We start from the raw sequence: 69745 nt of genomic DNA, 5'->3' as shown, positions 1-69745 counted from the left end.
GTGCTTTCAAAAGAAAGGGAGTGCCATTGTTTATTTGCTGTACATGATGTAAACTGAGTACATTGGCCTTTTGATTTCAAATGAAAGGGATCACCATTGTTATCCAAAACAACTAGAATCCAGTTCCTGTTCCAAAAAGAAAAAAACTATATCTAGTTTATCTCATGGTTATACTGATAAAGGAGAAAAAGAATTAAAATCGGAAGTTTCAGAGACTGAATTTGTCAAATGCACATGCATACCTTGTTTATTATGTATATTTACTTCGGGAGAGTACCAAAAAAGTTTACAAATGAAATCACTTAGGTCCTCAATATGGTTAGTTAATAGTTATTATATGCTACACTCTTGAGTTGATAACATCTAAAAGCTATAGTAAATAATCGAATGCAGCCGGTTAAATTATACTATAGCGTATAAATCTTTTTATAAATTGTTATTAGATGAAATTTAAAGTCTTATCGAAACCAGAATCTAAAGAAATTGTATTCACTTTGGATTCTTCTTCTTCTTCTTCTTTTTTTTTTTTTTTGCACGGATTGGCCTTCATTTAGGGTGGTCTTTATTTTTTGCCCTTCAAATCGGTGGTCTTTAAGTTTTGCCCTTCATCTAATACCCCGAGATTGTGGGTTCGTAACCCAGTTCAGTAAAAAAAAAAATAAAAAAAATCGCAAGGCAGAATTTTGCAAATCTGTCCATGCAAGTGGGCACAGGCAAAATTTCTGTCCATGCAAATTCTTCCTGAAGGTGAAAATTTAAAGACCACCATCTTAAGGGGTAAAAATTAAAGACCACCCCCAGTGAAGGGTAATCCTGCAAATTGCCCGAATTTTTTTCCTTTCCTTTTGTAATGGGCTCTTGTTTAATACTCCCTCCGTCCCATATTACTTGGCCACTTTTGCTTTTGCACGCTAACTATTTTACTACCTTACTCATATCTCTCTCCAATAAATACATTATAATCAATATTGACTATTTTCAAGAACATTTAATACTAAGGATAAGATGGAAAAGATTTAATTAATTGCATCTTAGTTTTGTAAATGAACAAGTAATTTGGGACATATATTTTTAGTAATGCGGCAAGTAATATGGGACGGAGGAGTAATCTTAAAAAGGAAAATAACTTAGCCGTTAGCACATAACCCGTGAAGAGAGAGTAAATACGACCGTTACATTTCCATCTCATTCAAATAGTTTCAACAACACAACCAACACACACACACACAGAGAAAAATGGAGGAAGAAGATGATAGAATGCAAAATCTCAGATCCAAAGCCACAGAGCTTCTACTCAGAAAAGAATTTAAAGACTCCATTGAAGCTTACTCTGAGTTAATCTCCTTTTACCATGACCAAATCTCAAACACCAACCAAAATCTTGATTCAAATAAGCTCAAAAAATCCCTCTGTTTAGCTCTCTGTAACCGAGCCGAAGCCCATTTAAATCTTCAAGAATTCCCTCAAGCCTTAAAGGATTGTAACCAAGCATCCCAAATTGGAAACACCCATTTCAAGACTCTTCTTTGTAAAGGTAAGATTTTGCTCAGTCTCAATCAATATGGGTTGGCTTTAGATTGCTTTAAAAAAGCAAGTCTTGATGATCCCCATGAGTTAGAAAATTCTGAAACCCTTAATGGGTATTTAGAAAAGTGCAAAAAGCTTGAATTTTTATCAAGAACTGGTGCTTTTGATATATCTGATTGGGTAGTTAATAAGTTCCAAGGAAAACCACCTGAGCTAGCTGAGTTTATTGGTCCAATAGAGATTAAAAAATCTGAGATTAGTGGGCGTGGTTTGTTTGCAACAAAGAATATTGATTGTGGGACTTTGTTGTTAGTTACTAAGGCTGTTGCAATTGAAAGAGCCATTTTTCAAGAATCTAAGGAACAAGCTCAGTTAGATATGTGGAAGAGTTTTATTGATAAGGTTATGGAATCAGCTAAAAAATGTATCCGAACGCGTGATTTGATTTGTAAGCTATCAACAGGTGAAAATGAGGATCATTTGGAGGTACCTGACATTGAATTATTTAGGCCTGAGGCAGAAGATAGTACTAGATTTCATGATAAGAAGATTGACAAGGAAAAATTACTTAACATACTTGATGTAAATTCTCTTGTTGAGGAGTTGATTTCCGCGAAAATTCAGGGGAAAAACAGTGATGTGCATGGGATAGGTCTATGGATTTTGGCTTCTTTTATCAACCATTCTTGTGATCCCAACGTGAGGCGGTCTCACGTTGGCGATCATGTGATAATCCATGCTTCTAGAGATATAAAAGCAGGCGAAGAGCTCACGTTCGCGTATTTTGATGTGTTTTTACCCTTCAAGAACCGCGAAGAGAAGGCGAAAAATTGGGGCTTTATTTGCAAATGCAAAAGGTGCAAACTTGAAAGTGGTGTTTGTTCCAATCAAGAAATGATGGAAATTGAGATGTTTCTTGGGAAAGGACTAGAAATGGGAGGTGTAGTTTATAGATTGGAGGAAAGTATGAGGAGATTGATGGTAAGGGGAAAGGGAAAAGGGTATTTGAGAGCATCATTTTGGCAAGTGTATTTTGAAGTTTATGAGTCAGAAAGATTAATGAGGAAATGGGGAAGCAAGATTCCATTAATGGAAAGTGTGGTGGACAGTGTAGTGGATGCAGTGGGAAGTGATGAGAGAATTGTGAAGTTGTTGATGGGAAGATTGAAGAGAAAAAATGGCCATAATGGGAATGGATTTCTAGAGATGGAAAAAGCAATGAAATTGGGAAGGGGGTTGTATGGAAAGATAATGAAGAAACAAACATTGAAGACTATACTATTTCAGCTTGGCAACCAATAGCAATGGTGACTTTTAAGGGCTATTACTGATAGCCAATTTTCAAGATTAATCTTGTTCTTTTTTTTTTTTGTTCCTGTTCAAAAATGTATCTCACGGTTAGTTCTTTTTTTTTTTTTTTTTTTTTTTCGCTTTCTTTTTCGCCCCGTAGCTTTTTGATTCTTTTTCTCACAAAAATTAGTAGAAATAAGATGAAGTTGATTCACAATTCGGATTGTTAATGTTTGATATTTTTAATTCTTGTTTAGTTCTAACTATTTTAGATGTAGAAATCTTCCTACCAATGCTTACTTATAGGAGAAAGCTTACTTATAGGAGAAAGCCTTAGAAAGCTCGAAAAAGAGGAAGCAAGGGGAAGATCAAAGGTTGAGTCAGACATTCCTGGAGAAAGGCCCACATACCATACCATTCGAGGGGTCCCCTTTTATGAGACTTTTTTAACAGGCTTAATGCATACGACATTCCTCCTTTGCTCCTGAACTTGTCTGCGTATGTTTCTTTTTTCATTTGGTGTTTCCCGTCCGACTTGCCATGCCCCGAACTTGTCTTTTTTTTCATTTTTTGGCACTTAACTAAGGGTGTTCCTATTAACCCCCGAACTCGCTCTGTGTCTATCAAACATAATCCGACTTACATAGTATTCTATCTTCAATGTAGCAACATACTAATATATATTCTAATTTAATTATGCCATCTTTTAGCTAAGATTAGCGAAGAATTGAGAGGGAAAAAAAAGAGTAAGCTCTTAATTAAGCTGGCAATGGAAGAGCAGAACCAGCAGAAACCGACACATTCATGACCTAATGAATAGCTTACCACACGTCTAAAATATTACTTCACCTTCATTACCTAAAAATCAGATTTAGAGGGTTTGATAGACACACTTAAGGACAGGTTCAGGAATTCAATAGGAACAACACTTAGTTGAGGTGTCAAAATGGAAAAAAAAGAATAAGTTTAGGGGGCTGCATATGCATTAAGCCTTTTTAATAAAAAGATTTGTATGTGATAGAGACCCTTGTTTGGTGTATTTGGTTCAGCCAACCATGTTTGCAGATTCTCAAAATACCTAGTCATTAGCCCTCGTAATATAAATATTGCACTAGGTTGTCCCTCATATATAATGAGATTTGCGAAATTAGTTGGAGTTCTTTTTTAATTTTTTAATTTTTTCTCTCGTTCCATATCTGAAAGTACGGGGGGGGGGGGGGGGGGGTTGTAACTTTTTCAATATTTCATTCAACTGGTATTGAGAGTAGTCAACTGTTAATAAGGACAGTAATGAACACTTAATAAAATGCAGAAACTAAAGGCAGACGATATTTTGATACTGGTTGGGATCCAATATGGATCTTAGTCCAGTCCCCTTAGATTTCGAGGGTGTTCTTTGTAAGCTCTTGTTAGTGGTCTTGTACAATTTTGGTGAATGTAACTTTTACGTCTACGCTTAAAACTCTTTTTCTTGCAACTAAATGCCTCACCATAACATTTTCCTCACCTTTATGTTTTGAGTACACAGTGAATCACTAAGATTACAATGCTCGTTAAAAGTAGACTAAAGAATTTGAGACGGTTGAAATGAAAGTATGTTGATTTCCCCTAAAGTGAGCCTTTAAATAGTCTTTGGAAATTGCCTGTTAGGCTCTTTGACAGAGATGCAAACCCAAGAATATTGATCCTTGGAAAAAGAGATTTGATTGGTTCTATATCCAAGAATAAGATTGAGCTCTTGTTGATGGCGTTGTAGAGATCTTCAAGTCTTGATTTGCAGTGATCTTTAATTGCTTGTTTCATTCTGGGCTTCGTTTATTAAGAAATCATAAACTCCTTGGTACTTATTTTCTTTGACAACCTTCAATTCTCCTTAAATTTTGCTTCATAATAAGCACTAAGATCTTCTTCTTTAATTGAATTCTTAACTTTATTAATTGTCGGTTTTTTCTTTATGTCTTTCCATCTTTGTTGCTGAAAGACTTCTTGATTTATGTAAAGTCCTTTCTTTGGCAAATGTTCTTTCATTTCCGCTTGACTTACTTCAAAAATGAGTAAGTCGACTTTCTATGTGTGGCTTCCGTCCATAAAGATTTTCCTGTACAATTAAATTGATCATAATTAAAATCTTAACTCGAATACCCATTTTTTATGATGGCAATTTAAGAGTAACGACTGTAGTCAACTTTCCTAAGTTTTAGTCGACAGATATCTATTTGAATCCTGGAGTTTCTTCTGAATTTAATCAAGTCAACTTGAAGTTGAAAACCCTCCCTCAGTAGTGGACAAAGTTGTCTTGCGCTTCCCCTGCTTTAATTCTTCCCCTTTCACACCAGCAAAAAGAGAAAGACAACATGTAGAAAGAGACATAATGACTAAAAACTAGGTCAACTGGACTTAGGTCCAGACACAAAAATTGTTTCAAATAGACATCCAACAAAAACACTAATTTTGTCAAAGAAAGTAACTCAGGGTTTTGACAATAACATCCTTCATAAGAATTCAGGGGAGCCTTGGCGTAACTGGTAAAGTTCTTTTGCCGTATGTGACCGGGAGGTCACGGGTTCGAGCCGTGGAAATGACCTCTTGCGTAAAATGCAAGGTAAGGCTGCGTACAATAGACCCTTGTGGTCCGGCGAAGCATAGCGGGAGCTTAGTGCACCAGGCTGTCCTTTATCCTTCATAAGAATCAAACTTCACAGTGACATAGCAAATTCTTCAAATTTGGTAGAGACAGTAGTGCAGAATTTCTCATTGCTATTTTAAATTTTAGTGGCCTCCTTAACAGCCTCCTTGATGACCTGGTCCCGTTTAATGCGGATGCGAGCAGTATCATCATCAGCCTCTTTAGTGACATTTCGAACCGTCTTCATTTGAAATTGAATGGAAACCAGGACAACTTTGAAGGAGTCTAGCTTCTCATCCAAGCAGTCAACTTAGCAAAATTTTTGGCAGAGTGATCAATTGCAGGAGGATTGAAAGAGATAGAGGGCTTAGAATTGGATGGGAAAAGAGCCAAAAAACCATCAAACACATTTTTGAGAATTCAAATGATATCAATATGGGTGTTTCTCATTTTGACAAAGACCCTAGAATTATATCACTGCTTGATATGCGGAGGAGGATATTCATCCAAACTGATATTATTTGCTTTCATTATGCGAGTAATTAACATGTCATAAGGAAGACTAGAGAGATCTGAAGCATTTTTTAATATGTAGTTAATGACAAATAAGAAAGTTTGATTTTGACTTTAATAACCATACAATAAGTGAGAAAGGTGTCACGCTGAGTAAGGTAGAAAGAGAACCTGCTCTTTAATCCTGTAAATTTGGAGGTGGAAAAATCAACTCATCTTTTAGTAACCTGTTTAACTCAATCAAATTCAAACATATTGATTATGACCAACTTGGTAACCTGAGCGAACATATTGCACTTGAAATAACCCATCAATTTATAGGGTCAAAGCGGGTCAGAAGAGTATGACCAACTGATCGAAATGCAATCCAACAAATAATTATTAAAAAAAATAGATGAAAATCATATAGAACAGACGGAGTTGTGATACATTACCTAAAATTCATGTTAAAGCCACTTATCACGGCAGCTGCGGGATCTTAAAACAACCTATTCAGTGAAAAATGTGGGTTCGAATAACTCGGTGTTGATGCATAGTTGATCAGCAAAATCAAGGTCGACGCAGTGGCAGAAGATGTCATTTAATGCTGCCATCACAATCGCAGAAGATGATGTCCCAGTGGAGAAGTCACCGCCGCAGGCGAGGAGATTTTCGTCAACGTCTTTGGTCCCAAAAAGACACCTTAACCCTTATTGTCGTGACGGATATGCTCTGAAAATGATAATCTATCAGAATTTACTGAAATGGGAGATCAATCAGAAGAATGGTTTAAATTCTCTGGAAAATTCACCCACATATTTCATTTTCAATCATGAAAAAAGTAAATTTTCTAATCGGGTTCCAAAAGGGTATTGTTCTTGCACAGGTTTGGGATCTAAGCATAATGGAAGCAGGTCGTGGAGGAGTAGTCCCAATTTCTTCTCACACCATTTAGTCTCGGCCCCATGATGATGATTATCCAGATTTTTCACCTCTTGCACTGTCTACTGTCTCGGCCTTGGTTTTGTCGATCAACTTTGCACCAACACCAAGTTATTCGTACCTCTATTTTTCTTCGAATGGGTTGTTTTATGATCCTGCAGCAGCCATGATGAGTGGATTTAACATGAATTTCAGGTCATGGATCATAACTCAATCCGTTTGATGTGATCCAACTTTTCATCTATTTTCTTCTAATTATTTATGGTTGGATTGCATTTCAATTCGTCGGGTCACGATCTTCAGCTCCAAGAACAAAAATTGGATAAATTGACTTCGAATCTTGATCTTCAGATGTAACCCTAAAAATGGCAGCACTCTGATTCTCGTCGCTTTCCCTTTCTAGATTAGATTTTCTATTATGTTGCTTACTTTCTCTTTCTGCAAGTAGGTTGCCTTTTTTTATTTTTTTATTTTGATACCCTCTTTTGATTATTAATAAAGTAGCCCTGGAGGCTGGATTTTTTTTCTTTTTAAAAAATAAGTCGGGTCACACTATTTTGATCCGATTTGACCCAATAAATTGATGAGTCATTTCAAGTTCAACTTCTTCGGTCAAGTCAACAAATTGGTCAAAATCAAATTGTTTATACTTAGTCAAGTTAAACATGTTACTAAAAATGAGTTGATTTTGCAACTTCTAAATTTACAGAAATGAAAAGATGATGACAAATGTTGATGGTCCTGAACTCCTGATTATGGTAGAAGGTTAGTAGGTAGTTGAGCGTTGTCTCACTTTCCGGCGGGATTAGGCTTGGTGATAGTCGGGAGGACCGTGTATGTCATAGTTTTTGCCTAATTCATGTTGTTTCTTGCTTTTGATATATGTTACCATATGTTGTTTATTGTGTTTCTGTTATCGCACTATTTCATTGTTGTTATTGTTCCTATTCTGAACGCTATGTATTATCTTCCTTATTGGTTGCTATGTTTTCTTCAGTACTGTATTTCTTTTTTAATGGCTACTTTTGATTTGCTTCACTTAAATCGAGGGTACTTTGGAAACAACTTCTACCTCCACTAGGTAACACTCCTTCCTAGCATGAGGGATCTACTATATTTGGTGGGGGTTCCCGTGAGAATTGAGTATGAAATTATGTAAGTCCTCGTGAGCATTGGGTATGAAGTACTGTGAACTCTTTGAGCCACAAAAGATAATGACATCATCCATGACAAACTTTGCACACCTAATCAAGCAAATTATTTGATGTTAGATAAATTTAAGCCAACCTAAAGCTAAAACTAGAAAGATATCTTTGACTATATTTCTCAAGGAAATGAATGAAATTTTTGAATTATTTATTACAACAATAAAAACAAATAAAAGGAAAAGAAATCGCGAGTGATCATATCCATGTTGACCAAAATAATTAAATTTTATGACTTGACCGGCCAGTTATTAGTCCTCGTAATATAAATATTACACTAGATTGTCCCTCGATGTAATGAATAAACTTCTAGGATAGATGCATGAGTTTGTGAAATTAGTGGAAGTTCTTTTTTGGTTTTTCACTCGTTTCATACCAACATTTGATCTCGATTAATTTAGATTTATATTGGGTAAGGTTCATTAAAGAAAAAAGTGCTCTCTATTGAAAAAGGATTCATATACAGGACTTAAACTCGAGGTCCCCAATTAAGAGTGGAGGAATACTATCAATGTTTTGGTGGTAAATTAATTGAAGTGCACCTACTAATAGTTATAACTTTTTTTTTCTTTTCCTTACATTACCTAAGTGTAAATTTTCAGTCCAATGAAAAGAATTTTTCACTTTTATCTTCTTTCACCATTCACAAGCCGCCTCAAGAAGTGATTGCAAAATTTTCTATTTAACCCTAGAAAGGAAACCTTATCCCCCTAATAAAAAGACAAAAAACATTACATTTTCCTTTGTTTTACAAAAGGGAAAGGACACAAATGACCGCTGGGCCATAAATAATCTCATGCGCTGGCCCATCTATTCCCAAACCCAAAAATTAGCCCATAAACTATTCCCATCCGGTAGCCAAAATCTGTACTAAAAATCGCCACAAAAGATTTAAAAAGTCGTCACTAAAGGCTGGCTGGTCCAACAGCCCCATTGCTTTTTTCTTTTTTAAAAAAAAAAGTCAGACTTTTTGTGGCGACTAAAAAAGTCGCCACTAAAGGTTAAATATCTCAAAACATGTATAATATGTGTATATTTAGTAAGAAATATCCCAAAAAACTTTGAGGCGATTTTTGTATATAATATGTATCGTTTGTGTATAAAAATATGTATCCATACCTATATGTAATGTATAGAAACTGTATAAAATATGAATCACTAAGGTATGTATCATTTTTGTAGATAATATGTATAATTTGTGTATATAATGTGTATTATAGAATAGAAAATTGTATCATTTTTGTATATAATATGTATCATTTTTGTATAGAAAGTATATATATATATATATATATATATATATATATATATATATATATATATATAATTCCGGCATGTGTATATAAACTATATCGAGTCTTGTATAGAAAGTGTATCATACGTATAAAAATGTATCATAGAAACCGTATCATTGTGGTATATAATATGTATCACTATTGTATATGTTAAAAATAAATATCATATCATTATTGTATAATATTTTTATAATAAATGTATAATTAACGTATAATTTATGTATAAAAAATGTAAGATTAATTCAAAGATATGTATATAAAATGTATAATTCTTGTATATAAAGTGTATATATAATTTCAACATATGTATATATCTTTATGTGACCCTTTAGTGGCGATGTGTATATAAACTATATCAGTCTTGTATAGAAAGTGTATCATACGTATAAAAAATGTATCATAGAAACCGTATCATTGTGGTATATAATATGTATCACTATTGTATATGTTAAAAATAAATATCATATCATTATTGTATAATATTTTTATAATAAATGTATAATTAACGTATAATTTATGTATAAAAAATGTAAGATTAATTCCAGCATATGTATATAAAATGTATAATTCTTGTATATAAAGTGTATATATAATTCCAACATATGTATATATCTTTGTAGCAGCCCTTTAGTGGCGACGTTTTTGTGGCAACTAAAGTCTTTTTTTTTTTTTTTTTGCGCTGGGTTGTTGGGCCGGCCAGCCTTAGCATTATTTTGGGCCGACCGGCCATTTTTTGGCATTAATTTGGGCCAACCGGACACCTAATGGAATTAAGCTCAAACAGTGATTAAATGTGGGATTAGTTTGGCTGAGTGGACACACAGTGTCCTTTTCCCTTTTACAAGTGGGCCACTAAATGACTGTTTATTTAGCTTACAGTATATGCTATCCACGTTGAACATTTATGTTGTCTAAAATTATTTTTTTTATTGCTAACTATATTGGTAGATAAACCTCAAAGAAAGATATGCATTTTTTTTTTAATTTTTCACCCAGTGTTCGATACTCGTATTGGCGTTTGACCAGGATTCGCCCCGCGTAGGTTCCCATTCGGGGGGGAAGCGCTCCCTACCAAGGATTTTTTCATACTCAGGGCTCGAACTTGAGACCTCTAATTAAGATAGAAGCAACCCCATCTGTTGCGCAACATCGTTTGGTGGTAAAGAAAGATATGCATGTGTCGTAATCCCTTGTTTTGAGCTGATCTAAGAATCCCCTAATTATTGGGAGATAGAACTCCTGTGGAAAAACATTTCTTGTCCTTATCAATCCTCCGTTCACTTTTACTTATTCAGTATACTAAAAATAAATATTTATTTTTATTTGTGTAGTTTGAAAAATTAAGAGATTATTTACCATTTTATGTCTAATTTACCCTTATTATTAAATATTATAATCACTTTCAATTCATTACCAACATATAATAATTAGGGGCAATCGATATAGTAAAATTGTCATTTATTTACTGCTTTTTAACAGGCGTGTCAAGTCAAACATGAATAAGTAAACATGGACGGAGGGGGTACAATGTTTATCAATCTGATATTCTTTATTTAAATATATAATTTCTTTTGTTTCAGTTTATGTGGCATAGTTGAAACTTACATAATTTTTTTAAAAAAAATATAAGCTTTTGAAATTTATGGTCTTAAACATGTCATAGCATTTGTGTGTCATAAAATTTTGACCTTAAATATGCCATAAAATTTTGTAGTTATAAACAAAAGTGAAGCTACAATATTAGTTACGACGAACTTAAGCCACTTAAATCTTGTATTTGTATTAGAAAATCTAAATATGTATAATTGTTTTAGCGTGAACCCGGTAACAAATACGAGCTATGAGTTCGATGAAAGTTTAGAACTCATAAACTCCAAATCCTAGCTCCGCCTTTAGTTATAAAAGTTTCTCATTTAGGGTAAAATAATAATTTAAAAGTTAATTGTTTTCAAATTTTGAAGTATGACATTCTTTTTTAAATGAATCAAAAATAGAAATGTTTCACATAAACTGAAATACAGGAAAGACTTTTTATTTAAGTTGCCCTATTAGAAATTCCTCTCATGTTATTTGAGTCTTAAATGCGTTAGTCTTCCTCCGTCCCAAAAAGATTGTCTTGATTCGGATTATGAGGGTCGAACTAACTAATGTTCTGTGAATTCGGATATAGATTTTTTTTAACTTTTTTTGAAATAAAATTACATATTTAGAAACTACATAAAAGTACAATGAAGTCACAATAGTTAACAATTCAAAATATTTAGATAGTATTTGAAAAAATTATGATTAAAAAAATTATCCTTTGACTGTAAATAGTAACTAAGATAAGTTTTTGGGATGGAGGGAGTATGATTCTTCAAGGGCAATTTACACAAATGACTACACTCTGTTTTTTATTTTTATTTTTATTTTTAGGCATAACTACACTTTTGCTAATTACATTTCGTAGCTACAGTAACGTGTGTTCGAATTCGACCGTATTTCGTTGTATTCAATTCGGATGTATTCAATTAAGCTGTATTCAATCCTAACTAATTTTACACTATATTCAACTTATTGTATTTTAAATTCGTTTGTATTCAAACAACATAAGTGAAAGAAAATATAGGATTATTCGGATGTATTCAAAATTCACTGTATTCATTTGTATACAAAAAATCTCCTTCGAAATACAGGCGAAAAATACATAAAGAAACACTCTATTTTACACTAAAAAAATACACTCAAATCTGAGATACAAGAAATAAAATCACTCTATTTTACACTAAAAAAATAACTAATATACTCAAATTTGAGATACAAGAAATAAAATATGCTCAGATCTGAGATACAAGAAATAAAATACACTTAGATATGAGAAAACACACTCAGATCTTAGAAAAATTCGGTGATTTGCCATGGATTCCAGCCATAGAAGATGACGGCGGTGGAGGAGAAATGAGTGGCCAGAGAAATCTCTTTCGAAATATGCTCAGATCTGTGACTGTGCCAGCTGCGCATCAAGATGAAAATCTGGGCGGTAGCGGTGGCGCCAACGGCGGCGTTGCTTTCTTCCTCCGGCGAATCGAAAATACCACGGCTTGTTCACGGCTATGATTGTTGCCTTAGCTGTTGCGGTGCAGTGGAGAGAGAGGGGTGAGAGACGACTGAGAGAGAGAGAGAGAGAGAGAGAGAGAGAGAGAGAGAAGTGAGAGGGGTGAGTGATGGCAGAGAGATAGAGGGGATGGAGGTGAGAACTCATCTCCATGTTATAAGGTTTACAGAAAATGGACGTGAGAGAAAATGGAGGTGAGAGAGAAAATGGAGGTGAGAGATGGATTTATTTTCTTATTACTATATTTTACCTTAATAGTTAATAAATGTTATTAAGATATAATTTTTAACTATGGAAAGTAATTAATTCAAACTATAATTACTAAATATAATTACTACTAATACTTAGCTAAGCCATGTAGATTTCGCATTCTTCAAATGGTCTAATTGGATCGCTATTACACCACCTAGAGACAAAAGTTTTATTTTAGTTATTACACATTTTTGTATCGGCGGAAAGATGGAAGTAATTTATAGTCAAAGATGAAGGTAAAGATCCATTGTATCAAGTCGATATTAAAAGAAAACAATTGTTTTGACATGGAGGAATTTTCTTAAGAAAAACAATATACTACATCTATTGTACATGTTTACATGATTAGATCAAAACGTCACGGAATATACTTCGTTATCTCTAGGAAAAAAACTAGTGGAATATCTCATGGGCCAGTCAAATCTCTAACTCTGGTTAATAATTTTTTATATGGTAATTAATATTAAATTTGGTCGATGTGAAAATTTAATGGCTCATTAGTGAGGTGGTTAGATAAGAACCACAAGTAACTCAAACTACATTTTTTCTCTAGACGTTCTTATCTAATCTAATCTCTTTTGACTTGACACCTGTCGACTTTCGAAGGTAGGAACTCGTAGCTATTTATGGCAATTGATGATTTACTCAAAACTATTTTTTTAAACTAATAATTAGTCTAATTAAGATTTCCATCATTTACTTAAGTTGACAATGATGTAGAGATGTACTTGCTGGATCAATCAGTAGGAAAAAGCAATGTACTCTCTTAACATTATCCATTGCAGTTATATTTAGATTCAATGTATATGGTCTTTTTCTAATGCATTTATCCAAATACAAAGGGAAAAACTCGAATAAACTTCTCAAGATTAGAAAATAATCTCTTTTACAGGTACGTTGAATTATGTATTTAAATAAATCATTAATATAGTAAACATAAAGACAGGAATATTATACAATATCTCCGCCAATGAGGCTCATTTTTCTTAGTTTTTAAAATGTTTTGGAAAATGTAAAGAAATTTATTAGCTATATTATATAGGCAGTGCATGTATAACGTGTACTGTAACAAACACATTATAAATCACGTGTAAGAACTGTTTTCTTATCACATTTCTCTATGATAAATAATACAATGAATCTTTCTATAGACAAGAGCACATAAGTTTGTTCCTATGATAGTGGAATGGAAAAAAGAAAAAGAAGCGCTGCATTATTGAAAAGACTTTCTCTTGTCAAGAAAACAACAAGTGAAGTAAATTTAATGGACCCCTCAAGTTGGCCATGCAACTTATATGAAGAGGAACCATTCTCTGTTTACTCATAGGCTTTGGAGATTGTATAATATACAAGCAGTGGGTGTACTTAAATTAATACCTTGACCTTGAATTATATGTCTCTACATAAAAAAATGTAAAAATAATAATAATTAAAGTGTGTGTATATTAAGTGGTATGCTTATTAGGGGCGGATGCAGCATAATGACAAGCAGCCAGTTTATCCATGTCCAATATCTTCAATGCAGGATATGAATTTATATGTGAAAATATACTAAAGTTTCAACAAATATTGTATCTAAATTCATAAATTTAAAAGTGAAATGAGTTGAGAGCTCAAGACCTTACAAGGCAAACACATTGAATTTAAATCTTAAACATACCCTAACGCTTGTTATCTCTAAATATTGGATCACAATATATGCGCAGGGGTACGGTGGAGGCAAAATAAGTTATGAGTTTGGTAGAACCCGTTACTTTTAATCCAAACTTTACATTTATGTTTAAAAATTCATCAAATATGCACAAATAGTAAATTTAAAATCCATATATAAATATTTGAGATTATTATTCTAAAATCTCGAACTTTAAAATAAGTTCAATATTTAAAACTTTACAGGTTAAATACGATAAATATAAATTCTAATTAATCCGCTCATGTGGGGTGCTAATCCCTATCTAACAAAGCCAATTGAAAAAGGGGGAAAAATCTCAGAACTCAATAATACCAAAAGGGTCCAAAATTCCCTTGCTTGTTGTCCTCATAGTCCAATCTTATTGGCTTAGGACCATAACTTTTGACTAGAAAGAGTCTTAGAATAATGTAGTTTGTTAAAGTTGCACAAACAAGAAAATCAAGATAAGAACCAACGATATTCCTCTCCCCAATGCCCTTATACCCCAATAACTCCCCCCCCCCCCCCCCCACACCAATATACTATTCATTGAATGAAGAAAGCCATAAGATAGTGATATTGCCTAAAGTATCCTTGCAAGTAGCAATACCCATACTAGGTATGCAAGTAAAAAACAACCAATTAAAACAAGACAAATTTAGAAACCTCCAAATTATAAATGGAGCAGCCTTCTCCTTGCAAACATTTCAAACACTCTCACTTTTCATTTTCCTCCTATAGAATCAAAAGAATTCTCTCTCTTCCCTCTTTTTTTAATTTCCTTGATTAGTTAAAGAAGGGGAATTGAAACAATTCATTCTATTCCATTCAAAATCGTATAAGTAAATACTTGCCACTTCTTTCATTTCCATACTAGCTATATTTGAAGAAAAAAAAATGATTTAAGAAGAAAAAAAATGGTAGGAAAAATTAGCTCTGACCTTCCTCCTGGATTTAGGTTCCATCCCACGGATGAAGAATTAATCATGTATTATCTTCGATATCAAGCTACCTCGAGGCCATGTCCCGTTTCAATTATCCCTGAAATTGATATCTACAAGTTCGACCCCTGGGAATTGCCTGGTCAGTATGCATGCATATATACTTGAAAATGTTGTTTAAATTGAAGAATATGATTAAAAAAAAATTGAGTATTAATTTCTTGAAATTTTATTGATGATTAATTATGTCTTATGAAATGTAGAGAAAGCTGAATTTGGAGAAAAGGAGTGGTACTTCTTCACTCCTCGTGATAGAAAATACCCAAATGGTGTTAGGCCAAATAGAGCAGCTGTGTCAGGTTATTGGAAGGCCACAGGCACTGATAAAGCAATTTATAGTGCATCTAAATATGTTGGTGTAAAAAAAGCTCTTGTTTTTTACAAAGGCAAGCCTCCAAAAGGTGTCAAGACTGATTGGATCATGCATGAATATCGTTTAAGTGATTCAAAGTCTCAAACTACTAAGCGAAGTGGCTCCATGAGGGTAAGAACTTTAATTCAAATTAGTCGGGGTCAACTATATGTACACTACAAAGAAAAAATAGGAACTAGCTACAAAATTTATTGTTAATTTGTTGTTAAATAGTTTGTAGCTAACAGTTTTGATACTTTGCCATTAATTCATCCTTAAATAGGATTAGCAACGGCTTTTACAGTTTAACAACATAAGTTGTCTACTTTCCTTTGATGAATTAAACTAATTTTCCTTTCTTTCTTGGGTATTTTTCAGTTAGATGATTGGGTACTTTGTAGAATTTATAAGAAGAAGAATTTGGGAAAAACAATGGAGATGATGAAAGCTGAAGAAGAAGAGTTAGAGGCTCAAATTGTGAGTACAAATAATGATATTGAAGTTGTTGGTGCTGCTTGTGGACCACAAACAATGAAATTGCCAAGGACTTGTTCATTGTCACATCTACTAGAATTGGATTATTTTGGGCCAATTCCACAATTGCTAAGTGACAATTCAAATGATGACCAAAGTTACACAATGAACAATTTTAATAATGTAAATGTGGTTCATCATACGGAGAAATTTCAGCTAGGGGATCAAGTGTCATCACAACAACAAAATACTAATATTGCAGATCCATTGAAGTTCCAAGTCAGCCAAAGTAATTATTGTAATTTCTTCTTCAATCAGCAGCCAGTTTTTGTGAATCCAGCATTTCAATTCCAGTGACAATATTATATGGAGGCTATTGGATGAAAAGGTGACAGCAGAAGTTTTCAAGCAATTGTAAAATATATTCCTATGTCAATGAAATCTTGTTGTATTATTTTAGAATTTAGTTTAGTTTCCTGCGCTTGTGTTTGGCAAAACTAATTTGCTTGTGAAATTGTAATGAATATTTTTTCGGCAATCTACCTATGATTTTTTTTTTTTTTAAAAAAAAATATTAACAATGAAATGTCAAAATTGGATTTTGGATCAAACTTCAACTCTACTATCCCAAACCTCTTCTTCAACTTAATTTTTCATGTTTTTGTCTTCTGATTTGGTAGAAAAAGGATGGTTTTCATTGAATTACTTAATTGGGGATAGGCTTACAAAAGGAGATCTATTTTCAAAAGTCAATATCCTTTGATGTAAATCCGCGTCGAGAAATAATGAAAGTATATATTAGATAAGACTTTCGTATAGATTAGGTAAAAAGTCTTGAATAAGAAAAAACAGAACCCTTGATTAGTGCAAGCAGTATGATGAAAAAAATTCTTTTTATTAATTAACATGATGATACTAATTACGAAGGTTGATATAGATATGGTTTGATGCTTTAATATGTGGAGTTCAAATAGAAATTAAGTGACAGCTCGATTTTTGACATTCGGAGAATCAACTACCTAATTTTTGAAAAATTATATAAAAAGTACACTAATTAAGTCAAAATAATTAATAATTCAAATTATTTAAAAATATTAAAAAAATTATGATCAAAGAAAAACTCGTTTAAGTCTTCAAATAGTAACTTTATCACAGAAAGTGGAATAGAGGGAGCTAGTAACAGTTTCAAATTTTTTACACAATCAATTTAGTTTAGTCTATTATAGCAGTTAGTACTATTTTTATCAAGTTACCTATAAGTATTTGTCGTAATAACTCACTAATAATTTCTTATAGGTGACTTGATTATGTAAATACTTTTTCCACCATCAGTAAATAAAACTTAAACTTATAATGAAGTTAATAAATATAAAATTGGCATCTAATAGCGAAGTTAATTAATATAAAATTGACATCAATATCTTCTACGTGGACGCGTTTCAAGTTAAGATGATGCGAGTAATGAAATCAAAAACTTGTATTTTTTCTATACCAAAAAAAAAAAAAGGATAAAAGGAATAAGAAGAGCATAAAGGAGAGAAATGAGTGACTAGAAAACCTTATATTAGCTACTTCCCAATTAGGGTCATGATAGAGCAATAAGTACTCTTTTATTCTCTATTGGAGGTTTCGAGTTTCAGCTCTGAATATAAAATCGTCTTTGTTAAAAAACACATTACTCTTAATGATGCTAGACTTTCTAATGCAAATTCAAATTTAATCAAGCGTCAATACATAGACATCCACACTGAGTAACTAAGAAGAAAAAGAGATCCTTGGACAGTTGATAAAGAAATGAAAGTTGTGGTGATCTAGTGGCCAAATGGGTATCAGTAATCAGTTAGGTGCATGCATGGCCCTTCTAAAAGATTAAAATATCCCCATCAGGTCGATAGTGACATATTCGGACTATTTTGTTAACTTAGTTGCTATTGCTCTATTCGTTTTGGTTTTTCATTTTTAACGGCTAATAATGTTCCGCCGAAATTTCTCCTAGAAAGTCCTTTTATAAATATTCTAGGATAAGATCAAACCTTCAGTTCAATGAACAAGGTATTTGCGTTTGTCTTTCACTTTTAATTTTCTTGCGCATATACGAGGATGCTCAATATAGAGGAAAAGAAAATGTGGACTGGAATGAAACCACGTACAAGGTAAAATAATATTCTCTAGCTCCGTTTCATTTTTATTTAACATAATTTGATTAGGGATTATCTTTAAATTCTTTTCATATTGCGATCTTTAAATTTTCTGCATCACTTTAAAGGAGGTGGTTTGGGTTGAACCGGGGTTTTGGGTTCAAGATAAAATAAAGAAATAAAGGTGCATCGGCATAACTCCCTTAAGGAAAAACTAAAAGTTATTAACTTTCCTCAAGACATAGTTTAGTTATGCCTTATGGACAAAACTTTTCCTTAATAACTATGATAGTGATTTTTAATTAAGGTATAACCAAAAGTATCTTAACTAAAAGTGTGCCTTGAAAAGTTTAAAAAAAAAAGTCTTAGCCCTCTCGCATAACTAATTATGCGGAGAAGATAACTTTCCTCAAGGCATAATTTAGTTTTGCCTTTGCGGCAAAATTTGGCATTAAAAGTATGCCTTGCTTAAAAGTGTCTTGAAAAGTTTTAAAAAAAAAAAAAATGTTCCGGCATAACTTCGTAGGAAAAAGCAAAGTTATCTTGGAGGCATAACTTTTCCTCAAGGCATAATTTAGTTTTGCCTTATTGGGCAAAATAAATTATTATTACTTTTAATTAAGGTATAACCAAAAGTATGCCTTAACTAAAAAGTGTGCCTTGAAAAGTTAAAAAAAAAAAAAAAAAAAAGTCTCAAGGCAAAGTCTGCCCCCTCAAGATAACTTCCAAGCGAAAACTAAAGTTTTGTGGAGAGGGCATAACTTTTCCTCAAGGCATAATTTAGTTTTGCCTTTCAAAATTTTTCCAAGAACTATACTTATAGGATGCTTAATTAGCATAAAAAAGTATGCCTTAACTAAAAGTGTGCCTTGAAAAGATAAAAAAAAAAAAAAAAAAAAAAAATGTCTCAAGGCAAATTCGCCCTCCGTATAACTTTGGCTTTTCCTTAAGGATATCTTGGATCCAGAGGCATACACTCTAAACCCCCCGTCTTGCGAAATTATTTTTTATTTTAACGGGGAGTTCGAACCCAGAACCTCAGGTATCCAAGCGAAGGGCAAAACTTAAAGAACACAAATATGAGGGGCAAAATTTAAAGACCACCCCAAAAGAAGGGCAATCCGTGCAAAAAAATGCTATTTGGGACCTTAAGACGTCGTTTGGTTGATGGTTAGGAACATAATTATTCACGTACTAAAACTAGCATAACTATTGTCATATTTGAAAGCTTTTCAGCAATTTTGTATAAAATTCATTAGCACACCAAGTATTATCATTTTACTATCATTCATAACTAAACATGTATTGTATAAGTTAATTATGAGTCAATTTAAGAATTAATATTTTATGCACGATATAAGATGAAATAATTAATACATGAATAACTAATTTATGTTGACAAAGCCCTCGTCAAGATGATGCAAAGTCAAATCCATGTATATCCACTCAACCTAATTTTCTTCACTATAATATTCCTTAACTATAAATAATGAAAAGCGAATAAAAACTGTTTCCTTAATGCATACTGATCTTTCTACAACAACTCATATTATGATATTATAGATAACTAGAGTGCATAAATTTAAGATAATGATCCACTGATAAAATTGACCTTGGTCACGCTTGAAGAGCTTTTTGGAAGAAAAAGAAGGATCAAATAAAATTCAAGAAAATGGTTACCCAAAGAGAGTTCATGTTGTAGCTTAATTTAGGCTGAAGAGACCAATTAGAACGTGCCATATTTATCCAAATTCGAGCATTCAAATATTGTTGACCAGTTTTATCTAAAGTTCACATAACTCACGTCTCAACAAAAATCATGTTTAGTTATGATAAGACCAACACAATAATATTTACTTGGGCATGCCAAATTGCCAATTGTACAAAAGGGGAAAGAAAGCTCACTTTTGACCTTTCCATTTTTTCCTGATATATAACCTGGTGAATGAACACAACAACATGGGAATATTGGTAACGTGTTGTTGATTTGCGTGTTGTTGGCATGTATAATACATCAAGAATGGGAAGGAAAGAGTTTTAGAAAATTGTGTGTGTTCTCAAACATCTATTATTTAGTTAAGTTAACCACAAATTTAATATATCATTTCTTTAATTATATACATTAGCCTCAATTACAGAGTCAGAATTTTCATTAAAGAGTCAAAATATAAAAAGGTAGATCCACAAAGAAGCCAAGGGGTATCAATACCTAGCTACACACAATGTAGTTTTCCAACAAATGGGGTGTCAGTTGACACCCTTAAGTACATGTGGCTCTGCCACTAGCTTGAAGTTATACGGCTTATTGAGGCGATGCGTATAAGTAAAGATATAACACATGTTAAGTGATTGATTTATTTACGTCACTTGAAGCACACACAATTTGTTTTCCAAATTTGAACAGAAAATGTCAAATAAAAACGCCTTATCATATTCAGGTGTTCAACTAACACAAACTACACTCCAAATGTCTAAATAAAATTACTGACAAGTTTAAAGGTTTCGATGCGTTAAAACCAAAATCCAATATGTACTCCAATAAATGATAAGTATATTTTTGAATTCACTAATTCCAGATTTTGTATCCACCAAAGTCCAAAACAATAATCTCAGACGCTGGCGCCCTCTCATTGGATCAGCTGTCAAACAGTAAATTAAGACCATCTGCACGAATGGTTGGTCAAATATTAATTCAACAAATTCGTATTTTCGATGCCGTACACGATACACTAACACTGCTCCTCCAGCTATCGTTGAACACGTTCTCACGAGACAAACTTATTTAATTAGTAAGAGAAATTATATAAACAAATCTTTTGATGTAAGGGTAAGGTCAATCATATTAAAAGATATTTAAAAAGTGAGATTTAAGTCTTATTTGTTCATACAAATTTCTTCTTTTTTTAAAAAAATTAAGAAATTGTTTGGTTCTACTGTTGGAAATTTTTTGATGAAGATGAGTTTTACAAGTGAAATATCATTGTTCCCTCATAAAAGTTTAATTTTTTCAAGTCAAATAACATTTTTCAACTTTAATTTCAAAAGGTTTTAACCAAACTATGCCAAAGTAGTAAAAAAAATAAAATAACATACATTATCTGTTCCAATAGATAAATATAATCTGATGGTATAAAATTATTAAGAGTAACCATGTACGCATAAGTTAAGCTCATACAATAACTATCCCTAAGGTTTCTGTTTCTTTTATTTCTGTTCCAATAGGTAAATATAATCTGATGGTATAAAATTATTAAGAGTAACCATATATGCATAAGTTAAGCTCATACAATAACCATACCTAAGGTTTCTGTTCCTTTTATTTCTAATCATTATCCATTCATTTAAGCTGTCATTTTCTGTAAGTCCTATGGATAGTTGTAAAGGTGTTATAACACTATGAAGCTATTAGGCTAATCATTAATCCAACTATGTGGGAGAAGAAATGAGATTTTTTGGGTTGTCGTCATTCATGCAGAACCAATTAAAAATCTAGTCTCTCTGCCTAAAATTCTTTTAATTTCTTTTGTGCATGAAAATGATTGATCTTGCTCTGGGTTAAAGTTATATCATTCCTACATGGTGGGTTTTGCTTTGGGATATGACATTTTTAATGTGGATGGTGAGCATCGGAGGAAACAAAGGAAGACAGCTGGCTTTCACTTTCCTTCAAATAATCTGAGATATTTTAGCGCTGAAGTGTTCATAGTGACTGCGGCCTCAAACTTTTTTTTTTTCTCACTTGATTTTCAATATTTATTTTGAGATCCCGATTAATTTCGATTCGCGTCCGGATACGTGAATTAGAAATAGGTTAGGTAGATAATGGTATATAAAGCCAAAAATTAGATGTACTTAAATTAGGCAATTCCCACATCGATGGTGTACTATTAAGCAATCCCAAAATCACTATTCACGTCATAAATTCATGCATTTATTATCCATCGTACTAAGACTAAAGAAACTTCGAATTATAATCACGATATAACTAGAGTGATGGCGCATAAACAGTTTATTTCAAAATAAGTAACTCTTCACAATATTCCTGATATGGTAATCCACAAAATTTGAGGAATAAAATGTTATAGTTAATTAAATTATGCGGATAATGTAAAGATTATGTATACTAATAATATTCTCTTCGTTCAGTTTTACTTGTCTGCTATATTAAAAATATATTTTCACTTTTACCTGTCAATTTTAGCGTATCAAGAGAAAAAATTACATTTTTTCCTATTTTATCCTTAGAATTAAATACTCATTCCAAATCATTTTTCAAGTCCGTTAAGACAACAACAACATACCCAATATAATCCCACCAGGTGAGGTCTGGGAGGGTAGAGTGTACGCAGACCTTACTCCTATCTTGCGAAGGTAGGGATGGTTGTTTCAGATAGACCCTCGGCTCAAGGAGTCCATTAAGACTATACACACAATTAATACGGGTATCGCGGTAAAATATGCATTTCATTATTATTTCCTAAGTGGTGTGCGAAATTCATAGTGGAAAAGTAAAAGTGAACCGAGGGAGTAACATATCACTTAAATCCTTAATCAAGATTAGTGATGACAAGACTAACAGTTAACCCACTAAACAGTCACTTGGGCACGCCAATTATACAAAAGGGCAAAGAAAACCCCTTTTGACCATTCCATTTTTTAATAACCTGGTGACTTAATATTGAGGCACAGCAATATGCGAGTAGTGCTAACTTTCTGTTGATTTTTGTAGTGTTGTCATGGATGTTTATACACACACGTGTTGAAAAAACATGAATGGGAAATTAAGGACCCAAAAGCTGGCTTCTCATTTAAATCAGCTGTCAAACAGTTTGTGAATTGCGACCAGATGCATGTACAGATTTACTATTCATTTATATATCTCAGTCAACCAGTATCGTCCTTCCCAGTGCCGTTCACGACATATACTACCCCTTTAATATACACGTTTTCACAAACTTTAAAAGAATAAAATGAGATAAGGTTGCTTGAGCCTTAAGATGATTTAGTCATGTTCTGTGCAAACATCGTTTTTACGTGCATATATAGGTACGCAGGTTTGAGAACAAGGAGTAAAGAGTCTTCAAAAGGAGACTAGATAAAATTGAAAATGATCACATGAAGAGAAGTTGTCTCTAAAGATCTTCCATCTCTTGAAATCAATGCGAACTTAGTGAAAGATAGGGTGTAAGATTTATATTAATAATATCAATTAATTAGCTGAGACTTTATTTTAGTATGTTAATATGTTTATTTTAGGCAGTATGTTTTCCAAGAGTCTTTTAGCCCTATTAGAGATCCTTATGCTAATATATAAGAAATATAGAAATTAAAGAATTTGTACTTTTTATTTTTTAAATATTTTACTAAGATGAATTTAAATGATCCTCAAAACTTATTGAGATAGAGGTTTAGTTATTATTGTGGTTTGTTTTTAATAATTTTCTCATCATTGTCCGTTCATTTCTCATCTGTCAATTTCTGTAAGTCCTATGAATAGCTAGGCCCACTGTATGTCATTGAAGTTGTTGCTTTGCAAAGCAATTATTAGTCCAACAAATCTGGGAGAAGGCATTAGATTTTTTGGTGGGGTCAGTCATGCACAATCAAGAATCTATTCTTTCTGCCTAAATTGCTTTATTAGTTCTCTTTCTGCAGGAAAATAATTGAGCTCCGGAGGAAAGCAAGGAAGACAGCGAGTTATGAGTTCAGGAACTGTGGTCTTGAATCTAACATAAAAGTTTAGCATCTTCTATTTGAACGGGTTAGAATGGTTTTTCAGTCTTGTAGTCTGAAGGTCAAAATAATATACTAACTACATTCATAACATGGTTTTGCAGGCAGCTGGGCCAAGGATATGCCTAAAGAAAGACACAGCAAATCAGTGAAACGTTGTTCGATGGAATATATTGTTCGTCTCAACCCATCTACAAAATAGGGCTAGTGTTCAATTCTCTCTCTTGTGCCTATCGCTTTATCTAAGCTCCAGTTAACTAAATGCAATACAAGGGATCTATAATCAGATCTCTTTCCAAAAGTGGAATGTTTCTTTTATGATATTATCTTCCCGCCAGACCAACTAGTTTGATCCAACCCAACAACTTAAAGCAAGAAATGCATACTTTCTAAATAAGCGTGGATGAGATAGAAGGTTGGTCACAACCCGTCTACAAAATAGGGCTAATGTTAAGTCTTGATTGGTACCCAAGAAATGTGAAGAAGTAAGAAGTTACTTTCAAGTGAACAGGCCAGCCCAAAGTTAACAACTCCAAAATGGGTCAATTATTACCTAATGGGCTAAATAACTACACAACATAAGCCTCTTGAACATCGACCCAACACGAAGTCTGTTGGAAGAAAAGGACACTCTTCAAAAACAAAATAAAGAGGATAAAGAAATGCCAAGTCACCAAAAGCTAAGGTCCAATTTGGATTTAAAGAAATCAATTATTATCCATTCAAATGCTTACCCCCAAAACTCAACTATGGACACTACATTTCAAAGCAACAACACTCTTTTAACTTTGTTACACAAACATGAGCACTTTCACAAATCCTACAACATTGTTCCATCCAAAAATCACCATAACCAAAAACAATCGCACACAATGCAGGACATTACCCAAAATCCAATCAAACTTATCTAGTGATGAAGAAAAATTTTCCTGTAGGAGAAATATTGTCACAACATTTCTTGCCACTTCATTAGCATTAGGCCTACAATCCACACCATTAGCATTGGCTGAAAATTGGGGCGTTCGATCATTTTTAAGGGAACATTTCTTCGAGCCGGGGTTGTCCCCTGAAGATGCAGTGGCACGAATTCGTCAAACAGCAGATGGACTACATAGTATTAAGGAAATGTTGGAGACCAATTCATGGAGGTACGTCTTGTTTTACATTCGTCTTAAATCGGCTTATCTTAAACAGGATATGAAGAATGCCTTGTCCAGGGTGCCTGAAAGTCGCAAAGAGTCTTTTGTTAAAACTGCCAATGAACTGACTGATAACATGGCTGAGGTACTGACTGTCCTGATTCCTTGTTAGAAAATCTCATGATTTCTTGACTGTTAATAGTTCTTTGAGTGATTAGTATTTTTGTTTTTCAGTTTGATTATTACATTCGAACTCCAAAGGTATACGAATCACGTGTATTCTACGAGAAGACGCTGAAATCAATTGATGAGTTGGTGGCATTACTTGCATAATGTGAGAGTTTGCACATCAAATGTAAAGAGCCTATTTCTCAAAGTGGTCAAGAAATCTTGAAATTATATACAGTAGCAGTTGAAATAGTCTCAATTTACGTTCATTAGTTTGTTCAGAAAAGGACTTTCCTCAATAAACAAATTAGAGCTTATGATTACATAGTTTTGAGAGTCATTTCTGAGACAATCTATATTGTAAATATCAGTTTCTGCTTAATGAAACTATGGATTGTTAACTTGATTTTTGAAGATGAGTTCTCCTGTATGCAGAGGAGGATCCAGCATAATTTTATGTGTAAAAATTCACTAAAACTGTAACAAATGGTAGGTTTGAACCCATACTATTAAAATATAATAGGTTCAATGTTAATAACCTTAAATGTCGAACCATAGAGTTTAAATTCTAGATCCGCCTCTGCTTGTGTGGTCCCAAGTACTAGATCCTTAAAAGAAGAAAAAAACATTCTAATGGAAACATGAAATCTTTTCATTTGTGAATATTCACGGGGATAAATGAAACACCTGATACACCTGATGACAATCTTGATACAAGTTTCATGTTTGAAAAAACACACTGAAATTCAACTGATGAAATTAACCATTCAAACCACAATACACACTAAGGCTAGCAATTGCTGGTGTAGCCAGTTTCTTTTGTTTACACTTTAGCTCCTGGATAACGCGATAGCTGACAAAATAATAAGGAGAACCATCATGGCCATTGCACCGAAAGAGCCAATAAGTGATCCAGCAGACTGCTGACAGAAATCTGTATACTGTTGGCATATCGAAAACCAATTAGTTGAAGGGTTCCCATTATGTGCCAAAAACACAATCGCGGCTGCTGCAGATGCTCCAGATGTGATAAAAACCAGCATTATCTTCAAAAGTTTCACAATAGTATAAAAGATATCAGCACAACTTCATAACTTAGCACAATAAGTATAAATATGAGATTTTTTTATAGACAAAACGGGACATTCATAGTAGAAATTTATAGCCTGTTTGGCCAAGCATCCGAAATTTGCTTATTTTGAAAAGTGTTTTTTGTCAGAAGTGCTTTTCGAAAAAATACTTTTAGAGAGTAGTAGTTTGTTTTTGGCTAATGGATTTGAAAATCACTTTTGCCATTATTAGAGCATTACTTTATACTTGGTCAATGTTCCAAAAGTGCTTATTGGGAAAAACTCCTTTTCTTTGACTTTTGAAAAACAACTTCTTCTATTTCTTAAAAGCAATTATTTTTTCTCTAAAAACTTGTCCAAACACCTAACTTTTTAAAATAAGCGATTTATAAATTAAAAAAAAAAACACTTTTTCCTTCCTTGAAGTTTGGTTACCGCATCTAGAACGATGAGCAAAACTCTGCTGTTTCCTGCTCTTCTTTTCATAATGTGAAAGATGGAAATAGGGAGAGTAAGTGCAAGATATCCACAAGCTATGGCATTTACAACGACAAAGAACCTTCAATCACAAGAAACAAAATTAAAAAAAAAAAAGAGTTAGTTAACCTTTCAATCAACAAAAATTAAGTTATATTTCATGTAATATGTTGGAATTTGCTTACTTAAACGCGTCGATATCATCATATTGAGCCTCAAAATTTACAACCTGTGTGCTAAAGGAAAGTGCTTGATCTGCAGTACCCATTGCCACTGCACCTCCTAAGGTTCCAACAAGTGCAGCGATACGTAAAACAAGATCAAATACAGAGATCCCTCTGTTTACTCCATGAACTTTAGCCTTTGATGCTTCTCCAAGTTCAATTGATGCTGCCTTCATTTTTCCCTTTTAGCTCAAACTTCAAAACTCAAATCAAATTTGCTGTTATAATTTGTATGTTAAGCCTGTTATGAGCTTAAGTGCAACTGCGAATTTATACTAGTTAGAGTGGGTATTAGGTTTTGCTGACACGTAATTAGTTGTTCCTTTTGCTTCTTTAATCAATGAACTGTGCAACTATCTGGTTTAGTACATGATATTCCTTAAAGTAGTTAAGTTTTGCATTAACTTGCTATACTTTTTACCTGCTCTACTTTCTCCATGACATGTGCTTCATAGCATATTCTTTCAAGAAAATGTATCATGCAAGAAACTGCAACATTCTTTGTCCTAATTATTATTTCTTTTTAAATATATTGTAACCTTACAAATGACCATTGATTTGTTATACTACTAATAATGACTATGGTCCTGAATGGTTCTTTGGATTAGGCACAAAGTTTTATTTGAACAAGAAAATCAAGGACGACGAATAGGATTAAGAAAACGAGAAAGTTTAATGATTGATAATACTAGGCTGACTATTTAATTAAAAACGAGAAAGAAAGAAAAGAGAGAGCTCATGGAGTAGGTCAAATCTAACTAATTTCTAGTTGGAGATTTTTTTCTTTTCAATTTTTTTTTCTCATGCTGCTTTTGATTAGTTGGCATTTATGCACTCGTAAACAAATTTGTTGAGCTACTACATATGTTACCCGGATTCGTTTATGAATACATATGAGGTACATGTGTTTTCAAGTATTCTGTACTCAAAGTTTTTTTGGTGAACTCTTCGTGTATTTCGAAGGATCCGCAAAATATTGCACTCTCAAGTCTCATCACATTCGTTCAACACGAGTACACCAAGGCAATTGAAGAATCCTCGTAACATGACTAAGGCAACTGAAGATTACTTGATATAATGTGTAGTAGTGTCATTTAAAATTCTTTTTAAGATTTAAGTGAAATCAGCTGGACTTATCATTGACTTTAAAAATGAACGGGCAATTCGCAGTAATGCCCTTATTTTGGGGTGGTCTTTAATTTTTACCCTTCGTTAGAACCCTTTGATTTAGGGTTCGAACACCCGCTCAGTCAAATTTTTTTTTTTTTTTTTTTAAAAAGGAATTCACAAGGCAGAGATGGCCTGCAAAACTCCGCCTCAGGCAGAATTTTACTGCCTTCAGGCATGTCAAAACTCTCCCTTAAGACAGAGTTTTGCCTTATACCTGAATGCAAAACTCTCCCTGCAGGCAGAGTTTTGCTTGCAGGGCAAAACCCTGTCTTGCGAATCCAAACCTCTGTCTTGTGAATTTTTTTTTTTTTTACTGAGCTAGGGTTCGAACCCAGAATCTTGGGGTATTAGGCGAAGGGCAAAAATTAAAGACCATCAATTTGAGCAGCAAAAATTAAAGACCAGTGCTTTTGAAGGGCAATCCGCACAAAAAAATGAAAAGGAACGTAACATATAATCAACCGAACTTAACATTGGTCCTAAAATGGTAGCATTTTTTGGCGCGGATTGCCTTTCTTTTGGGGTGGTCTTTAAATTTTTCCCCTCATATTTGTGGTCTTTAAATTTTGACCCTCATATTTGTGGTTTTTAAGTTTTGCCCTTCGCTTGGAAAGGTGGGCGAATACCTGAAGTTCTGGGTTCGAACCCCCGCTCAGGCATAAAATAAAAAAATAATTTCGCAAAGCAGGGCTGGGGGGGGGGGGGGGAGTGTATTCCAGATCCGGCATACACTTCTTAACGAATAACTAAAGTTATGCCAGTCCCGGCATACACTTCTTAACGAATAACTAAAGTTATGCCAGCCCCGGCATACTTATACCTTATGGGCTAGACTTTTAGTTATGTCCCATAAGGCAGAACTTTTTCTTAAGGCATAGTTTAGTTATGCTTGTATGAACTTTTAGTTAGGATAACCAAAAGTATGCCCTCATAAGGCAAGAACTTTTCCTTAAGGCATAGATTTTGCCTTATAAGACAAACTTTTAGTTATGTCTTAAGGAAAGTTACTTATAGGCATCTTTTAGTTATGTCTTATGAGCACACTTTTAGTTAAGGCATAACTAAAAGTTTACCTTGAAAAGTAAAAAAAAATATATATATATATATATATATATATATATATATATCAAGGCAAAGTCTACCGGAGGGGGCATAGCGAAATTCAAACTCTTGAAAAGTTTAAAAAAAAAAAAAAATATATATATATATATATAAATGCCTCAAGGCAAAGTCTCTTTGGAGGGGGCATAGCGAAATTCAAACTTTGCCTTGCGAATTTTTTTTAAAATTTTTGACTGAGTGGGGGTTCGAACCCGGAACCCATGGGTTTTAGCCGAAGAGCAAAATTTAAAGACCACAAATATGAGGGGCAAAATTTAAAGACCACCCCAAAAGAAGGACAATTCTGCGAATTGTTGCGTCTTTTATTTGGGCTTAATGAGGAATGATCATACTTTTTTACAATTATTTGGATTCATGTTAATTAAAACTTAAAACAAAGTATTCTAAAACATTGGTAATATAGAATGTCAGAAAATTGAAAATACATTGGATCTTTAGGAAACGCTATGAGATGACATTCTGACGCTAGATGGAAAATCTTGATTTTAATTTTAGCACTCAAATCTGGTGATGCGAAATTCAGCCTTCATATTTAGTTTTCAATTTTCGGCTTTAGTAATTACAACTAATATTCAACGCTTTGTTTTCTTTTAAACTTAAGTTTGTTAACAGACTTCCCTCTAGCTCACTTTATTGACTCGTGTTTCCATTTTGTTTTTCAGATAGTTTAAGAGAAAAAAATTCTGAATGTTAATTTTACTGATAATTAAAAGAAATAGTACAAGCAATTAGAGGGCTTCTATATGCGTATAAAACATGAGAACTAGACAAAATTCAGTGTCCTATAACCATTTCAGAGTTTATAAAAAAAAAGTTACCACAAATAAACATCTTGCTCTTGGGAGTAGACATTATCCGACATCTTCGATACATAACACAGGTCCTGTTATAGAATGTGAAACTCTAAGGACCAAGGGTATGTTCGATATGGAGGATACTTTTTTATTTTTTTCATATATGATTGGTCAAAATATTTTGAAACAATTTGGATAACACACTATTATCACTTAATCACGATTAATTAATACTATATATTGTCACCCTATTAATCAATATATAATTGGTATATATAGTTTGGGGTAGACAACAAGTGCTGATATGTATTTATCAAAATAAGTTTCTTAAAAAATAAGAAAATGACTTCTCCTATAAAAGTAAGAAACACAAGTTTTATAGGCATCATTTTACATTGATTACTATTAGATAAGCTATGAGAAGTCTAGAAGATCTAGATCTGAATGTGATCAAGATTGATGCAATGAGCAAGAAAATGAAAGGTAGCAATTGGATGTACTAAACAAAGAAAGGAGATCTTATGACATTTAGAAAATGAAGCCACACGGGATTAGCAGCATGCGATGCATGAGAGTCAAAAAATTTAGACTCCTTACCTAACAAGCTATATGTTTATGAGCTAATCATTATTTCAGAGTTGCTTCATGTTGCTCTTATAAAAACAAACCACTTGTATCAAATTAATACATTGTCCCTTTATAAAATATGTTAACTTTATGTCTTTATCCGTGATAGAAATGGACACTGAAACGACTTATTTTGACAAGTTAATAGAGAGCACTTCGTTTTTTTCAAGTTCTAATTTTGTGTATTTCTCAATTTATATCTGTTCAATTATTTTATTATTCATGGCTCATGCAAACATAAAGTTTGTGATTAAAGCGAATACTCCAATATTGAACTTTATCATTTATCAGTCTTTTTAAAATTTTCTTTTCTTTTCTTTCTATGTCACTAAAGAGTTAGCAGGGTTTCTAATCCCATTTTCGAGAATATAAGGAGAAGTTATTTCAAATTGAAAGACTTGCAAAAGAAGTTTTTGCACAGATTTCCCTTCAAACGCACTGGTCTTAATTTTTGTCCCTTTATATCTATGGTCTTTAATTTTTCTCATGCTACTCATTTAATGAAAATATTCAAACCTGCTTCCCTCGGCATAAGTTTTGTCATATATCTTCGGAAACTGAACTTTTGTTTCGCTCAGCATAAGTCCTATTTTTTAGAGTTGGATGTGGAGTTTGAAAGTTTTTTCATGTCCGGCATAACTTGTGTGATATATAATCTAAACTATACTGAGTGAAATTTAAAGTTATATCGCGCGAAAAGTTGACGCCCCAAAATCATTTTTTTGCGCGGATTGCCCTTCTTTTGGGGTGGTCTTTAAATTTTGCCCCTCATATTTGTGGTCTTTAAATTTTGCCCCCCATATTGCTGGTCTTTAATTTTTGCCCTTCGCGTTGCAACCCTGAGCTTCGCGTAGAAATCATGAGGTTCTGGGTTCGAACACCCGCTTAAGCATAAATTAAAAAAAATCGCAAGGCAAGGTTTGGGTCGCGTGTATGTCGGACCCGGCATACTCATGCCTTATGGGCAGACTTGGCATAAGTATGCCGGGTCCGGCATAACTTTGGTTATTCCTTAACAAGTGTATGCCGGGTCCGGCATACTTATGGGCAGACTTTTAGTTAAGCCTTAACTAAAAGTCTTTTCCTAGTTATGCCTTATGGGGCAGACTTTTAGTTAAGGCATAATTAAAAGTATGCCCCATAAGGCATAACTTTTCCTTAAGACATAGACTTTGCCTTATAAGGCAAACTTTTAGTTATGTGTTAAGAAAAAGTTCCGCTATATATGGGGCATACTTTTAGTTATGTCTTTGGAAGGGGGGAACTTTTAGTTAAGGCATAAACTTTGCCTTATAAGGCAGAACTTATAGTTATGACGGGTCCGGCATAACTTTAGTTATTCCTTAAGGAAAAGTTCTGCCTTATGGGGTATACTTTTAGTTATGTCTTATGGGCACAATTTTAGTTAAGGCATAATTAAAAGTTTACCTTGAAAAGTAAAAAAAAATATATAGATATATATGCCTCAAGGCAAAGTCTGCCCCCATCGGCAGACTTTTGTTTAAACATAACTAAAATTCTGTCGGTGGGGGCATAGCGAAATTTAAAATCTGTCTTGCGAATTTTTTTAAAATTTTTTACTAAGTGTGGGTTCGAACTTGGAACCCATGAGTTTTAGTCGAAGGACAAAATTTAAAGATTACCACCCCCCCCCCCCCCCCCACAACACCAAAAAAAAAAAAAAAAAAAAATTAAGGCCGAGGCCCAAAACATGTATCAATATGAGAAGGCCCATATTCTCCTGTGGAATGAAAACGCAACCTTTTTTCCTTTATTTCCATTTTGCAGTTTATTTGCTTCTTTCTTCTTTCTGTTTCCATATTTCTGGTAACTCATCAGTTTCATTTAATCCGGTACGTTTCTTCTTATTCTTTATTTATTCTTTTCATATATCAAAAAATTGATTTTCTTGGCACCTTTGTGTTCTATTTTTCTTTCTTTTTTATTTTTTATTTTTTATTCTTAAAGGTGGTAATATTGAATATATAGTAAATTGCTTGTTCTTGTGCCTTTCTATCAAGTTTGATCCTTTTTGTTATTTTTCATTTGATCATCTATTATTGTGTTCTTGGTATAAATGGGATTTTAGTATTGATCTAAGTTTGTATGTAAAAAACTTACAAAAGATACTCTTGTGATGATTGATTTGATGCTTGAATTGATGTGGATTACTGAATCTGTGCGTGTAATTCATTTTTTCTTGAACTGGGAATTTATAGCATAGTTTTTCCCTTATTTTGTTTCGTTTGCATGTTTATTAGCTTAGCTCCTGAGACAACTGAAATCTTGAAGAAAGAAAAAAACTGATAAGGTTTTATTTCCCCTCAAATTTTGGGGATCAAATCAATTTTTTTTGTAGATTTTTTTACTACCTTGGTGTCAATTTGTTTGTCTTACTTTCCTTTTTAGTCCGTTTTAAAAAAGAATGCCTCTTTCCTTTTTTTTGGCAATTTTTTAATTCCAACTTTCCACATGACATGTTTAAGACCATAAGATTAAAGGTCATTTTGGTACATTCTACATATCTTTAATTTAAGACCTCAAGATTCAAAGATTTTCTTTACTTTCTTAATCTCGGTGCCAAGTCAAAACCAAACAAACAAATTGAAACGGAGGGAGTATTACATTGGGGATCGGGGAAGGTGATAGTGAGAATTGAACACATTTTGTGTGGTGATTCTCATGGGTGTCACTGTAAGCTTTGGTGGCAATTCAATATTCCGGTCAACTGTGTAAAATGAGCTGTTTTTATATGATATGGCGCACTTATTAAACTAGAAACTGTACATTATACAGTAATAGGAGTATCTAAAAATTTTCTTCTTTCTTAGGGACTCTTCGAGGCTTCAGTTTATTTTGTGTCGACTGAGTCGATTGAATCTCCATCAATACTTGTGCATAAGTGTTTGTAGGCTTCAATCAGTTTCTGTAATATGTGATTTTTAGATTCATGTGTTCTAGATCGCTTATGCAATTTATACGGAGCTTTATGTTATCCAGGGCAGTGAATTTTCATTTGTTAACTAAGATTATATATGCCGTGATTCATGATTTGTTGATTTTATATTCATTTACTTGTCAATGCCTTAGATTGTTTAAGGTCATTTTCTGATATGTGGATCAATTGAAACTCTTTGCTTTCAGTTTATCTCTAATAGATTACTTAGAATTTAAATATTTTACTGGAAGATGCCCAATTTTTTGGATTTTCTTGTTATGGCATCTGTTAAAATGTTTTCAAGCAAAGAGTTCTTGGTCTGGAAAAGAAGCTTTGAGTGATACCAAATCAGTTTTATTTTTGCAGAAACAAGCAAAGAAAATGTCAAACCCAAGCTCAGATGAAAGCGGCAAGGAGCCAAACATTGGTAATGATCCTCCTAAAGGTGAAGTAAATGATGACCTTCCTGCAGAAGATCCAAAGAATTCAGAAGAAGAAGAAAGCCAAGATCCATCTCCTGAGGAGGTACATATTTTCATGCGCAGCTAATTGATTCCATTTGCTCAAAGCTTTTACGATGCTAGTGAACGATGAAGCATATGTTAAAGCCACAGGGATTAGGGAACACATTTTTGCACAAAGTTTTTTTTGAAAATCCATGTGTACTTTGTCTTTCGTTTGCCCCGTGTACTTTGTTTCATTTTCTGCCATAAACCATGTGAATGACCGTTCATTCATAAGACTAGTATCCATCTATAAGTGTATAAGGGTATTTGAGGAAGAGAGTGTAGGTTGATGAACGTGTTAGGGAAAATGACCTCAAATTTGATCGACTACAACTATATGAAACGGTACTTCTGCCAATTTTTCCTTGAGATTCGGGGCATAATTCTTTCCTTGCTATATATGTCCAGGAGGAACTTATGAAGAAAAAGTACGGTGGATTAGTGAAAAAGAAACCTCCATTGATATCTAAGGTGATTATTTTAGCTTTTACTTCAACTCTTTGGTATCTCGTTGTATTTTGAGTTTTACTTCAATTCTTGTCCTCATTGAATTTTCTATCAACCTTTTTTACATTTGCCAGGACCATGAACGTGCTTTCTTCGATTCTGCGGACTGGGCATTAGGAAAGGTACTCAGCTCTAGAAGAACTTTTGGCTGATTCAATCTTTAGCTAAAGATCAATTTTGAAGTTTGTAAGCATCTTTTACCGTGTTCTTTTCGTTTTTATTATCTTGCAGCAAGGGGCACAGAAGGCCAAAGCACCTGCTGAGGCACTTCGCCCAAAATTAGAGGTGCATTACCCTGTTACTCTGAGAAACACATTTCCAGTTTCTATTGTTGGTCTGAATAGCTTGCTTAGATTATTATTTTTCTGCCTTTGTCATTTTTTAACTTAGGCTGGAATAAAACAAATCAATGGTTAATCTCAATCCAAAACTTTTGGATCTCAGGCCTGACGGAACAATGTGTTGAATAGCATTTGATTTCCTGACTATTTGTTTCAGTAGGAGGAGCTCTATCTTGCTATAAATATTCAAACTAAAACATGGCTGCATGAATTTGTCCTTTAAATAGTAACAAATAAAATGCCAATTCATATACACACCTTGCTCCCAAGTTGCCTTGCGCTTGATTTATATTGAACTATCAGAACAAGATTGCATTACTTATAACTTATGTGTTCTGTGATAACAGCCCACACCACACCAGCAACTTCGTACTCGCCTCTCAGCTTCTTCTCTGACAGAGGCTGGTGAAGGTATGTATATAAAAGCTATTTCCTGTAGTGTGCTCTTAGTGTAAGCTAAACTTGGTCCTTTGACTTTTTTCCTTTTCGTTTAAAATGTGGCAGCAGATGGTAGCAACAACGGCCTTGACCAGCTAGATGAGCAGAGTGGAACACCAGCAGCGGATGGTGAGAATAAATAATTCTTAGAATCAGAAGCATCAGGGCCAACACATTCTTGAACAGCCTCATGGAAGATTCTTGCTGAATTAACTGAAGGTGGTGTTGTAAATCATGCTAGCTACTTATAGAGGTATAAAGAAAAGAGAGAATAAATGTTCATGTGGAAAAAATTTTGTACTGAGATTAGATTTGTGGTCCTATACTGAGTTGATTTGCTTGCATAAAATTCAGAAAACTGCCTGCAACTTCTTGTTCATCTGCCATATGGCTGTGCTATTCCATCATGATGTAATATACTTCTTTGGTGGTAAAAGTTCTAAATGACCCATGGAATGAAATGTTAGACGTACACTTTTTTGCAATATTAATGGCTTTCCCTTTTGGTTCATTGTACTCGACTTCTTTTTATGATCTCATGCTACCCTCTTCTTCTTTTGCCACAAACTACGATTTTGGTTCTTAACACACTAGAATTTATGTTCCAGAGGTCCGACACCCAACACCTTGTTGCTAGCAGTTGAAAAAGGTTTATTGGCTTGTTAAGCAGGACAACATGATAAAAAATCTGCAACACCAACGTGATCTTTGATTTGCTTGGTTCAAACAAATGGAGAAACACTAAATGAGGTCGTAAATCCCCAGAGAATCGAAAATTCAATTAATCGACACTTTAGCAAACACCATTCACTTCCAGAGCTGCAAACAAGCAAGTCAGTACTTAAACGATCGAAGCAGACCCTTAGAAGGCAATCGTTGATTCAACTAACAACAGCATACACCCAGTGTAATCCCACAAGTGAGGTTGAGAGGATAGAGTGTACGCAGACCCCCGACAAATGTGCAATCATTGATTCAACTCTGCTCAGATTACTGGAATTGACAATGATGTTATGACTACTTTCTTACTTTTTAATGATTTGATACTTATTTTTTTGGTTTAACCATCGCCCATTTGAAGCTCACTGATCCAACTAATTCAAATTCACCACGAATAGACTCACTAATTAACAGACCACCTGATAATTCAAATTCACCACGAATAGACTCACTAATTAACAGACCATCCACAAAGGAGTAAACGTTTTCTACTTCTACTCAACCCCATCTCCAGTTGGATGTGAAGGTATCCCAAGTTCCCAACCATCCCCTTAGTAATGACTTAATACCTAATAACTAAAAGGTGTGGGTATTTGCTCTTAAAATCAAATAAAATTCTTAGAAGAATGCTTTAAACGGACCATACAACGGCCACACTCAAAGGGCAATTATGCTCTGCCTTTCAATTTATACATTTGTATAAGCTATAAACAAATACTTTAAACCTATATCCTTCCCTGCTACCAACGTTAATGGAGGAATCTAGCATCCGTGTCTCTCACCTTGAGCCGAACATAACCCATCGTATTTATGTATTTTCATTGAGGAATAAGAAAGGGCAAAGTAGGTATACACACAAAAGAAACTTTTGAAGATGAAAAGAAAAGACTAACAGGCATTGATTCCAAACACAATATAAGAAATCGGATCAGCTTTGAATGTACAGTGCATAACTCTCACTAAGCAGCGCAGAGCTAAGAGAACAAGCAAATCTGTGTAATACAATAAAACCTTGTTTTTTTCTCCACACTAATCCATGCTCAAAGAGAAAGTAATAGTTAACGAAAGAATACATTTGTAGACATGGAATCCCAGTAATTCTACTGTAAGAATCATGAAGCCCTCTCCAAAGGGCAAAAGACAGTTGGCAATACATGTGATACGTCTTCGTAGAACTGCTCTAATCAAAACGCTTCATTCCTTCATCGAAAGAAATATTCCTTTGCAGAAATGGACTAAGGCTTCTTGCTAGTACAAGAATGACGCTAACTGATTAAACACGATCACGCTGGCTTTCTTTCCTCCTGAAATATTTGACAATTGTATCTATGTTTCTACTAAAATCATAAATCTGCCCGGGATTAAAGTTTAACAGTTGCAAGAGAGAAAAACACTTACCTTATAGGAATTTATCACAAGAACTAAATTATCTATCAATCCTGCATAATTTATGACATAAAATAATCAGACATCAAGCAGTGACCAACACCATCATTTCCTTAAGACCCAAGGAGCACGAATATTGACAAGATAAAGACACGGCAGATTTACCACATAGTACATGATAGCAAAGCTCTGAAAGCATATTCAGGTCTACTCAACATTCTGAAAAGCAATTCTCAATCTCAAGTACCTTTTACGGTTTTACCCTAGAGAGGCAAGAGAAGAAAATTAACATGGCTTCGGGAGAATTCTGCCTTTGTTAGGATATACCATAACCTCTATTAATGTGAATTTTGATCATAATTAACAATTGCTTGATCTCTTAAAAGCTTTGAGATACGTTTGAGCAACAGTGGGAATCATGCCAAACTATAGATTACTACAAGCAAAAGTGGCTAAGGGATTGATAAGTATGAGCTGATTACATTTTTACCTCCTGAAATGCGGAAGCCTAACTTTCTTGAATTTTCATTCAATAACTGGAAAGCTGTCAAGAAAACATGAAAAATTCGATGCAAGAGAAAACGACAGAATGTTGAATCCTGTAGCAATACTGGTCAACAGTAAAACAGAGAAAGTGATACCACTACGTCACAAAAGTTTTACAGAACACAAAAAAAAAAAAAATAAAGAACCACCACCGTCATGACTTAGTCTGCTACACAAATCCACTAACGCAGAGGTATTATTGGGTACACGCGTTGTTTCATTACAATATCTATGCTGGTAAACCTAAGAAACAGAAATACTAGGGCAAGGATGGCCACAAGTTTCTCTATCTTGTTCGTCTGGTCGTCTGTTCTTAGGCTGGAGGCATCGTCAAAAGGGGCAATGGGCTGGAATCAGGCATCGTGGATGATAGCTGTTTAGAGGCAAGTGTGAAAAGGCAAAGTAAAAGAAAGAGCATTAGAGACACAACACAGGCTTCAGGCTAGTCAAAGTTAGGTAGATGTGTTTGGGGCTAAACTGAAGTACAGAATACAGAAGCCCATTGATTATGTACAAGACCAAACATAAGGCGAAAATTCTGTACCTCCGGCTGCTAACAACCCTCTACACCCTAGTAGCCATAGGATTTCCCATATGCAGGAGGGTTATGGCTGGAAACCCTGGAAAAATTTGAACAAGTAAATAACAAAACCTTTTCATAGTAAGTGAAAGATAGTCTGAATGTCAAAGCATGTCGTCAAATAATGCTTTACCCTGCACTACTAGATCGCCCAGAAGAATACGCGCCATATGGTGCATAACTACCTCCACCACCAACCTGAAAAAATGAATTCAGATCTACTATTACAAACATGTTTGGTTTGCTATACAAACATAGCAGCAAATTAGAAGATCATTGATTAGAATAGAAACAACAGAACAAGATAATTTGAGTTTTACCTGTAAAAATGAGATAACGTCAATCAAACTAACTTCTAAAAGATGAACACTGAGCATTTACCTGTGAACCGCCATAACTTTCAGTTGAAGGCAAATCATTGTAATCATGTCCACCTGAATAAGATGAATAACCATGCCGGCGTGATCTATTATCACGATTTGCATATCTTGAACCATCTAGCGCGTTTGCAGGCAGTGGGACGTAAGAAAGGCCGGGAGAAAATGCAGCAAAAGCTCCTTCCGTCTCAAATGTATTGGCTCTCAACCGCATAAGTACTTGCAATAAAGCATTGCCAGCAACATTAGCATCTCCAGTAATCTGAAGGAGAAAAACACAATAACATGACGTAAGAATTTCTTGTAGGGACTACACCCAAACCCCAAACATCACAACCCCAACCTACAAAGAACTCCTCAGCGGTAAACAAAACAAGTGAGACAATATTACACAAGGAAAAAAATACAAAACCTGTTTACCTGCACCATCTCGTCATCTTCAGATGCCACTTTGGGAAGATTTTCCTTCGAAAGGATGCGGATGCTTGCCCTTGTGGTATTTCGCATCTCATTGATAATGGAACCACCTTTACCAATAAGGCATCCAACTCGTGAACTAGGTACAAGCAGGCGAGTCGTCAGGACAGCATCACCAGATTCTTTTTCAGTTTTCTCACTACTTCTTGGTTGCAAACGCATTGTTGCATCAATGGTAGGGGATTGATCTTCATATGCCTGAGATCACAATTGGATAAGAAACAAACGCTACGGAGAGGCATTCTCAGTCCTAGCAATCAAATGATCAATTCAATAACCAAGAAACTGTTGCTCACCTCCTTTGCAGATACAAATATAACGCAATCATCTCCTTCAGCTGCAGCACTATCGACTTTAATACCTGCACCTGATTCCTGTCTTAGCTGTTTGATAATGCTTCCACCTTTGCCAATTACAGCGCCTACATTTTCAGTTGGACAAACCAAACGAACTGCAAAGTCTTTTACAGAAGTAGATCGACTTCTACCATCAGTTCTCCCATAAGGACCCATCAAAGATGTCATGCCCATTACTTGGGGACCAGCATGAGGGATAGCAAGTCCAGCACCAGACCTATATATGCTGGGTGACGACAGCAATTGATGTTGGGACCGTGATGGATTATCACGGAGACGCGCTGCTACTTGATAAAGTGCTTTCTTAACAACTGGACCTTCACCGGTTACCTGAAAATAAACGAAGAATCTCTTAGCACATCATTTACATAATTGCATAACCAGAAATAAGTAAATGAGAGCATAGTCTGACATTTGCAAATAAATACTCTATATATATATATATATATATATATATATATATATATATATATATATATTTACATAATTGCATAACCAGAAATAAGTAAATGAGAGCATAGTCTGACATTTGCAAATAAATACTCTATATATATATATATATATATATATATATACAGTTGCTCACTCAACAATTGATTCTAAGTCCATTTCTGTCAATATTCCGTGTCAGTGCTTTCAGTACCATCAAGTTTCACGTATGGATGCCCTAAAAAATGGGTATGGCTAACAGATAACAAAACTGCTTTTAAAGAACCAAACCAATCTTGTTAGCAGCCCTGCAGGGGTTAGATGGGGCACACTTTTTATGTCTTTTGATTTTTACAAACAATTTTCAGATGTAACAGCACATCCTTTGTGCTAGTTTATTTATAAAATGTACTTTACCTTCTCAGAAAAAGAACCAAGCAAATCATGTTTAAGTCTCTGCTCACCCCCGTTGTACTTCATACCAATCATCAACTACCCCTCAATCTCGAACTAGTAAGTCAGTGCATGAATCCTTCATTACCATTCCGCTCTATGGACTCATTTTACTCCAATATAATGATCCTTTAAGGTAGTTAGGATTCTCTAAAAACTAAAGGTCTTCCAAAACTCACACATATACACTGACATACAATGCCTACAAGAAAAACAACAACTCTAATGCCTTAGTCTCAAACAAGTTGAGGTCGGCTATATGAATCCTCACTGACCATATTCCCCATTTAAATTCATCTTAGGCCAATGGGAAATCTAAGATCTTTTAGGAAGGAGTGTGAATAGCATAATAAGTTGGTTGACTAGCTCGGTGAGGCAATCAGCTAGATAGAAACAAACCTCTTCATTATGAGAGACCCAAGGCTGGAAAACCAAAAACCTCATTTTTTTTTTTTTTTTTTTTAATCAAGCAAAAACCCTCATTTCTAGCTACCTACTTTACTTTGTGAAGCAACCTCCTTTTTTTTTATGACGGTAGTGTTCAGGGCCAGCTTGCGCGGATCTCAACTATTCCATAGTTAAGGGAAGTGCTCACATTCAAAATTCTGATGAAATTACTTCAAGTAAAGTAAACCATACATGTCTTTTTTTTTTTTTTTTTTTTTTTTGAGAATGGTAATGTTCAAACCATACATGCCTAAATATTTCAGTAGTCTACAGTACATGCATAATGTATATGCTTACAAAGATCAAAAAATTTATCAGATTACATAGAACTTTGGCGAACATAAAATATACTCAAAACGTAGTGAGGAGGACCCTGCTATTACCTGGAGAAGCTCATCGGAGTTTAGAGCACAAGGAGGCAAGTGCTCACTGCTTAAGACCCGAACCTGTGCACCTGTTTCACTTCGTATATTCTGGATCACTTGTCCACCTTTCCCTATTACACAGCCTATTTGATCTGATGGGACAAGCATCCTTATAGTAATTTGCTGAGGATCCTCCAGATCTTCATCCATACGCAGCTCTTCAGCAAAGACCCTGTCATGCACCTTGAATAGAGCATCTTGAGCAGGTGAAATCAGGTCACCAGTCTCTTCATAGACATTAGTTTCTTCACTTGTGCTATAAATAGTTACCACACGTTCCTCGCAGCCAGGTATGGTCTCACTAATCCTAATCTTTGAATTAGTTTCTGTCCTCAATTGTTTTGCAATGTCCCCACCAACTCCAATGATACTTCCAATTTTTCCCGTGGGGCACAGATAACGAAAAACAGTATCCTCTGGTCCAAGGGAATTTGATTCCTTTTCATCAGTTGGATTCCTTCTCTTACTTCCATCATTCCTCGGGTGGTCGGATTCAGATTGCATTCTCTTCCCAAAGTTATTCCTCTGTCCTGCCATGTCAAGATGAGCTGAATTTGTCACCCTACAAACCAATTATTCTGTATCAACTTTGATCAGAAACAAACTAACAACTCATGAAGTGATATTACATAGAATGTCATGAGGTGCAAATTACATTATATGCAATGTCAATTTCCCAATGAAGTTATATTGCTTCACTCAATAACCTTAGAACCAAGTAACCATAATGAAATTGAAGGCCTTGTTTTCTCTAACAATCTAGATTTTCCTTTAAAGTAATCAACCTAACAGCCTTAAATCGAAGAAGCAATTTTCAAGAAAACCTAATTGGTGAAGCTCTTGCAATCAACCAAGTAACAAAATGCAAGTTAACACACATACAAAATTAAATGCTCAAGATTAAAGACCCTCTTACTTGAATACAATCTCTAGCACTATATAATTGCCATTAAAGCAATCAACTTTACAAAAAACCCATACCAACAGCGATTTTCACTCACATTTACACTTTTTCTTGAAAAACTCTATGAACCCATATAGAAAATTCATGATTGAAATTGAATACCCTATTTATTGGAATAAAGTCTCCATAATTTCCTTTAAAGTAACCAGCTTTACAAGAAAACCCAAACCAGAAGCAATTTTCATTCACCCAAAAACTCCATCTCCTTTTTACACTTATCCAGAAAAAGAAAAAAACTTTTAACTTCCTTACAGAAATTCAATAAAATTTAACAATTAGAAAGGGCACAAATGAAATGCACTCAAGGGCAAGATTAAAGAACATGGTAAATAATTGATCTTGTTAATTGGATAGAAAAAAGCACAAAGAGTTTATAAGCACCAAAAATGGAAAGAGCTAAAGAAAGTATAAATTACAGTGTTCTTGGGGAAGAAGAATTCTTTGGGTACTACTGAATTCGTTGTGATCTATAAAGCACCAAAGACACTGCAGAAAATATCACCCAAATCTTTGCCAAATATAGAAGGTTTTTAGGGTTTGCATGTAAAGAAATGTCAATTACTGAAATATCCAACAGCCTCTAGCCTTATAATATATGATTTTACTATGGTCTTATTGAAGTTTTGTAACTACCCTAACAAGGCCTAACATTTTCATTTTAATGCAATAGAGAACAATGGAGAAGAGAAAATATTAGGCAGTTTTTTTTTCCATCAAATATTAAGCAATCACTAACAAAATACTAGTATAGAATTGCTTATAAGTCTGGAAATATTTCTTCACCCCAAAGTGTCTTACTTTTATTTTTGATCTATCTCAAAAAACATATCTCTTTTTATTGTATTAAGTCGGCAATATAGAAATTGAGGGGTTGCTCCAAGAAATGTTTTTTTTTTTCTCGTCTATTCAGGAGGTGCCAACATACATAGGTGAAATTCAAGAATATCGGAAAAGTTAACAATACCGACGACATTCATAATGAATGTAACCTAACTTTTAAATGTTGCTTATTTTGTTACCGAACTAGCTTCACTGATTATATATTCATAAAAGTTGAAAAGAAAAATATAAAAAACAGTTTTAAATTTTTTTTTTTAATTAAGCCTGCCTGCCCACTCCCATCGAGTAGGAATAATCATTTCGATCTTGAGGGAAGTCGCAACCGACATATAAGATTAATACATGTTACTAATTGTTAAGAACTAATAAAAATGTACAATGAATTGAATTTTTTTGGATAAATAACCACCGACTAGCTTCATTTTAACCATTCTATCTATCCTTGACAAAGGAGTGATTACAAGAACATTTTGGAAAAATAACTATTCTCTCTGTTTCAATTTATGTGAAGGTGTTTAACTAAACATAGAGTTTTAGAATGACTAAAAGAATATATATATATATATATATTATATATATAAATGGAGAATAATATATATATATATATATATATATATATATAAAAAAAAAATAAGTTGGGGTAGGTTCAACTTATTTTTTTTCGCTTATGTTCGTTTTGCCTTTTATTCTGCTTTTAATAAAAAACAAAGCTCAATTATTTTTAAATTTATTTTAAGACAAAATATCTTTAATTTGGACTAAACAAAAAAATTCGAAAACGAATTTTTATAAAGAATTTATCAGCCCAATCCAAACGGGCTCTAAGAATTGGTCTAGACTTCTAGTCACAAAAATAGCCCATTGGCAGAAGTTTGCACTTTGCAGTACTTGTGATAGGGCATAGATGCAAATCATAAAATCAGTAGGACCATGCATGAATAAAGCAACAATTGAAGGACTCCATAGCAAAAAGATTACATAAAATAAGATAATACAGTATCAGCGAGAAGTTAGGGTTTTTATTCACATTTGCACAGCAGACATTTTTATTCCTTCAAAAACCATTTTCAGTGTCTTCACTCCTCTGTAATATTCCAATAATCAGCACCAATAATTCAAACATTTGTAAGCTTCACTCAACACCCTTTTAAATACTCTATTTATAACTCCAACTCTTCACTTACATGCATACATTTCTCTACTATTGATATTAGGGTTTTGGGTAGTAATAAAAATTGTGTCTTTTTTTCTTGTTCTTGATTTTTGAGGATTAAGATCAGTTTTTGAAGTGTTTTTGAAGTTGGGTCTTGGTTATTACTGTGTGGGGTTTCAAATTTGTATTTCTAATAATTGATAGTATAATAGTAATTGGGAATTTCATTTCAGGTAGATTGTGTATTGTATTTTTCCTCCTTGGTTTTTGATGATTAAGATTAGTTTTTGAAGTGTTTTTGGAGTTGGGTCTTGGTTATTATTGTGTGGGGTTTCAAATTTATATTGGGTTTCTAATAATTGGTACTATAATAATAATGTTCTGATAAGGTAAAAATTGTGTCTTTTTTTCCTCATCTTGGTTTTTGAGGATTAAGATCAGTTCTTGAAGTGTTTTTGAAGTTGTGTTTTGGTTATTACTGTGGGGTTTCAAATTTATATTGGGTTTCTAATAATTAGTACTTTAATAATAATGTTTTTATAAGGTAAAAATTGTGTCTTTTTTTTTTTTTTGGCCTGCCTTGGTTTTTGAGGATTAAGATCAGATTTTGAAGTGTTTTTGGAGTTGGGTCTTGGTTATTATTATGTTGGTTTTCAAATTTTATATTGAGTTTCTAGTAATTGGTAGTATAGTAATAATGTTTTGACAAGGTAAAGATTGTGTCTTTTTTTCCCCACCTTGGTTTTTGAGGATTAAGATAATTTTTTGAAGTGTTTTTGGAGTTGGGTCATGGTTATTACTATGTGGGGTTTCAAAGTTATATTGGGTTTCTAATAATTGGTAGTATAATAATAATGTTTTGATAAGGTTATAATATTTGTTTAGAGTGGCTTTGGTAGTTCCCTTCTACTTAACTCTTCATTTCATTGGCTTTGTATGTAGTTGTGGTTATCATGGTGGACTTATAATTATTGTGTTTCTTTAGATGAAATTGTTTACTGTTTAATGTTCGTGTGCACTACTTGTGAAAGAAAAATGAAAAAAGAAAGGAAATTTTATATGCAGTATGACAATGTGCTGAGACTTAAGGATCAAATAAACTAGTATTTTCCTTCTCGAATCTCATTTTTCCAATTTGTTTTTGGGTGAGGTGATGGATGAAATGGCTTGTATTGACCGGATTGTATGAAGGATTTGGCTGGCCTCGACCAGTTTGGGATTGAGGTGTCCTTATTGATTAATTGAGTAAAGTGACAGTGTAAAACCCACTATTGTAAGGGAGAGAAAGTTATGAGCAGTGATACTTCAATTTTGGGGATCTTAATTGGGAAGTTACTCACATTATCAGAAGAATATAACAAATACAATTAACTTCCGTCCGATGTGAATTGGACCCATTTAGCTCCTCAGGTCAAAGCTTCACTGCCTTTGTTCATCACCTTAAAGAACAACTCTTTATGCCATTTATTGCTTTCATGTTATGAACCTTGGTGTTATTTAGATTTAGTTTTCTATGTTAGTTGCACTTAATGTTTTTCCTTTTTATCCGGCCTTCTAAATCTGACTGCTGCTGGTAACCTTCTATACTGTGTCCTGACTTTTTCCGTCTCATGAATGTAGATTGGTGATTATCAAACTAGCAAAGGATAATACTGTTATCAGCACTTCCTGGATGTGGTATTTTCTTGCATCCGTATAGTTCAGCTTTGTCTGAGTACCTTGGTGACCTAGTCATGCCATGCTTGTACGCTTTTCACGGAATTGTTGTATATAAATGGTATTTGCACATAAAAGGAGCATTTGATAAGGACATGTGAAGTAGTCCGAAGCAGCGAGGAAGAAATTCACTCTCGTGGTGCTAGATACAGGTAGAAATGGAATAGCTACTAGAATTACCTTTTTTACATTGAAAATTGAGAACTGAAAAGCATCGCTAAATTGGGGTCCCTTTGTTGTGTGGCGGAAACTGAATGGAGTAGTTACTAGAGTTACCCGTTTATTTTGAAAATTGAGAATTGATAGAAGCAAGCACCAACATAATACTTGTGAGTCTTGTAAAACATAGCTAAGACGGGGTCCCTTTGTTGTGTGGCTGCAAGGCCACATGGTTCCACTTCAGCTAGCGGAGAATGGTCCATGGGGCCACATGAGCCATACTGGCGGACTAATTCAAGCTTCTCACCAGCACCATCCAGATGGGATTTCCGCTTCCAACCTGAAGCATTATCTTTTGGCTCTAATGATGGAGCTCAATTGTATGGATCTTCTGCTTCGTCAAACAGTAGAGAGAGTAGAAGTTGGGTGAGGGGAAACCAATTGGCCAATCACCAATATCTCATATCAGATGGTGTTGGTGCATACTATAGCAGTCCATCGGACATCTCTCCGGCACAACAGTGGACTCCACCAGCTATCCAAGAAATCAACGTTGATGATTATGACACTTCAAGGAGGGGTAAGCATGCTGATTTTGCATTTTTTGGGTATATGACTTGAACTTCCAAGGATGCTTAGTTGGGTTGTAGTCTCGTACTCATGCACTGTTTGTTTTCTGCCATTACTAGCTTCATTTATGTTGACTGAGTAATCAGCTGATGGTTTTTTCATATATAGGTATATACTTATTTGTGGATAGTTTGTGATTTGTCTGGAGTTTGATACAAGGTTCTCATCTGTCTGCTTGTGCTATTCTGTATTGCTCGTGCATGGGGATATTCTATGAGACACTGTGATGCAAGGTAATTTTGGACTGACTTGGTGTCGATCTAAAATGCAAAAAGATCTAGAATTAGGTAAATTAAGCCCATATGTAACTTCCTGCATGCCTTTTGTAAGCGATGGCTCAGTTTGCTTGCTGCAGCTGTGGATCCGAAGGCCTTGTTAGTAGAGTATTATAGGCCTTAAAATTTACAACATGGCTAGTGCTATGCCCAGGTGAAGGGGAGTAGCTGTAGGATCCATATGTGAAGGAGAGGGAAATGAAAGGGGGTTCAAAGTATTTCCTGAGATGCAAGTGGAACCAAGGATAATTGGTCCAACCTCCCAACTTTGGAAAGATGAACAATAGGCTCACATATGAATCTAAAGCATCAGATGTTGGAAAGGCTAATATCAATGAGGGTCTCATTCAGGTGGTTAATCTTAAGAAGGCAAAAGGAAAAGCAAAGGGATATGTTTCCTCAATTTTTTTTTTTTCAATAGTCGACATGTTCTCGAATAAGACTAGTCTTATCGCTGCATTAGTATCCACCTCTAGAGTATTTCAGTATCTAGGACTGGACCTTTGTAAGAAAATTGTCTATTGTAAAACCTATAAGATGGGGCTCAACCATTGGTGGGCTATGTTGCTCGGACTCGGTGTCGAGTGTCGGATACGGGTACGGATCTAGAGGTCGGATTCGGCATAATCTAAATTTTAAGATTCGGGGGTACGGATCCAGGTGCGGATACGGGTGCGGGGATTCGGCTAAAATAATTCAAAATTATAAGAAAAATAACTAAATCTATGCCTAGAAATAAAAAACAAAAACAATTTTTTATAGTTATCTTTCATTTATAATTAAATATTAATTTTTAATTAACTTGAAACTCTTCTAGATACAATAAGTGTCCACTCTTCAAGAGCTCTCCGTGTCTTTCAATTTGGCCTCAATTTTTTTCTCAGATTGGTCCATGGATTTGGTCGAAGTATCCAATGTCGTTTGACCAGATCCGACACGAATCCGGTGTCGGTGTCGGTGTCATGTCGTGTTGGACACGGGTGCGGCAGCAAAAGTGAAGGGTCCGAGCAACATAGTTGGTGGGTAACCTATGTAAAGGCGCAATGCTTGTGCAAAACTAAGCTTGGTCCTGGATGAGCTTTTGTGTATTCTTTAGTTGCTTTTTGGTGTAGTTCATTAATTGGATTTATTAGTTAAAGTTGAAGGGAAAAAAATTATTATTTGTCTTTGATATTGGAATTGGGTTTCTTTAAGATGATATCAATGAAGTGAATTGAGAATCATGAGGTCTCCTGTTTAAAACCTTGCGGAGGTAAAAACACTAGGTCTAGGTGCTTTCTTCCCATATGTCCGAGCCTTGTTGATGGGAGGTAGCGGGTATCCCGTGGAATTAGTTGCGCGCAAGCTGGTTTGGACACCATAGTTATTAAAAGAAGAAAGATAATAGTTAGAATGTCATAGTTGGATAAAATAGTGTTGGACATGTTGGTAATTTGTTGAAATGATGTCTAATTGATGCTGAAATAAGATAGCAATTTTGTGTTAGCTGATCTGAAATTTTGAGGATAATAAGCTTTGTCATTCAGGGTTTGAGGTTATAATTGGATACACGGTTAGAAGGAAAAGTTGCTCTAACAAAATAAGAGAGAACTCTCTTTTGGTCAGGTGAATTGACACTAGTGCATTTTTGTACAAGAAGGATAACATGAATAAGCAAAGGTTGAAAAGTAGCGTACTTCAGAATTCTTGGACATTCTTTCTAGGATGACAAATGTTTTTTGTTCGGCCCACTGTGATTCTTTCATGGAGTCATTGAATGGTGTTGGTTTGGACATTTTTAACCCAAAGTTAGTCATTACCTGCAATATTTACGCACTAAAACTTTAAGAACTTGATTTTTGCTATGCGAGTTCCCTAGTTTTTTTTTTTTAATAATAAAAGAACTTGATTCTTGTTATGTTATTAAGCACAATATGTTTCCTGAAATTGTTTTCTATGCACAATATTATGCAAGATGTTGGTTTTGGACTCATCAACATGCAAGAACAATTACGCCCGGCTATTTGAATCTTCTATATTTTTTGAATTTTATTTGGGCTAGTTTCATTATTAGCACATTCCAACGCATCCAGCATTATGAAGATTCTTCTGATTTGACTAGTTCTATGGTGACCTTAATAGTATAGCAAGCTTCTTCTTTATCCTTGCTCCATATGAAGTCTGCGAACTTCCCTCCAAATGATTCTCCTTCTCCTTTTTCTCGATTTAGTATCATAATGAATCTTTCGATACCAGGATGAAAGAAAAAGTTGCCTCACTGGTGCAGGGCCGTAGTGATCACCAATTTGGTTCTGAGTGAGTCTTCCTCTTCAGCGTTGTCATCAATTTTTCATACCATTGCTAAATTCTCCATTTCGATTTATGCGACCCTATTTTCTTTTTAGTCCAAAAAGAATGATTCCTTTCTAAAGTTGGAAGTGGTTTATATTGAACTTCCCATTTTACCCTTAATGTGAATTTTTTTTATAGCCACATAAATGTTATGGCATGTTTGAGACCACAAGTTTCACAAGTCTTCATTTGTATGCCCGGTAAAATAGGTTCACATAAATTGAAATGAAAGGAGTACTAGTAATTCCTCCTACTATTCCTAGCTTAGTCGCTTTCGTTATTTTCATTTACATATCGCTTTGAATTTCATGGCCTTATCTGACCTCTTTTTATGCTTTCTATTGAGCCGAGGGTCTTTCGGAAACAGCCGTCCTACCTTGGTAGGAGTAAGGTCTGCGTACACTCTACCCTCCCGAGAGGCCTAGACCCCACGTTGTGGGATTTCACTGGGTGGTTGTTGTTATTCCTGGACTAGGACGAATACGATGGTTGGATGTTGGGTTCTAGGCAAATAAAGATCAGCGCAAGCGCTTTTTCCTGCATGGGAACAATTGAGTTTCCATTCTCATCTACCACATAATTGGTGAATGATGCCAATTCCTTTTGATGCATTTTTTCGCCTCTTTTTCTACCTAAGATCCTATAGTTTGGTATATAAACTACAAAAAGGTGGCCGTATTGAGTGGGGAGGTCCTTTTTTTTTCTTTTCTTTTCTTTTATCAATGAATATGTCTTACATGATTAAGAAAGAATGGAACGTTGAGCTTTTCAATGAGGTGAACTATGAGGTCTCAAGTTCTAATCTCGGTGAAAACAAAAACACGTGTTTTTTTTTTCCATCTGTCCAAGTCTTGGGTGACGAAGTTATCCGGCACCCGTGTTGGTCAGAGGTGGTAGGTACCCCATGGAATTAGTCTAGATGTGCGCAAGATGGTCCTGACACCGGACTTATAAAAAAATTGGCCTGAGTTCTTTCTCCTGGCTTCCAGTAGACACACTCTTCTCCAGGTTTCTATATGAAACCTAAACAAAGTTTGAGCTATAGGAAAAATCTAAATTTGTTTATCATAATTTCGTATATGCTTTTGAGGCATTAGTAAAATAAGTCTTAGTCAGACCTCTCAAAAATGTGTTAGATAACTAGTTTACTATAACTCTGCCAACTTGATATTGAAGCAGTGTGAACTTGAAATTTGTTAGCTTCTAGTTATACTCTGTTTGAAATTGATATATCTGCTAATTGAAGGTCATTGATTGAGAAGATACACAGCGAAGGAGTCTAGGAGTTACTCCTTATCGTGATATATGGATGATTTGGAGCAAACCGAACGATAATCATATGTGTAAAATCAGAGACTTAACTAAAGAGACCCCCCTACGAAGCTGTAATCTAGAATAAATAGGTCTTTTGTGGTTTCAATAAACATCTGGTTTCTTTAAGCTCTAAGTAGCAAACAGGCTTACTTGCAGCCTCAATTGTTTGTTTGGCTCACACAAATTAGTATATTCTTTGCTTGGTTTGTATAACTAAACTTTCTTCTCTTCTTTTATCCTGTGACTCTTAAAGTATCATCTCTTTGAACATTATTGTATGACCAATACATGGAAGGGAGGGAGGGAGATTAATTTTGATAAATCCCATTAGTTTCAATTGCATTTGATACTTGGGAGAGGAATAAGGGATGTTGACAAGGAAGAAGTATTAGGATGGGTGGATTATGTGGCACAAATGTGGAAATTGTATCCGACAAAGTTAGGATGAGATGAAATCTTGGAAACTTTGGGAGATGTTAGACCATTACATCAAATAAGATGGTAACTCTAAGTAACATATTTACCTATAAAAAGAATTCTCAAGTGACATTTAATCTATTTCGCAAGTCATAATATGCTTAGAACACCCAAAAGTTGATTCAAAAGACAATTACAGATCCCCGAGTTTGGTATTTAAGGTAGAGAGGAAGACTCATTATCCACAATCTCCGTCTCGGTTATTATAAAAGAGAGAGAGAGAGAGAGAGAAGAGCTAACAATATTAACATAGAAAAGCCAATCTGTCTCAACATGATATTGAAGTATGCTTTTATCAGTGTAGTTATATGGAGTAAAACACTCTGGGTGAGCATGGTCTCCCCTTTGGCGATGGCTAAATTTATGGTCATTTCATGTTGAGCACAACCTGAAGTTGCAAGTTGATATGCTTAAAGAATCAATTCTGTCACTGTTTCAGCCAACGCTTTGTTATGAATGCCACAATTCTGTATATTATTCTTTTACTGATAACTTTGCCTTATTTTTTGCTTGGTAGATGAAATCACGAGGCCATTTTCATTTTCACCCACAATGGAGGTATGTATCTGTCTTTGCTTTTCTCCACTATCCACTTTCTTCTGAAGGTCTGTAACTTTAAGTCCAACTTTCTTTTGACAATGAATTTCTTGATAGGGAACATCAATTGCGAGGGATGGCAGAGGCTCAACTTCATCCCGATCTGACAGTAGTGACTGTGATTCAATCACCAAGTCCCATTCATCTTATCGTAGCTTCCCAAGTCGCCGTTTCTTTATGTCTAAACCCATACATCCTCTGTCATTTCCAACTGATACATCAACACCTAGAAGAGAAGCTATTGACAGCCTGTCAGCTGGTTTTTTGGAACTTGATGCCTCAACGCCACAAAGAGATAAACACCGGTTGAGTAGTGCTAGTGGCAGTCTTGACCTCACAGAGGCTTCTGAATCTTTTCAATCTGACTTCTTAAGTAAAGCTTGTAACCCTTCAGATGGTTTCAGGTGTGGGTTGTGTGAGAGGTTTCTTTCTCAAAGATCACCTTGGAGTTCCCGACGAATTGTGAGAAGTGGAGATATGCCAGTTGCTGGGGTCCTTTCATGTCGCCATGTATTTCATGCTGAATGTTTGGAGCAAGCTACACCAAAATCATGTAAAAGTGATCCTCCATGCCCCCTTTGTGCCAAGCTTGAAGAGGGTTGTTCTTCTCCAGAGCAGCGAGTTTTTTCCAAGTTCTTTCCTAGGCTTAAAACTTTCAGTGAAGAAGGTCCATCCAAGCCTTGGGGCTGTGCTCATTCTGGAGATTGTGTCGAAGGGGCTTTGCAAGCACAATCTCGTGGCACTATGCTCTCTCTAAACAAGAACCGGATTAGGAAAAATCTTTCTTTGAAGGGTAATTCTGGCAAGGAATTTCCAGGGAAGTTAAGAAAAACTAATACATTTTCATCACAGCTATTTATTGGTTCAGTTGATCATGCAATGGTGGGATCTTCAAAAGCATCAGCTGGTTCGGGGCTGAAGTAACAACAATGGAGTTTTGTATATAAATTGCAGGCTGATTTCCGTGACTTTTGGTCGTTGGTCTCCTAATCATCTTAAGCTGTTCCTGTTTATTGAATTAGAATCTTTAGTGGCTTAATCATGTTGTAAAATGTAATGTAGCTGAAATTGGATATGTACTTAGAAGGCTTCAAACAAATTGCATCTTTGTGTATGTTTAAAACTGATCTTGATCATTGAACCAGAATGTGTATTTCCTACTATGATGGAAATCATGATATGCAAGTCGTAGGCATCGAACGGATTGTCGTTTGTGCGTCACGTGGATGTTTACTTGAAAAGCAGTAAAACCTAAACTTTTAGGTGGTAAGGTATGCAAATTTTCCCTGAAATTCTAGCTAGAATTCCAACAGCTTTGTGCTAATGTAGTTTCACTGTACCCTTTTTCATTAACTGATAGCTGGCTGCATTGCATCAAGGTGGCTGAATCCATTAAATTTATTCATATAAACAATTGAACTCTGGTAATGGTTGGTCTAATCAAGAAATAATTTAGGACGAATTGTGATACGTGCAAACGGGCTTGACACTATCTATTATTACAACAAAAATGCGTGCTTGTACCGACATAACATCCTCATAACCTCATTATTTGAAGAAACCTTATGGTCCACTATCTTGTTATATCTTGACATTTTGTTTTGTAAGAAAAGGTCTGAAGCTTTCAACTAAGTGGCCATCAGTATCACATTCAGCAGTGAAAATGTGGCTTTTCACAACTTTTGATGCCAAGTCCAATTCCAATATTCAACCTTGGCACTTCTTCCAAGCTAGTTTGAGCTTTGTCAAGAATGACAAAACATCAATCTTTATTTGGGCCGAAGAAAGCTCCTCTTGCAGTAAAGTTCCTCTATTGCAATAGAGTCCATGTTGCCTACTTTTGATGGCCTTTCAATTTCACAAATTGACCATGGAAGGTTGAGGATTTTAGAGGAGAGGGAGGGGGGATGGTTGGAATTCGTCCGCTCTTTATTTCAAATATTTGAATTTTGTGAATGTAGAACTTCTTGATAAGGAGTGATTTATCTCCTTAGTGGGCTTAGTGGGCAAATCCAAATTAACCGAATAAGTGAGTTTCGGGGAATGTCTAAAGAAAAAAAATGAAAGTAGACAACTACAATTGTATTTAGAAATTGAAATCCACTGACGTTGGATTTCAAATATTTGGAATTCGTCCGCTCTTTATTTCAAATATTTGAATTTTGTGAATGTAGAACTTCTTGATAAGGAGTGATTTATCTCCTTAGCAAATCCAAATTAACCGAATAAGTGAGTTTCGGGGAATGTCTAAAGAAAAAAAATGAAAGTAGACAACTACAATTGTATTTAGAAATTGAAATCCACTGACGTTGGCATTCCTCTACTCTTAATTAGAGATATCGATTTCGAGCTCTATGAATGTAGAACTTCTCAACTGGGACACTGGGAACCTTTATCCCCTTGATGGATTTTCTGGACAAGGAGCCTGTTTGGATGGGCTTAAATAAGAACTTTTCAAGCCAAAAAAAAAAACACTGGGAACCTTTATCCATTATTGATGGATTTTCTGGACAAGAATTCGAATAAGTCAATCCACCTCAAGTATAAGTCCCACCTGTAAATTTCGAGTACTAAATGTCTAAAGAAGAAAAGAAAAAAAAAGAAAATAGACAACTGCACCTGTATCTAGAAAAAGGACCCCCAAATGAATCGTTTAATGTGCTTAATTAACCTTTGTTCTATTTTTACTCCAATCTCAATATCACATTGTCTATTTGCCAAAATTGTTCCCTTTTAACATATTTTGACTAAAAAAAAATCACCCTTTCTTTTAACATGTTCACAACCTTATCATATTCCATCAGTTTGCTCCATTGAGATAAACCCTTTATCTAGATGATATATTCACGTTGGAGATTCCACCATAATTACTTGTTTTTTTCCTCTCTTTTTTAAACAGTGGATGTTACTCTCTAGTGGACAAGCAAATCGAATGTCGAATCGAAGAATTTTGGAGTGTGAAAGGCATTTAAGGATTTGATAAGGAAAATGGTCCTTGACAAGTTGCCAACACATCTTGGACCAAATATGTTTATATTACGGAGTAATAAATATGATGAGCTATACATGGGACATATATAACAATATCTCTTTTATTATGTGAAAGGCCACCCTTGAAGTCTCCTTCTTACGTTTGAGGCCACTATAACATAGGATTCCTCCAATATTCATTACTAAAGAATTATTTTCCACAAATAATTGTGAATGTGTATTACTTTACTCACTACATGTAACTTTATAAAAACGTAGTAAGAATCAAGCAACGAATAATATTTTGAGAGGTTGAAACTTCTCAAAATGTTGGTTTTTATATTCTTTGGGGTCCCAATTGCTTTGTTAATTATTTTTTAAAAAGGTTTATACGTCAATACACAACAACAACAATTACTATACTTTAATATTGATCAAGTATGGATCGCACAATTACTATACTTTAACATTGATCAAGTATGGATCGGCTATATGAATCCTCAAGTGACCATGTTTCACCATAAGAAACGAGCAATGTTTCCTCGTTGAGCGACAAATGGAAAGTTACAATCCCTAATTTAAATTCATCTCAAATCAACATTATACAAAATAAAAATAAAATGTACTAAAGGCTCTTTAAACTAGCACAAAAATCTCAAATAGAGCTAAAAGACTTTTACAAAACATAAAAACTAAAACTAACATATTAACACTAAAACATATTCCCAACTAACTGGTATATATAATCTATATATACTAACAGTGTAAACTTACACTATTAGATTACTTACATACAGATAGTAAGTGGCTTGAAAAACAAGGCAAAAACTTCTACAACATGTTAAATTACCCTTATTGCGTTACATTTATACTGTCATAATTTATTTATTTTTTAAAAAGAGAAAAATATGATAAGTAATTATTTTACAAGGTTGTTGTCAGCGTTATAAAATGTGCTATTGAAAGTTGAAATGGCCCATATCATATTGTGGTCCAACTAGTTTCAGTAAAACAGAAATTACTTAAATCCTTATTCAATTTTTCTTTTCTTGTTTATTGTAGACAAACAAAAGGTTGAGGTAATGAAATTGGGTTTTCCTTCTTTTAAGGTAAATAGTACAGTATATGAGACTGACATTCGAAGTTCTTGATTGCAAAAAAGAAATATCTTTGCTGATAAGTCAAAAAAAACAGCAGACATAAGACTACTAAGGCCAATTTTACCACAACGTACTGCAATAGGAATCCGTTTGTACATTTGTGGAGGTTTTACCTAAACCAGAGGCGGATGGAAAAACTCAAGGCAGAGAGCGCTTTCCCTTTATGAACTTTACTTATCGTGAATCTTGATTTGTGAGGATCGAATACCAAAAGGTTATAAAAACTAGTACTCCCTCCGTCCATTTTATGTGACACTCTTCTTTTTAGTCCGCCCAAGAAAACATCATCTTTTCATATTTAGTGCTAAAAATTTACTTCAATCTTTCTATTAAAATATCCTTAATGAAATTATTTATAGCCATAAAAAAAATTATGATTATCTTAGAACACAAATTTAAAAAAATATCGTCTTTCTCTTAAATTTTGTGCTCAGTTAAACATTTCACATAAATTGGACCGAGGGAGTAATAAATTTAAGGGGTTGTTAGTTATGGTTGGAACGTTCGATAGGAGTAGTTACTATGGACATTGAGCTAAGTACACTGAGAAAGCTCTTTTGATGCAAGTGTACCAGCTCTGTTGGTGTTAATAATGCTTGTGAAACCATGTGACACTGGGTCCACTGTGCTGTATTTGAACAAACAAAATGGCCAAAAACACATTCAAATTAAATTGAGTTCCTCGTGGGCTCAAACATGCTGGCCCTTACATGTGAAAAACTGTTCTCAAAGCAAGAATTTCATCCTACATCATATTAATACTACTGTTGAAATGTCTCAATATTTATCAATGCTACATGAATCATTTCATTTGACTTCACATAACTATTCACACTGATATATCACAGATATGGATACTTTATGTTTATTCTTCAAAAATATACTTTTAAGTTAGTCAAAGAAGATATCATACGTTGTATTGCATATCTACACATCCGTATGAGAGATGTACATGCAATTGGATGTATATAATATAGTAGCGGATCCAACAATGAGTTTGCATGTCATGATGTAGAAACTAATGCTTCTGGTGAACCCTATATATATATATAAAAGAGTTAGCAATATATTTTGAAATTCACTCTTTCAACTCAGGATTAATAACGTCTAAATTTTGAATCAGCCACTTACCATATGCATGTAATATAGATATATCTTCTAACATTATTGCAACTTTTGAAAAGTTCTTATCAAGCTATGTCAAACAAGTGGGCTATTGCTTATTTTAGTGCTTATTTGTATCATGAATGTGTAAGTTGCGCATCAAACCATTAACAATAGTAATTTGCTTTCTTTCTTAGATAGCTATTGCTATTTATTTCTTTTTCCTCTTTGTAGGGGTGATGCCAAAATCAAATTTATTATAGAGAATTGATGCTTCGAGCATAGTCAAAATTTGGGCCACTCATCCCATGTGCATATGCTTGTCGATATATCTTCTTCAGTGAGAGCCTATAGGTTATTGTCACTTTAGTAGAACAGATAAAGGCCACCCAGTTATTAGCCATCATCCAACTTTAACCCACATAGAAAATTTTAAGAGAGAGAAAATTTAGAAGGGCTTTTTTTCTTTTTAATATTTCAATTCATGTGATTAAATTTTAAAATATTAGGTTGATGAATAATATTTTATCAAAAACTTTGAATTTGATGAGTTAAACAGATTTAAACTGTAGTCACTTGTAAAAATTATATAACGTAATACAATATCTTTAGTTTTTATAATGTAGTCAAAACATATGAAGAAAGAGAAAACTCAATTATGCAACTGATCAATTATATATCTAGTCTCAAAGCCTTTTAGTTATACTTTTAATAGTGAATCTTCCTGCGCTTCGCGCTGTCATAAAATGATCTTTTACTTGTTATGAAATAGTCTTCTACTTATTTATGAAATGGTCTTTTTCTATTTCTTAATCTTAAATAACCAAAAGATTGATTTTTACAAAAATTACAAGTATGTTCAAGTTTTCTTGGAGAAGATAGTCTAATTTATAAAATTCATGTCAAAGATATTTTGCAAAACTTAAAGTTCCAATCATGGATAATCTATCTTTTGTTTGGTTGAGTTAAAATCATGATAAATTCTATACTATAATCATGGGAGTATTTATCCCAATAAGATAACCCTCTTTTGAACAAAATGACCTAAGCAAATGGACTTAGGAAAATTTTAAAAAAAGTTGCCACAAAAAAAAATCCTAAATAAAAAGTGTATATTGACACTTTTTATTTAGGATTTTTTGTTCTTTTCACGGCAACTTTATATATATATATATATTCCCACATAAAGTCATGCTTTATCATCTTCTATGGATACTTCATTTTCCAGGCACAACGTCACGGTGTCATTCCAGCAAAACATTAATGTTCAAGATTCACTAACAATTATATTAGGAGATGGAATTGGCTAACAGTAAGAAGTTGGTCCGTATTAAAGATATAATGTATAAATCTCTTAAGAAATTTAAGAGGCTTATGGAAGTAGTAGTGGTTTTTTTCCGAAACACATTTCATACTGGAAAATTTTAGAAACGTCGTGCCATGCTACCTGCCACTACTATTGTCAACATGAAAGCCCAAACCCTTCTCAGATTTTGTCGCTTTATGCATTTCAGCAAGCTTTGTTCCTAATGTAGTCTGAAAAGTAGTAAATGGTCAAATATCTTAATATTGTCACCAAATTAACCAAAAAAGGATATGAAGAAGACGCTCTCTAGGTCTCTAAAATATGTCCTCTATATTAGTAGCCATTAATATAACTTTGAAGTTATTAGTCTGACCAAAATAACTGTATAAATTTATGGTTATGATAAATCTAAAAAATCACCCCCTAAACTTAAACATGATAGACCTAAAACAATAAATCATAGAAAAGGGAATAACATGACAAATCCAATGAAATAATTAATATAGTAAAAGGAATGATTACCCACAATATTAACAGATAGGTCATTCCTTGAAGATGAAAGCATGCACACTCTTATTCATTTTTGCTTATGCGTGAAAATTTAAAAACCGATTCACTTTAAGTATTCTATAGTACTATGGTATTAGGTTTAAGTTATTTCATAGTAACAATCTACTTTTTAATATCATTATATAAATTAACCGACTTAATTTTACAATTGTCAAATAATGTTAGAAATACATAACACAAAATGAAAAAAAAATCTTTAAAAGGAGGATTCTGTTAAAAACAAACTCAAATAGTATGAGAGTTATGGGAGGAATATTTTATTTACCTGTAACATATGCTGATGAACAGCCACAGAAACCAAAGATTTTTTTAAAAGAAAAAATAATGGGATCAACATGAATGATGAACCATTCTAAACTTGTGCATATTATAAAGTGACAGAAAGGATACCCAAAGGCTATACGGTAGGAAGATAAAAGAACAAAAATTAAAGCTTAGAAACTAAGGGACTTAGGTTTACCATTTTGGAAAGAACATGCACGAATATTTAACAGTAATAACCACATTCACTATAGCTATTATTAACATTGAATTGGAGTTAATTATTAATGGTGAAGGGTAAATGGGTGCAGCGTTGTTTTTCTTTTAATAATAACTTATTATTGTTTTATCAAAATTGAAAAGAGTAGGGTAATAATGTCTAGAAAAAGAAGAAAAAAGATAAATAGGAATGGGGGTCATAGAGAGGTGTCACATTACTTTGTCTAAACCTAGCTTTATAATATATATTGATTAATTAATAATAAAAAGTATTTTGGATACACTTAAAATTAAGGTGGTCAAAATCAGCTTAGAAGACATATTGATTTATTTACACATTTGACAAACAGTTAGAAGTGCTACATAAGCTAAAATCCACCAAAATTATAAATTGATTATCTTCAAGTTATAACGTTTAAGTTTACAATTTGAGAATTTGACCGGCTAAATCCGAATCGCGCACTGCAGGGTCCATTTCTAGGGCGGTGCTCCCAACCAAAGTTCTTCCACTCCCAGGGCTCAAACTAAGGGTGGAGGGATCCCGAACATCCCACCACAAACCATATTGGCTATATATACATTATATGTGTATTGTGTATATCTAAAATATTTGAATGGATAAAGTTATTATTGTGTTGGATTGTTTAGTTGGCGAGAAGAAGCAAAGGAATTTCTTTTACTAATAGTTGATTATAACTTTTTGGTAGACAAAAAGTTGCATGAAAGGTGTAGGTGCATGTGGCTCCAAGATTTTCCAAATGGAAAGTTGCCTCCTCACTTCACGTGTAGATCCCCATCATCATATTCTTTAACTTAATGATTATCTCTTTTTCTTTTTCTGGATGTCGTGGCAGACATGGAAAACTCTTCACACATTATTAATTAATTCTTTTTCTTGTTGGAGAACTTTGGGAGAGGATTGGATGGGTTGGTTTGGACGATGTGGTGAAATAATTGTCCAAAACCAAAGATTGGAGTGATAAGAGTGTTGGAGAAGAAAAAAGATTTTCTTTTACAACTATTTGGGATGGGGTGGTTGATTAAAAATATTTACTCACACTCGATATTTACTTTAAACGGAACGTCTCTTTTATGTATATTTATATCGGCTTAATATGGTTAATTAGTACTTTATTTGTTTCAATTTATTCGTACACACAGTTGGCGAGACACAAAATTTAAGGAAGTAATGAAATTTTTTAAGAATCTGTAGTCTTAGATATGTCATAACATTTGGGTGGCTATAAAACTTTTTAACCTTGTAATTTTAAACACGTCATAACATTAGTGCTTGTAGAAGCGTATCATTAACGGAGAGAAACTTAAAATTAATTATTCTAGATATGGAAATGCGATTTTTTTGGAAGGGGACTAATAGAGAAATAGTGCCAAGCAAACTAGGAAGCATGTATTTATACCTCAATTTACATATGATTTTAATATGTTAATGCAATTTTGTGTAAACATCAAGTGTATAGACCTTCTCTTTTTTTTCATTTATGAATAGCAAGAGAGATTAAAAAAGAGGCTTTTGGTAAAATAAAACACTATACGTAACTGATGGAATTAATTAGGGATGAAATTCGAACAATTAGGATGCAACTCATGAGATTACATCTATCGACAACGACCAATAATTTTCTTTTGTATTTCTTTTTGAATTTTCTGAGTGAAGATTGGGTGGAAATTTTTTTGTATTTTTTTTTTGTTTGGGGAGTGGGAGTGGGGGTGGGGGTGGGGGTGGGGAGGGGGGGCGTTGTAATTGTCCGAAACTAAAAGATTTGAATGACAAGTCATGTTCAGGAAAATGGGATTAGTGGACCTACAACGATATACAAAATCAGAAGTAGCTAGCTATTAAACCACAATTAACGGTAATTAGCATTCGTGGAATCAGGGATTTAGTTCTTTCATTTTCATCTCAACTCTTGATATTATTATCTGAAAGGGATTTGAAGGGGAAAAAAAATGCATCTTTGGTCGAAACAACTTGTAGTACAAAATATGGATATGAAAATGCATTCGATAAGATGAATCTATACTCCCTTCGTTTTCACTATTAATTAAGATATAACACGCGTAATTAACAAATTTGGTCCCCTCTCCTGATAAGAAATTATGAGGTTTTCTTATCTGTTATCAGACCTTATTCAGAATAAATAAAACTTTGACTAATTTGCTAAGTAATGGGCTAGAATTATACAGTTAGCACCATTGTTGAAATGAATACCTTTCTTCTTCAGGATGTTTACGTGCTTATAATAACTAATCTTTTTTGTGATTATAATAATTAATCTTACTGGGAATGTTGTTAAAGTTGTTATTGATAAAAATACTTAAATTAGCCATTAACATCTGCTTTTTTCTTCTTCTGAATTTTCAATGAAGGACCATAAAGGAAAAAGAAAGCACACAATTTGGGAAATTACGTAGTGGAATAACTTTGCAAGTTTAAGTCATAATCAACATGAATAATAGTTCAATATCCATACGTCTGATAAATCTTTGACCTAATCGGCTAATCTTATAAATGGACCCAAAAAATATACTTGAGCCGACTTTACGAGTATCATCAGTTTGGACATTATCTAATGGTGTCATTCAGTATTTTACTAGATAAATGACTAACTACAATTTTAATAAAGTAAGATGACCATTAGGTCTCGGTGGTAAATAGCTAGTAAGATGATGTTTGGTTTTTCACATTGGTGAGAATAGGAGGAAATGAGATCTCTTGTCCGCTTACGATTTGAATAGAAGAAAATGAACTCTTCAGATCTTTTATATGTAAAAAATGAAGATTTTTTATAAAAAGGTCATAAAAATAAATAAATAAATAAATTGTAAAGGGCTAAAATGGTAACTAGTGTAGCAAACATGAACGTTAACAATGGATAAAATTTCACTTTTGATCCCTTAGTTATTAATAAATTACGGGTTTTGATCCCTTTAGTTTAGAAATATGTGACATTTAGATTATTTTTATAATTACATTACCTTCAAACGTGGAGTAACAATACAAAATTAACATAACACATTGATAAATCTTTGACCTAATCGGCTAATCTTATAGATGGACACAAAAAATATACTTGAGCCGACTTTACGAGTATCATCAGTTTGGACATTATCCAATGGTGTCATTTTCAGTATTTTACTAGATAAATGACTAACTACAATTTTAATAAAGTAAGATGACCATTAGGTCTCGGTAGTAAATAGCTAGTAAGACGATGTTTGGTTTTTCACATTGGTTAGAATAGGAGGAAATGAGATCTCTTGCCCGCTTACGATTTGAATAGAAGAAAATGAATTTTTCAAATCTTTTATGTGTTTTTTCCATATCTTTTGTAAAAAATGAAAATCTCTTATAAAAAGGTCATAAAACTATTAAAAAAAAAATATTGTAACGGGCTAACTAGTGTAGGAAACATGAACGTTAACAATGGATAAAATTGCACTTTTGATCCCTTTATTTTAGAAATATGTGATATTTAGACTATTTTTAGAATTACATTTCCTTCAAATGCGGAGTAACAATACAAAATTAACACAACACATCGATAAATCTTTGACCTAATCGGCTAATCTTATAAATGGACCCAAAAAATATACTTGAGCCGACTTTACGAGTATCATCAGTTTGGACATTATCTAATGGTGTCATTCAGTATTTTACTAGATAAATGACTAACTACAATTTTAATAAAGTAAGATGACCATTAGGTCTCGGTGGTAAATAGCTAGTAAGATGATGTTTGGTTTTTCACATTGGTGAGAATAGGTTCAAAATGAGATCCCTAAATTTACCCTCTAAAAATGAACTTTTGGATCTCTCTAAATGTATTTAAAAATAGCATCTTTTATGTGTAAAAATTAACAAAATCTTATAAAAGAGTCATAAAACTATATAAAAGAAAAAAAAAAAAAAAAAAAAGTTGTAAAGGGCTAAAATGATAACTAGTGTAGGAAACCTGAACGTTAACAGTGGATAAAATTGCACTTTTGATCCCTTAGTTATTAATAAATTACGGGTCTTGATCCTTTATTTTAGAAATATGTGATATTTAGACTATTTTTAGAATTACATTACCTTCAAATGCGGAGTAACACTACAAAATTAACATAACACATTAATAATTGATTCATTTGGAACTTAATACATCATAAAATTTAGAAAGATTCATATCCAGAGGGATCAAAAGGGTTCATATCAACTAATTGAATGTTAAATGTACTTAATCATAAATTGCAAGGACAAAAAATTAAAATTCTATTGATAATTGAGGGACTAAAAGCGCTAGTTTCATATTGAAAATAATTTTAGTTCTATGCTTCAATTCATTGATTAGATAATTCCCTTACGCAATTGTATAATTGTTCTTTTTATTTTTCTTCTAATTCAATTTATATGCACAATCGTGGTTTGTTTAGGAGCAAAATGATGACTCCAAAGTTATATCAATGTGAAGAACATATGTAAAGACTACTATTACTTACACAACACTTCAACTTTTATTGAAAAGTTAAAAAGATTCTAATGATTAACTTTTCCCTCGTGCTAACTTCAAATTGGAGCATCAACTTTGCCAGCGAAATCAAGATAGAAAGCAAATGATAGTGTAACATAGCATAACTAGTATCAATGTCGGCAAAATTAACAGTCACAATGATTAATCAAAGACTATCCAATACCCCTAATTAAAACTATATTAGTTGGACATGATCTTCTTGAGAACACTCATTTATTTCCCTTTTAGCTTCCGAGGCTTCAAAGATTGTAAAGTCGAGTAGGGCTTAATTACTTAGGTGGATTCCAATTAAAGTTTAGAAAATGACAAAAGAATCCCCCTAAGTTTGGGGTTGGTTCAAAATGGTCACCTAAATATACCCCTAAGAAGTTTTGGTCCTCTAAATTTACTTAAAAATAGCACTTTTAGTTTATGTCAAATAATTAACAAAATCTGATTATTAGATTTTATGAGAACTATGGGAAAAGAAAAGAATTAACTAGAAATATAAAGAAAGTACTATCCTAAAAAAGCAGAGACGACAAAACTACACCTCTAAATGTGCGTTCATGTGAAACTCTTTTTCCTAGCTCCTGTCCCAGAGTTTGTTAAATACCTGACTAGAGCAAAAATGCCCAGGTTTGACAAAGTTAAAGGATAAAACTGCACATGAGTATATTTGAGAAACCATTTTGAACATGTCCCGAAACATCAAGGGCCATTTTGTCATTTTCCCAATTAACGTTAGGGAATATGAAGTGCATTTGATTAAAATGTTACTGGTGAATACAGTTAAAGCTGTTGCTTTACACACTTAATCAAAAGTAATCCATTTTTAAAGAAAATATCAATGTTTTGGAGGGCTTTTTTTCCTTTGGTGGCGTCAAAAGCTAGTTCATATTTTAAAAGGGTTTCCCACCAAATTAAAAAAAAAAAAAGTTGGTAGTTGGAAGCGGGGCGAAGGGAGAAAATCAAGATTAAAATTACATTTTAAACATAAAAAATTATTTTTGATGTATATATATATAGTCAAACCTCTCTATAATTACCGTTCGTTATAACAACATTTCACTATAAATCTCGATTTTTCCACAATTTTTCATGTTATATTTTTTCTCTAAACAAGGGTTCGTTTATAAAAAAGAATGGCATTTTATTTACATTCTTTAAAATTACCTCTCTAAAAATGATTTTTTCAAATAGCGTGTAATAATATTTTGTAAGAAATATATTATGTGACAACTAAAGTGTCGATTAAGAGCCTCAATGAAATTTGGAGATAAAAATCAAATTTTAAAGACTTATTTTTTTTTAAAAAATATTGAATTTCCATTTTTGGACAAAAATATTCGTTTTCCAGCGTTATATTATCACTAAGATACTAAGAAAAAAAAAAAAAAACGATTGTAAAGTTCTTACGTCAAACTTGAAATATCTAAATTCTCAATTAATTTAAAATGCATATGTTCCATATATTTTAATTCTTTATTAAAAGTGAAACTAGTTATGGATTTAGTAGTAATTTATTAGTGTTTTTTTTTAATTTATGAGATATGAAAATCAATTGAGATTTTAAAATTACAAGTATATTGTTTTCGTTTATAATAAAAAGTACAAAAATTTAATTGTTTGCGTACTTTTATTTATTTTAAAAAGATCTAAATATCGAATGTTAAAGTATAAAAAAAAAAAAGACCTCGGATAACCTATGAAATTTCCGAATGACATGTCACTCGTCACTATAGAAGATATTATTTGAGAGTACATCGAACTCCGTTTTGACTTCTTCGTGTGTTTACTTTTTCATAATTTGAACCCCTTAGTGAAAATTCAGATTTCGACACTGGTTGGATGTGGTTTCAAAGGGTGCTTTGTGTTTGAATGCAAAAAAAAGGATCCAACGGTTTGAATAAGGTAGTTAGTTAAAGCTAGGTTTTAGGTTGTTAAAAAGCTAAGCAAAAAGATAAAGCAATGGCAGCAAATCTATTAAAGAAAGATACTCTACAGTACACTTCTCTCTCTTTTCTAGGGCACAATAATCCCACTGATGGCACTATGTTTTTTTTTTTTTATTATTATTATTATTGATTATTTCTTTTTCCTCTTTCACTAGGACGTCCTAATTCAGCAGGTGTGTGTTTCCCTTGTAATTAATTATGACCAAATTATATGTTTAAAGCAAGCTGCTATGATTCATAATGAACGAAACAACATTTGAGCACTATGTGACCCAATGCGTGCATTTTAAATTCTGGACTCTAATTCACGTTCAACTTTTTAACGAGAAGTTATATAGCAAGTAATATAGAGCCTGTTTGGAATGGCTTATAAGCTGCCTATAAATTGTTTTTAGCTTTTTTGAGTGTTTGACTGGCCAGTTTAAAGTCATTTTATATTTAAAATAAGCCCAAAAAATTAATTGAACTGCTTCTGTAATTATCTAAAGTAATTATAAGTTTAATAGTGTTTATAAGCCAAAAAAAAATAAGTTGGACTACCCCAACTTATTGTTTTTGGCTTAATTCACGTTCAACTTTTTTAAGCTCATCCAAAGTAATCATAATCTCTTTATGATAAACAGATCCATTTTGCAAGTTCGTTATTACAAGTAGTTCCTATAAAGGATGGGACTAGCCTCCCGCGTCCTATCTTAAGAGATAGAGCAATCGTCACTCGACAGCTCAAAGCTAATCACTATCTGGGTGCTTGCCTACTTGTCTTTCACCGGCCTATTTGTATCTAGCTACAAACTCTTCCCTTATAAAAGAAAAAGTGTCCCTAGGCTAATCGTAACTCGAAAGCGGATCAGTTGAAAACCACGTGATCTGTACTTGTTTACGTACTGCCCCTTAGGCCTAGAGCTTCATCGTACCCTCCTTACTCCTCTTTCACTTTCACTGGCTTTTACTTGTCTTTTCTTTATTGGCTTACTTAGAAAATGGTACAGCATTTGAGACGACTCTCCCCGGCCAATCCTCAGTTGTCCGTCCTTGCTTAGGAGAAAATTGAACCACTATCTCTTGATTGATCAGTTTATTTCTAGCTTTACAGCTCGCTCTGTAAGTTCACTAGCAATACACCAATACAACATTAGCACTAGCTATAGCAGTAACTAGAACAATGAGTCAGGGGTCGGGTGGATTCAATAGTATACGCCCGTTGGTAGTCCAACCTTTCTATCCGAAAGAGAATCCATTATTTCTTGATCGTGAATATCCGAACTGGTTGTTCCTGGTTGTTCACTGTTCAAGAATTTCTTGTTTAGACAATTCAGACCATCCATACATAGTCTTTTAATCTAAGATTGAAATTCTTCCATATTTTATTGCTAAAATATTGTTTCATGGAGCTAAGGTCCAAAATATGGAAGAAAGAAGTGTTTCCACGACCCTCCAGTCAATTTTGTTCCACTTAATCCCTATTTCATGACAACATCTCTTTTCGGCTAAGGAATGCGAAATCTTTCTCCTGTTATATCAATCAAATTTTCATTTTATCTGAAAAAGCTCCTTTCCAGCTGACACTGTCAGTCCACTAACAATGGTATACAATAAGTCAGTACAGAAAGGGCACACAAAATAGACAACTAATTACTAAGATAGGATAGTAGTTTTTTCATCTTCCCTTTATTTTACTTTACCTAACATTCTTTATTCTAGTATTAGCGTACGTGCGTTGCACGTGTCAATAACTTACAAATTCTATACGAAAAGAATAAATTATGTGAAATAACAATGAATGTTAAAATGATGCAACATTCACTTAAATGACATAATAACATTATTACATTGACTTAGTTGATTTTTCCTTGAGTCCTTTGATATGATAAATTATAATCTTAAATAATATATTTCTTCTTCTCTAAGGTTAGATACATTTTGAGAAAATGAGAATAAATATATTTATCTTAAAAAATAATACTTTGTGTAAGTATTAGATGTCTTACCAATAATAATTTGACCAACGATTTTCACATTATCCTAGAATTTATGTAATTGGTTATTTCATCAAAGTATAAACTTAACTTCTGGATATAAATATATTATTTGTTTATTTATTCGTATATAGACTGTGATATCTCTAAATATTTATTTCTTGAAAAATTAATCTATTAAATCCTGCAATTTAAATATCCATATAATTAGAATCTTGATAAAAACAATAATGGGTTAGTGCACAATAAATCAAATTAATAACATGAACAAAAACATAAAAGTTGAGAGTGTTCTATTATTCACGTCAAACATCAAAAAAGAAGTTCAATTAAAGAAACATGTCTTGGTTAAAATATTTCTTTTATTTTTTTCTCTTGGGTTGGTTCTTATTATTGTTTTTTTCTTTTGATATTTATGTCTATTCTTAACATGGTGAAGAAATTTGTTCATTGTAATCTATGGTGCATAGAATTCTTGTTTGTTCATTCAAAGTACATCAAAATCATAGGTAAGTTAAGTTGACATCTTGGTCCACTTATTTACACCCTCTTTATCACATTCATCCTAGATCAAATAAAATTTTAGGCATATTATTACACTTCTAAAAAGATCTATCATTAAAATTATCCAAAAAATAAAAGCAACAATGAGAATGAGTATATTGAATTAGGGGAGAGAGCGAAAAGATTGAACTTATTATAAGATGAAGTATGATACCTTAACCAAGATAAATTACTAAGAAAATAACTCTTAAAAACCCAAGATTACAGAGATTGCAATAAGAGGAAAAAGGGTAACTATTAGCTTAAATTATAGTTAAATAGAAACAATTATTTTTTACCTCTCTGCCCACCATTTCCTTTTCCGATCTCCAATTCTCCTCTATTTGTTCCTCAATCCGTAAATATACTGTAGCATTAAATTTGTGGCATGAATTTAACCAAATCACTGATAAAATCTGTATAAGCTAAAATAAACAAAAAATAATCAAATAATCATTCAATAAAAGGACAAAAATATGAAGGAATCAAATAGAAGCAGAAGCTTTATAACCTGTAAACCAAATAGAAGCCAATGTTTGAAATGTTTTTAAAAAACTATACTATGAAGATATAAAAGTGTATAGAAGTTAATGAAGCAAAAATGAGAAAAAAAGACAACTCAACAAAAAGCACTGTCCTAGAGGTGTATATAGTACAAATATCTAAACAAAAATAATAAAGTGATTAGTGAAAATCTCTAAACAGAATTTCATTGACAAATATGGAGATATAGGGATACCTTAAAATTCCATGACCTTTCTAATCCTTGTTCTAATAAAAAATCTGGCAAAGAGATTAACGACAATAGCGTAGGCTCGAATGGTAGCGACGGTTAGAAGAAGTACGATGATTGGATGTGCGATGTTTGCAGATGGTTTATTCTTTTATGGAATCAACCATA

General features: G+C 33.6%; 8 protein-coding genes across 22 annotated transcripts in view; 6 read left to right on the top strand and 2 right to left on the bottom strand.

Annotated features, from left to right (window-relative positions):
* The window catches only part of LOC132067943 (anaphase-promoting complex subunit 2), an 11349-nt gene extending 11237 nt beyond the window's left edge, over nt 1-112 (top strand). The window contains exon 16 of the mRNA XM_059461366.1: nt 1-112. This exon is cut by the window's left edge and continues 556 nt beyond it. The gene's annotated coding sequence lies outside the window, so the exon portion shown is untranslated.
* A 1056-nt stretch (nt 113-1168) lies between these two features.
* On the top strand, nt 1169-3046 carry LOC132067942 (methyltransferase FGSG_00040). The gene has a single exon (XM_059461363.1). It carries the CDS (start codon nt 1237-1239, stop codon nt 2827-2829), a length of 1593 nt encoding a protein of 530 aa, XP_059317346.1. The 5' UTR covers nt 1169-1236; the 3' UTR covers nt 2830-3046.
* A 12034-nt stretch (nt 3047-15080) lies between these two features.
* Nucleotides 15081-16774, top strand: LOC132067941 (NAC domain-containing protein 1-like). The gene is made up of 3 exons (XM_059461362.1): nt 15081-15478; nt 15600-15880; nt 16127-16774. The coding sequence occupies exons 1-3, from the start codon at nt 15313-15315 to the stop codon at nt 16577-16579; spliced, it is 900 nt and encodes a 299-aa protein (XP_059317345.1). The 5' UTR covers nt 15081-15312; the 3' UTR covers nt 16580-16774.
* An 8043-nt stretch (nt 16775-24817) lies between these two features.
* Nucleotides 24818-25806, top strand: LOC132067938 (photosynthetic NDH subunit of lumenal location 2, chloroplastic). Of its 2 annotated transcripts, XM_059461360.1 has the most exons (3): nt 24818-25241; nt 25311-25377; nt 25467-25806. In XM_059461360.1, exons 1-3 carry the CDS (start codon nt 24895-24897, stop codon nt 25563-25565), a joined length of 513 nt encoding a protein of 170 aa, XP_059317343.1. In that variant the 5' UTR covers nt 24818-24894; the 3' UTR covers nt 25566-25806. The 2 variants fall into 2 exon arrangements, with proteins under 2 accessions (XP_059317343.1, XP_059317342.1); XM_059461359.1 differs by having other exon boundaries at nt 24824-25377.
* On the bottom strand, nt 25545-27476 carry LOC132067940 (casparian strip membrane protein 2). The gene is made up of 3 exons (XM_059461361.1): nt 27133-27476; nt 26906-27029; nt 25545-26446 (listed from the first exon to the last, which is right to left on the bottom strand). The coding sequence occupies exons 1-3, from the start codon at nt 27345-27347 to the stop codon at nt 26231-26233; spliced, it is 555 nt and encodes a 184-aa protein (XP_059317344.1). The 5' UTR covers nt 27348-27476; the 3' UTR covers nt 25545-26230.
* Nucleotides 27477-32577: 5101 nt separating this feature from the next.
* On the top strand, nt 32578-36125 carry LOC132067937 (uncharacterized). 7 transcript variants are annotated; one of them, XM_059461354.1, is made up of 7 exons: nt 32578-32737; nt 34189-34347; nt 34737-34799; nt 34910-34957; nt 35067-35120; nt 35524-35587; nt 35684-36125. In XM_059461354.1, the coding sequence occupies exons 1-7, from the start codon at nt 32606-32608 to the stop codon at nt 35755-35757; spliced, it is 594 nt and encodes a 197-aa protein (XP_059317337.1). In that variant the 5' UTR covers nt 32578-32605; the 3' UTR covers nt 35758-36125. The 7 variants fall into 7 exon arrangements, 6 of the variants coding, with proteins under 6 accessions (XP_059317337.1, XP_059317336.1, XP_059317339.1 ...); XM_059461353.1 differs by having other exon boundaries at nt 35681-36125; XM_059461358.1 differs by having other exon boundaries at nt 32618-32737; nt 34175-34347; nt 35681-36125.
* A 1107-nt stretch (nt 36126-37232) lies between these two features.
* LOC132067935 (RNA-binding KH domain-containing protein RCF3) lies at nt 37233-43389 on the bottom strand. 6 transcript variants are annotated; one of them, XR_009417264.1, is made up of 9 exons: nt 43191-43389; nt 41769-42372; nt 39997-40386; nt 39644-39898; nt 39228-39485; nt 38980-39044; nt 38811-38886; nt 37733-37773; nt 37233-37638 (listed from the first exon to the last, which is right to left on the bottom strand). XR_009417264.1 is itself a non-coding variant. In XM_059461350.1 (8 exons), the coding sequence occupies exons 2-7, from the start codon at nt 42345-42347 to the stop codon at nt 38838-38840; spliced, it is 1596 nt and encodes a 531-aa protein (XP_059317333.1). In that variant the 5' UTR covers nt 42348-42372; nt 43191-43389; the 3' UTR covers nt 37233-37773; nt 38811-38837. The 6 variants fall into 6 exon arrangements, 5 of the variants coding, with proteins under 5 accessions (XP_059317333.1, XP_059317332.1, XP_059317331.1 ...); XM_059461350.1 differs by having other exon boundaries at nt 37233-37773; XM_059461349.1 differs by lacking the exons at nt 37233-37638; nt 37733-37773 and adding an exon at nt 38342-38639 and having other exon boundaries at nt 41769-42388; nt 43191-43387.
* Nucleotides 43390-44581: 1192 nt separating this feature from the next.
* Nucleotides 44582-53470, top strand: LOC132067934 (uncharacterized). Of its 3 annotated transcripts, none has more exons than XM_059461345.1 (4): nt 44582-44739; nt 46388-47222; nt 52187-52227; nt 52324-53470. In XM_059461345.1, the coding sequence occupies exons 2-4, from the start codon at nt 46904-46906 to the stop codon at nt 53188-53190; spliced, it is 1227 nt and encodes a 408-aa protein (XP_059317328.1). In that variant the 5' UTR covers nt 44582-44739; nt 46388-46903; the 3' UTR covers nt 53191-53470. The 3 variants fall into 3 exon arrangements, with proteins under 3 accessions (XP_059317328.1, XP_059317329.1, XP_059317330.1); XM_059461346.1 differs by lacking the exon at nt 44582-44739 and adding an exon at nt 44867-45000; XM_059461347.1 differs by lacking the exon at nt 44582-44739 and adding an exon at nt 47381-47505 and having other exon boundaries at nt 47084-47222.
* The last annotated feature ends 16275 nt before the right edge of the window (nt 53471-69745 follow it).

Source organism: Lycium ferocissimum, chromosome 8, assembly GCF_029784015.1.
Source record: "Lycium ferocissimum isolate CSIRO_LF1 chromosome 8, AGI_CSIRO_Lferr_CH_V1, whole genome shotgun sequence".
NCBI lineage: Eukaryota > Viridiplantae > Streptophyta > Magnoliopsida > Solanales > Solanaceae > Lycium > Lycium ferocissimum.
The sequence above is the reverse complement of the archived record's forward strand: the minus strand, read 5'-3'. Positions and strand labels throughout refer to the sequence as shown.

What these genes read in the sequence shown, in the direction of transcription:
- LOC132067942 (XM_059461363.1), top strand. Translation starts at nt 1,237, where the DNA reads ATGGAGGAAGAAGATGATAGAATGCAAAATCTCAGATCCAAAGCCACA.
- LOC132067941 (XM_059461362.1), top strand. Translation starts at nt 15,313, where the DNA reads ATGGTAGGAAAAATTAGCTCTGACCTTCCTCCTGGATTTAGGTTCCAT. An exon ending in CGACCCCTGGGAATTGCCTG is followed by an intron (nt 15,479 to 15,599) that starts GTCAGTATGCAT and finishes TATGAAATGTAG; the next exon opens with AGAAAGCTGAATTTGGAGAA. An exon ending in AGCGAAGTGGCTCCATGAGG is followed by an intron (nt 15,881 to 16,126) that starts GTAAGAACTTTA and finishes GGTATTTTTCAG; the next exon opens with TTAGATGATTGGGTACTTTG.
- LOC132067938 (XM_059461359.1), top strand. Translation starts at nt 24,895, where the DNA reads ATGAGCACTTTCACAAATCCTACAACATTGTTCCATCCAAAAATCACC. An exon ending in TGACTGATAACATGGCTGAG is followed by an intron (nt 25,378 to 25,466) that starts GTACTGACTGTC and finishes TTTGTTTTTCAG; the next exon opens with TTTGATTATTACATTCGAAC.
- LOC132067940 (XM_059461361.1), bottom strand. Translation starts at nt 27,347, where the DNA reads ATGAAGGCAGCATCAATTGAACTTGGAGAAGCATCAAAGGCTAAAGTT. An exon ending in GATGATATCGACGCGTTTAA is followed by an intron (nt 27,030 to 27,132) that starts GTAAGCAAATTC and finishes TTGTGATTGAAG; the next exon opens with GTTCTTTGTCGTTGTAAATG. An exon ending in TGCTCATCGTTCTAGATGCG is followed by an intron (nt 26,447 to 26,905) that starts GTAACCAAACTT and finishes AAACTTTTGAAG; the next exon opens with ATAATGCTGGTTTTTATCAC.
- LOC132067937 (XM_059461353.1), top strand. Translation starts at nt 32,606, where the DNA reads ATGAGAAGGCCCATATTCTCCTGTGGAATGAAAACGCAACCTTTTTTC. An exon ending in AACCTCCATTGATATCTAAG is followed by an intron (nt 34,800 to 34,909) that starts GTGATTATTTTA and finishes TACATTTGCCAG; the next exon opens with GACCATGAACGTGCTTTCTT. An exon ending in CACTTCGCCCAAAATTAGAG is followed by an intron (nt 35,121 to 35,523) that starts GTGCATTACCCT and finishes CTGTGATAACAG; the next exon opens with CCCACACCACACCAGCAACT.
- LOC132067935 (XM_059461350.1), bottom strand. Translation starts at nt 42,347, where the DNA reads ATGGCAGGACAGAGGAATAACTTTGGGAAGAGAATGCAATCTGAATCC. An exon ending in AAAGTTATGGCGGTTCACAG is followed by an intron (nt 39,045 to 39,227) that starts GTAAATGCTCAG and finishes TCATTTTTTCAG; the next exon opens with GTTGGTGGTGGAGGTAGTTA. An exon ending in GGGCGATCTAGTAGTGCAGG is followed by an intron (nt 38,887 to 38,979) that starts GTAAAGCATTAT and finishes AAATTTTTCCAG; the next exon opens with GGTTTCCAGCCATAACCCTC.
- LOC132067934 (XM_059461345.1), top strand. Translation starts at nt 46,904, where the DNA reads ATGGGGCCACATGAGCCATACTGGCGGACTAATTCAAGCTTCTCACCA. An exon ending in TTATGACACTTCAAGGAGGG is followed by an intron (nt 47,223 to 52,186) that starts GTAAGCATGCTG and finishes TTTGCTTGGTAG; the next exon opens with ATGAAATCACGAGGCCATTT. An exon ending in CATTTTCACCCACAATGGAG is followed by an intron (nt 52,228 to 52,323) that starts GTATGTATCTGT and finishes ATTTCTTGATAG; the next exon opens with GGAACATCAATTGCGAGGGA.